At 45.0% G+C, this 72089-nt stretch overlaps 1 protein-coding gene and 1 long non-coding RNA gene across 2 annotated transcripts; both read left to right on the plus strand.

Moving 5' to 3' along the window:
• Positions 1-7922: 7922 nt before the first annotated feature.
• Positions 7923-34497, plus strand: LOC146182989 (uncharacterized). Its single transcript, XR_014708451.1, has 5 exons — positions 7923-8032; positions 8936-9078; positions 14954-15159; positions 20563-20610; positions 34385-34497. It is a non-coding gene; the product is annotated as an uncharacterized LOC146182989 (long non-coding RNA).
• Positions 34498-38860: 4363 nt separating this feature from the next.
• Positions 38861-47292, plus strand: LOC146182990 (uncharacterized). Its single transcript, XM_084608682.1, has 3 exons — positions 38861-39001; positions 43132-43422; positions 46848-47292. Exons 1-3 carry the CDS (start codon positions 38909-38911, stop codon positions 47079-47081), a joined length of 618 nt encoding a protein of 205 aa, XP_084464808.1. The 5' UTR covers positions 38861-38908; the 3' UTR covers positions 47082-47292.
• The last annotated feature ends 24797 nt before the right edge of the window (positions 47293-72089 follow it).

A 72089-nucleotide genomic window follows, 5' to 3' on the forward strand; every position in this document is an offset into this window, starting at 1 on the left:
TCAGCAAATAAAATTGTTGACAATATGGATTTGAGAAACCTTTTTTGAAGGTTCTTCTGCAAAAGTAAATTCCAAACAACCTGCACTGGCAAAAAAAAAGTTAAGTTACAGACATGCATGCAAATGCACTGGTGTAAACTCACTGGAACCATCCGCCCAGAAGGTTCGGCATAAAAATATTTTTTTTATAACTTGCATAGATATATAAAATCATAATGCACACTCAATGCATTGTCTGATGAGCTAAATTCAATGGCTTATCGTAAGCTCCAGGTTCTGCCTTTTCCAGGGGTCTTTAAGACAGACAAGATTCCAGCAACCTGCAGAGACAAAAAAAAAGCTCAAAATAATCAAACGAGCCAAAGGCAGTGGCAGTTGAGCTACGTGCCTGAGTTTTGTGGGGTTTTTAAAAGAAAAATATGCACGGAGAAAGAAAACACCAAAATACGGTGGTACTACTAGCATCTATTCAAAATGCCCGGACCTACCATGAACGCCACTGAAATCATTCACCTACTAGCCCCCCTCCCCTCCCCCCCCCCCCCCCCTTCATGCATGAAAAAAAAAAAAAATCCCTCATAGCTCGCACCATAAAACGAGGTCGAGGCAGTGGCCTTATGCTTCGGGCATTGACCTACCGTGAACTGAACAGTCTTTTCTAGTGTGTTTTAAGAGAAGAAAGTTTTATTCACCCTGTACATACACAGAAAACCTTAAAGTGAGCTGAGGTTACTGATTTGAAAACGCTACGGTGCAAAGATGACAACAAAAACAAATAGGACACCATATGCGCACAACTACCAACTATTTATTGGAAGAAAACACGAATATTCTACATCTGATGTCAGTGAAGTGCCGGGATTTTTTCAAACAGACTCATATAATTCCACATCATCAACACGACCATTAGCAAAAAATAACTCCTCAAGATATATTACTTCAGTTCTACATTTGCTACCGCACATACTTAGCACGCATCAGTGAAGTTAAGAAAGCCAACACAATACAGCTAAGTTGCTTGTTGGGCGAGTTGGTTGGACAGTACGTTAAAACAGCGCTAGAAACATGGACAGATAGAAAGACAAACAAACACGTCTACCCGTGTTTCTAGCGCGCTAGTCAGACGCATCTGCGGTTCAATTTCGGCGCATTTCATTCACCATACAAGAGAAGTAGAAAGTTACTTACTGTTGAGAAATATGAGCTCCATATCACAGCGCAGCAGTGGTTGTAAAATACAGCGCGGGAAAGCTGCAAAATCAGCGTAAATGTCCAAGCGCGGGAAACAAAGACAGCACATCGAAAACACACCATCGAGAGCACGTTGAGCAACCGTTGAGCATGTGTCGAAAGACGAGAACAGATGAGTTGAACGATCGGTGCGCGAGGGTAGCAAGTAGTCGCTAGCGACTGCAACGCCAAAATGCTAATAAAGCAATAACTGCCTACAAAACCCAACTATTACAAAAACAATTGTGAGTTTAAATATATTTTGTTTTTCAATTTAACCTTATGCTTTGCAAAGAAACAAAAAAAGTTGAATTAATAAAGCAATGTTAAAAATTGTAAATTGCATCGGCATCGAGCAGAGCGCCACCACGCAGCAGGCTTCAGCGTGCGGAACGATGTTTGAGCGTACGATCGGCTCTCCTGCTGACTGTTCTCTTGCCCAAGCAACAAATTTCCGGCAGTGCGGTGGTTTTCTTGTGCTTCCAAGCAAGCCGGAGTAGAAGCATGTCATTCGCGTGCCTCCCGTCTTCTTTCAGGACCCGTATGCTACCCCAGTGCGGCCTTACGAGCGGCAATACGGTGGTTTTCTGGTGTTGGCCAGGCAAGCTGGAATGAAGAGGCATTCGTAGCATAAAAAAGTGTTGTCATTCGCGTGCCTCCCCTCGTCTTTCAGGACCGGTGTGCAACCCAGTGCAGCCTTACGAGCGGTAGGTTAGCTGGACCGTAAATGACGGGGCTTTGGTTCCCGCTAGAGGTTATTTTAAAGCAGTCTCTTACCTTCTGTTCCTGATTATCGAATAATCAAGTTGAGACATTGGAGTAATGCAAAGCATTCTAACAATTTGTGCCGTAATTATTGCTTAATTCCGTGGCTGCGATAAACCATGCGTAGAAAATGTTCGCTGTGATTCGTGAACATTCTTTGAATAGGGATGCAACATTCTGAACAGGGGAAACATGGAGTATTTTTTGTGGACTTTTAGAAGTTAGTAAACCCTTTCTACAATAGTATTTGTGAAACGTTTCTGAATAAACATCGCTGAGAGGTTGGAGTATTTTTTTGTGGACTTTTAGAAGTTAGTAAACCCTTTCTACAATAGTATTTGTGAAACGTTTCTGAATAAACATCGCTGAGAGGTCTTTGGAAAAATATCTAATTGATGTCTCCAAAAAAACATATCTGAGACGTCTTTGAAAAGGCGTCTTAGTATAGACGTGCTGACGAAGTTTTCCAGGAAACTTCTTTCCGCCGACGTCTGTGAGAGGTTTTGTTCTAGAACAAGATGTTTGTAGCCTTCCAGAGCTGTTTAAAGAAGTTTATTAGACGTTATGTGTTTCGTGGGTCGCCATTAAAGATGGGAGGGTGGCGGATCTTCGTGAGTACTACTGGCGATGGTAGGGGCTGCCTCGGAGGTTATAGTGGTCGTTGCTGACGTCGTTTTTTGCCCAGGTACGTGGCGGCAACTGCGCAAATCCAGCTTTTTCTGTGCTATTTTGCTCTTATATTCTGTTCTGAGCGTACGGGATCTTTCGTCACCTCCACCAAGATAATACGGGGTAAGGTAAGGCCAAGAGATTAGTCCAAGATGACACCATACACGGCACACAAAACCACAGCAGCGTCAACCGGGCACCATCGACACTGCTCCATCGTCGTCTTCACCAAAACTCACGGGATTCTTCTTCTTCCGTCCTTATGCAGATACCAGTGCATGCACCGCCTAATGTAACAATATGTTGGATCATAGTGCTGCTAGTAAGGATGTCATATAGATGCTGCATACTCTAGTTGACTTGATACGAAAGTCCTGTAAAGTAGAAGTTTAAGAGACGCTGCTTTCCAAAAGTTACGACGAATATATCCTGGTGCTTCGTTGGCGTTTTTATAACATGGGTAACATGAACAGTTCAGGTAAGGTTGCTAGTAATGTGAACACAGAATACTGAATCTAGGAGCATGCCGTTAAGTTGATAGGAGGGCAAATTAGTAGTCACTCTACACACAAGCATGAATTTGCACTTGTTAGCATTGATGTCCATTAGCCAAGATTTACATCAGGTTGAGATGGAATCGATTTCAATTTTAGTACGTCGCTTTCGCATTTTATTTCCCTAAATTGTACGCACTCGTCGGCGAATAGGGGAATGTTCGATAAATTATGGGAAGGTAGATCATTAATGTAAATAAGGAAGAGAAGCGGACCGAGTAAGGAGTACGGAGAGTTTATTATTGCGTGAGCACTGTATGGCTATGTAGGCGAGCTTCGCGTGGGCGTGACCTTTTCGCAGCTGTAAAAGAGCAATCAGTCGGTATATAAAAAAACAAGAATGCTACCATCGGATAAAGTGTAAAGGAAATGTTTGGTTTAGTAGAGTTGGGCGGTTTAACCAGGCCGCGGAAAGTAAGTGGCACTTCCGTCCCGTCTGCTTGCGCTGGCTGCACTAGTTCTGAAAAGTGCTGCAGCGGTGCCAGGTGGTCACGTGAGCGTGCAGTGCCAGTTCCGACACTGGCGTGCGGCGGCAGCTGCCAAAACGAGTACGCAAGTGTAGGACTCTGCAACCTAGCAGACGCGTGCGCGCATCATGCATCGCGTGCTGTAACATGATCACGTCCAGTTTCGAAGCCAGCTGCCGTAGACCTACAGCGCTCTGTCGGAAAGTGACGACGACTAACAGTGACACCAATTGACCAAATACGTGCGACTGCGCACGATCGTTATATATCGGACAGTCTGCGAAGGTGCCATTCATGCGCCTGGGTACGAGAGAATTAACGTTGTAAGCAGTTGCCACGAGTACTAGTTTAAATAATTAGGACTGCCTAACAAGACGCTTGATTGTTTTCCACGAACTTACTTCCGTCCAAAAGCACTAGCTGACGCACGTATATGTTTGTACCTCATTGCGCTCTCAGACATTCTATGTGCTCCGTGGGCGACAAGTTTGATGTCGTATAGTCGCTGCGAAGCTGTCTTGTGGCACACACACTTGGCACGACAGAAACTCGATCGATCGCAACTGATTTCTGTTCGCATCTACCTGTCTTCCGAGGTCACAACTCGATTAAAAAAATACTACATAGGACAACGCGCGCGAAGGTGCCGTATCGCGGCCACGTACCACTACATATGTGGCCACAACTACATATAATACCGCTCCTCCATCAACAAAATGCCAATCACCAGCATGCAGCCCAACTACCTTGTATACGCAACCATTTGCGGATCCGTTAGCAGCGAACCGTCCGGGTTCTGAAGGAGACGGACTTTACAAAAGCTATGCAGGACGATGCGCAGCGTCGTCTGCTCTTGGCCAAGCGGAGCGTACGCCATGCTGGACTTTTTTCTGCACCTCTTCTGGAGCGACTGCAGAGTGAGCGAGAACTCGTGCAGAACTAGCCCTGCACCTTAACAAAACGAGGAGAGAAGTGCAGACTGCGCGCGCGGCACTGGCACTACGAGGACGGCGGTGCTGCACTACTTGAACTAGTGCAGCTGGTGCAGGCAAATCGAAGAGACCTTAATTCTCCCGAGCGGGGGCGAAAGGAGGAAAGAAATAGCTGGGAAGGAGGACTTCTTCCTCGCGCCTAAATTTTCCCCTCGCACTGACGGCGCCGCCGACTCCGCTGCGTGGCTTGCTTGTCCTCGCGTGAACCGCTGCAACCATTACGACTCCGCTCGTTTTGAATTAGAACCGTCGTCTGCGTCGGTCATCTGCGTCGGTCGTCTGCGTAGTCTAGCGCGGTGAATTCTCTGCGTGTTGGCTTATTGGCCAAAGTCGCGATTTTTCGTCGTGGTTCTTTTACTCTTTGCATCTCATTCCTGCTGGCTCCTCGCCCCTTCGTGAGACGAGAGACTCACGAAACTGATGGGTCCATGGAACTGCAGCGTACAGCTCCAGTTCCATGGACCCATCTTGTCTGTGATTGTGCTGGTCATTACAGTCGGCGATATCCGCTGTGGTTCGTGTTGTTGAACTTGTTACCTTCATGTGCTGTGGGGAGACGTATGTGCGTTTCGAAGAAGACGGTTCTTCCAGGAAGGGTAGTGTTAAGTTTTAATCGTGCATTTTGGTTATGTATAGCACAGTGACATGTGATTACTTGCATCAAATACCAACCACTAGGTAATTACTAGAACGCAGGTATTTGCTCCATGTTTCTACATTGGTTTGATGGTATGTAATGCGTAGAATGAATATGTGCATCATTTGTTTAATTTCATATCAACTGTACACATGCTGACAGAAGCAGTGCCGGCAAACTGGGTTCTTTTGTAGTGATAAAGCAGCATGCAAGATTACAATGTTAGCGCAGAACACAGAACACCTGTAAACTGTTGGCTATGTAAAGTGTGCGTGTGTGTGTGTGTGTGTGAAGGATACCTCGTCGCATCTTTTCATTTTCTGTTTCACGTGCACTTAATAAAAAAGGGAAACAATATCTGCTGTTCTCTGTGCTATTTCTTGCTGCGGTCGGGTACGCTTGCTCGCGAGCGCCTGCGCCCTCGAGAGCGCTATGCTTGTGGTCGCGCCGTGGCAGAACGATCATGCAGGTAGAAAATCCACGGGCACAGCGTTCTCCTGGGCGCGTGCGCACGCGAGCGCTCGACCCGCGCTGCTTGAATCAACCTACCGACACCCCCTTCAGCCCCGTTTTTTTGGACCAGTCCGCTATACTGCCTCCCCCATCAAGTCCATTTTTTACGCGCCCCCTCCCGTTATAATTCTATAATGGGGAGTTTGGCGCTAGCGTCTGTAATTCGTGGCCGCTGGGAGGTACAGGGAGTTTCACACCCTTGGCTTAATTTCCCAAAGACCCAAAGCGACTAAGGTTATGAGAGACGCCATAAAAGCAAGATGGCCTCCAGCCAACTTCCAGTTATGATTCAAAGCTTCCTGTCACGCGTCTCAGTGTATTCCACGTTTCTCAGTGCAACGCCCGTTGTCCTGAATTCGTCTAAGTTGACCGGTGTTCTATAATTGGTTTACAGGAAAGGACAGCCGCAGTATATGTCACTCGCGGAATCCCACTGCCACATTTCGCTGGCAGTACAGCAACGATTAGGCTTGCGCATTTCTCCAGCTCAGATTCTGCAGTGATATCGGAAAAATTTTCAAGATGACGCCCCGCTTCCACATTGCTTGCTTGAAGGTAGTGCAGGTAACTATCTTGTACCTCAATGATTGTCCTCTCGAGGAAAATATATCTCAACTTCGAACTGTCACAGCAAATATTCTCGCAGCGCGTACAAATATACTAGGCATTTGTTTTGTGGAACATATTTAATCTTACCATTCTCAAAATGAATATCATTGAATCAAGTCTTCTACACCAGCAGTGCATCAGATTCTGTCGCCAAGGGAATGTAGGCCCATCGTATTTCCGTTACATCGAAATAATAGACGCACATATATATGTAACAAGATAAGGAACGCCGCCTGTTTCTTTTTTTTTCGTATGAGTGAGGGGGATGGAACGTGCGTGTGAATGAGAGGAAGATCTGCCTATGGCGCCGTAGGTCTTGGGATTCGATAGAAGTTGATCACTTGTAGGAAATGAGCCCTGCTTCCCTTTCTTAAGCGCCCATGCGTCGATTAGCCTACACGACATAATGGATAGTGCTCAGTTTAATGGTCGCCACCTTAGGTTGACTGGGACCTATCACCATATAAGGATGTAGCTGGAGCTGGGTCCTTGCAGTCTGTGCGCGGCAGAATTACGGTGTGCTTCCGCTGCTGCAAAGGCGTATACAGATGATTCAGATTCGGCATAGGTAGCGAGTGCGCCCCTAAAGGTTCTAGAATTCATTACACCTGCGAGTCTCAACGCACGTGTACTAGTAGAACTACACTAAACATCACAACATAGCCCTTTTATTGCTTTTTAGATTAGAGGTATGAAGTAAAATGAAAATAAACTCAATTTATTGTTCTGCTCAGCCAGCGCTGTTCACGAATGTGGGCCTCTTATCTTGGACGCAATAAGAAGAAGTAAAAGACACCATACGGGGCGCGCGGCTCGAGGCGCAAGCACGGGCTCGATCAGCGCTGCCATAGCTTGGATCGAACGTTCCATTGCCCCTTTCTCGCAGGAAGCCCGCTTGCACACGACGCCAAGGGACCCTGCCAGCCGTTACCCTTACCCGTGCAAAGACTACGGTGTGGAGAGCATTGCTGCTTTACCTTGCTCTCTGACCGTGGTGTGAGGTAAACCAGTTGGGGCACCACCTGGGTGATCATCGCCAGCCGAGCGAGGGATCTATTTAGGCCGGAGTGCGACTTTCTCAGGTGAGCAAGTTAAGTGGACCGCTATCGTGGGCATATGCAGATGCACTGTAAAAAAAAATCCGTAAACCATTCGTAGGAACGCTGGATAAAAGAGCATACAGCTGCTCTGTTCTACCTAAAAAGGACAGAACGGCAATAATAAATCCGTGAAGGTGGTTGCTATGATGTCGACAAAATTGTCTTGAGACCGAAACGCTGCAACCAAAGTGCTGGCTTATGTTGTGCTATTGTTTGCATCATAAAATATTGTAGATATGCTTTTGATAAGCCCCCAAATTCACAAATGCGATGCGTACGGGTCGTGGCGGCGCTGCCTACCTCCCTTAAGGGCTTATACGCAACCGTATCTGCGTTTATATGTCCTCCTTTTTAGGAAGTGCGCGCTCCTTCCCGTTCCGGGTTTTGAAAAATTAGGGCTATGCAGCTGTGGTCGCTGTGGTCGTGCAGTGACTGTGATGCTGATCTAATTGAACAACGCAGATTGAGAAAAAGAAGACATCGTTTTTGCCAACAGGTGAGCATGATGTCGTTCTTTGTTCATTATGGTGCTGGATGTGCGCGGTGATTGTTTCTTCCTTTGACCACAGTCATTGTTCCATTCACCCCTCAAGAGCCTCTTACCGTAAAAGGAATTTGAACCAACGCTGTCACTTAATTAATTCAGTGAGATAACCTACAGCGATCTTTGCGCAGTCTCTCTTACCCGTTCATCGTTTAGTTGTCAGGGTATTCATGCGTTTCTCAAAGCCAGCATCGGTAACGAACATTTGTTTGGACTATGCGCGGGACTCGTCGCTGCTTCGCAAAAACAGTCGGTATGGGCGCCTGCTTTAAAAAGCGTAGAACAAAGTCAATTGAACAGATATAAAAGAACGCATTAGCGTGATATTAAAGCTTTAGTACAGGCGGATTTAGGCCGACATTAGGCAGCTTTGCGCGATTCGAAATCCATGGCGAAAAAAAAAAAAAAAGCAAACGCTGGGTCGATTGACTTCACATAACTGTCGTTTGTTCTGTTGCCGGCGAGACTGAAGTCTGAAGTCCAATGTCTGCACGTATTTTATCCCAGTGAAACCGGAACCGAAACTAAATGCATTTTGTGTTTATTTCTTCAACGTCGTTGTTAAAGCGCTGGGCCCCGTCACTTTAGTCATTGCCTCGTCTTTGTTATTGCTCGCCATGCCGGACGTCGGCGAACTTCTATGTTTGTTCGAAGCGCTGCTTCAATTGTCAACCGTCGTGAAGTGTGCTGCGTTCAGCGTAGGAATACAACTGTAGTAGGGCGTTCACTCGTGTAGTGCTATCGAAATTTGATATTCCATGTGAAGGGCAATTTCGAGTCTTGCTAACATCTCAGAGAAGTGTGTGTGCTTCATTGTGCTGGGCTCTGTCTAAAGGATGGGTGCTTTGTGTCCAGTTTGAAAGGATCCGAAAGAGGAAGCCGGGACAGATCTATTCAATGTGACTACAGGTTGGACTTGCCAAATATGCAGCAGTACTTTTGCTTAACCTGGATAAAGGCGAACAGCTGTCTGCACGCCTACGCAGTTGTCTTTAGAGGTAAGCTATGTTTACAATATGAATTTAAAGTACTTGTGCACATCGCGAAGTAAGACAAGTTAGAGAGACGACGTATTGTATCGTACTGCTGCAGTATGTGTTTACAGCCTTTTAATAGTGTTGTAGGCGCTTCATTTCAGCTGCCGTAGAGGGGTCACGGCACCTGTGGGTTAACGTCCCGTTAATTTGTTGCGAGAAGGCGTGGCGCAGAAAGGCGACAGCATGATTATAGATCCGGTCGTTCTGTATTAAAAAAAAAATGCTACAGTGTGTGGAATGCTTTTTATGACTTTAGCTTCAGTAGGAGTCAGATTGGGTCTTTTTTTTTTTTTATGTGTGCTGATGTACTACGCCCGTGCTAGCGTAAGTTTGTAGTTGGTGATAAAGATAACAGCAGTATTTTGTGGACAGGAGTACTCAGATCACTTTAAAAGCATGCACGTTTTTGGCTGTGTCTTTTGACTGTTGGATCCATCCAACCTAGGATTACAATCCTGTTGGTATTACAAAGGTAAATTTCTCTGCGTCTGGATTTACGTTTTTCATCGCATCAACTTTTTTTTTTTCATACTTATCTTGTGTCTTGTTGCCTAGACTCTAGGTTGTGGTGCAGAAAGGCTGCAGCATGAGTATAGACCCGGTCATTTTGTATTTTAAAAAATGCTGCCGTGTGTGTGCAGTGCTTTTTGTGACTTTAGCTTCAGTGGGAGGCAGATGTTTTTTTTTAAATTAAAATGCTTGAAGTTCAGCAGCAATTTGCCCACTTCTGTGTCTCATTCTACGCATTTCAGCTCGTGTTGTTCCCGTATTCTTATATGTGTGTTTATGTGTGTTCATGTGCACCCGTGCTAGCTTAAATTTATAGTTTGCGATCAAGATAATAGCAGAATTTTGTGGACACGGGTACTCAGATCACTTTAAAAGCATGCATGTTTTTCACTGTGTCTTTTTACTGCCGGATCCATCCAACCTAGGATTGCGATCCTGTTGGTATTACAAACAAAGATAAATTTCTCTGCATCTGGATTTACGTTGTTCACTGTATGAACATTTTATTTTATGCTCATCTTGTATCTGGTTGCCTAAACTGTAGGTTCTGATATTTTGATTGTGCCAGATTTGTTATTGGCTTTGTGCTTCCTATGGTTTTGGACAAGCATTGACAGATTTTTCTCAGCACGATGGTCATGCTGCCCACCAAAGACAAGTCCCCTTGTCGAGATGTTAGCTCGACTTGCGAACTCAGGCTCCCTACAACCTTTGCTCAGTGCTCTTTCATGCCGTAGACATCTTCTTTCTCTACCTTTGTTTTTATTGATTACATAAAATGTTGAGTACATTTTTTTTTTAATTATTGCTTGAAACAGATTAATATACAGCACAGTAGTGATAGGGGCAAAGAAGACTGATGCAAACAAAGTGCTAACAATGTTGTTTATAGACTTGAACCAGTTTATAGATCCACCAGTTCCAAGATAATATAAAGAAAAGAAAGAACAAACATGTCATGTAACTGTTACATGATTACCTTGTTGCTCCATTCCTTCTCTCTATGTTTAAAAGTATGTTCATGGGCATTTAAGAACAACCATTTTCCACTCAAGTGCATGGACGGATGGTTACAAACTTGAAAAAATTTGAAACTACCTGAGCTTCTGCCTTCAGTCTTGTGTTGGTGTCATAGGATTTGTGCAGAACAGCTGTTCTTTCAAAGGCAGGTGTGCAGTTCTTGCACTTGCTGCAGTGTTTGCTTACCTCATCCGAGTTTCGATCTCTGAGTTTACTTGAGTTATATATATCCTGCTCTCCGAGACCTCACTTCTCAAAGGTGGAGTTCAAGTATGTTGAAAGCAACTCCAAAAACCTTGATCTCCATCTTTGTTCATACAGTGTGAAGATCATATTATCTGTCAACGAAGTGGAATTTGTATTGGTACATGTGTTGCGCCAGTCTTGAGCGATATATATGTCTCTCTGAGACTGCAAGTTTCAGGATCAGTACACCGAGCGCAATGTAAGTCATGGTATTTAAGTTTATGGATGCCGTCCTTGCAGTTCTGAATGATTGATGTCAGAGGATATTTTGAGACATAAGTGTCCCAAGTTGTAACCATGTTCACTGTCTGCACGTTAAAGTTAATAATTCAGCGCCCAGCTGATGGCCACATTAGGTGTCTGGAATTGTGCTTGCATTTTGGCCCTAAACATCTATGCTGAGCCTGGGAGCTAAGGGGCAACAAGCTGGTTCTTGTGCATGCCTCGGCACATTTGAAACTAGTAAAGAGACCTAGTATGTTCTTGTTTGATGAGCGCTCTTGAAAAATTATGCATGCGCCAACAGGAAGATGCATTTCAGAGCTAACTGCACCGTTTTAAAGAAGCCAGGTATACAGCGAATCTTTTAATTGCTGTAGCAGAGAGCTCTCTGCTTTTAGGAAGCAACCCAAAGCAGTCAGCTGTCAAAGGAAGGTGTTTATGATACTGTGTTTACAGACTGGGCAGAATGAGAGAAAGAAGATGGCTACACGGTTTAAAAAGCATTGAACAGGGGTTGAAGGAGAAGCCTCAGTTTGCAAGCCCAGCCAACGTTTTGACAAAGGGACTTCTCTTTTGTTGGCTCAGCTTGCGAACTGAGGCTCCCTCTCAAATCCTGTTCAGGATGCTTTCATAATGTATGTACATACTATATCACACAAACTAAAAAAAGATTGGAAAGAAAGCATAAACTGTTGTTGTCTTCTCTGTGTCAAAGAAATTGAACCAGTGGTGCAAAAAAAGGTAATTCTGAGAGCATTGTAGAACCCGTCTGTGGGGCCAAACATTGCCCATGCCAGCTTACAAAAAACAAGTACTTCATTTCCCTGTCATGTGGAAATATCTATATCAGCCAGAGGAAGGTGTCTAAACACTAGGTTACAAGAGACTAGAAGGATCTGAAAGAGGTAGACTTGGGTATGCTCAGCCAAATTTGCAGCATGTGTAAGAACTGCACACCTGCCCTTGGAAGAACAGCTGTTCTATACAAGTGCTTTGACACCCCCACATGAGTAGTAGCAAAAGCTCAGGCCTCTTCAAATTCCTTCGATAAGTGTGTGCACCTGAGTAGAGTTGTTTTTGAGCACCTGTGAACATGTTATGTAAGATTGGCAGGAAGGGGCTGTTGATCATCATGGGCATCAGAAGAAGGGTGCAAAAGGAGAATTTGGCCGCCACCCCCGCCCGCTATAGGATGCAGTCGAGTTAGTTTTTCTTTTATCCCTCTCTAGTTTTTCCTCCCCCCCCCCCCCCCCCTTTAAGAAAAAATTCCTGCCGACACCCATGTTATACCAATGTCACACGGGCAATCTCAATGTCCATTGAGTGAATGGTAATTGACATTTTCGATGGTCGTCGAGATGCACCACTGCCACACGGCAAATTTCAATGGGCATGGAGTAGTGACCATGTCATTCAACAGATCGAGCCATGGGCAACAACATCTAGTGAAAATACGAAGTGAAACAGTATAAAACGAGGCGGATATCACACTAAGGGGTTTTTTGAATCAGTTTGTTCAAAGGCTATTCGAATGCCTCACATCACAGCATAACCCACAGGCACTGCAGGCGAGCAACACCGGAACGACGACGAATTATTTGCATTTGTCGCATTCGTTTTGTGCCAGGATGCCGACAGAGCTCGGTGGTTGTCTTCATTGCGTTCGTAGTTGCTATCGTGTAAAGCACATATGGGGCTCTCCGTAGTCTTGGCTGTCGCAAAGCATGGTAAAAGGCAATCATGAGCAAAACGCTGTGGCATGCGGTGCTGCCATATAAGAAAATTATCAGTTTGTTTACATCTGAACACCGCAGATTATCTAGAATGATCATTTTGACTCCCATAAAACTGGTTGACAGACTGTTCATTGTCAACAATTTAATCCAGAAGACTTTTTGTTTTGTTTTTCTCTTGTTTTTCACCTTACGGTGAATGCAGGGCTCCTCTTAATGTTCCTTGGCATGCCAGTGGTCATTCTTGAACCTTTTGAGTCAATACTGATCGCGTTCGAGCATCATTGAAAACTGCCGTGTGGAAATAGCTGAACCCCATTGAGCTCAATCTCCATTTGCCTCGATGAGCATTGAAACTGCCCGTGTGACAGCGGTAAAACTGCCCGTGTGACAGCGGTATTAGTGAGCGCCTGTGTTTGCATCTGTCTTTCTTGTCCCTGCTACTACTTGCTGTGTTCCTCTGTATCATGAATCAACATGCTAGGCAGTACATACTATTGATTGAAGCTGCTTAAATAGCTTTAACCCTGTATTTTTACGTCTATATTCAGGCCAAATGGTGGTCCGAATTTCCACATTATGTGACGATTAGAGCAGTATGTCTACTTCTCCTGACCATATAGACGTTGCATTTCCCAAATGAAGTATCAAATACATGCATGGGTGCGGGTGCATTGTGTGGTCTTGTTTCAACAAAACACGTTGAATCTATTGTACATGCGTTTCACATTGTCCCCTTAAACTGTTTAAAGCTGCGATATGGGGCCTTTCGTGAGTGGACAAGTGAGATAACTGTTATGTATTGCTCCCTTTTTCAGTTAAGGAAATACTGTTTTTCTTCTCTATGCCATCGTAATACCAAATCAAACTTGCCATGATTATAGCAAAACTTAGTGGTTTCTTTTATATTCAAATTTCAGTTTTAAAGTGAAAAGGCTTGTGGAATTCACAATAATTTGAAGCTATTTTTTACAGCATTTCATTAGGCTTAGTGTTGCTTTCTTTTTGAGAAAAGCATTCTTTGTTTGTTGGTTGGTTTGTGGGGTTTAACGTCCCAAAGCGACTCAGGCTATGAGAGATGCCGTAGTGGAGGACTTCGGAAATTTCGACCACCTGGTGTTCTTTAACATGCACTGACATTGCACAGCACACGGGGGCCTTGCTTTTTGTCTCCACGAAAATGTGGCCGCCAAGGCAGGGATTTGATCCTGCATCCTTGGGAACAGTAGTCGAGCGCCGTAACCGTGACGAGGTGGCTGTAGAATCTGTGGGTGCCGAAAGCCTGTGATCAAAAGTTTACCAGACAAGTTGGCTTTCAATTATGCAGAGCGAAAATGATCGCAGACAAAGGGAACTTTCCATTTCATTCTTTTCTGTTCTCCCACTTTTGTGTGGGAAAAGAACTAAGAATTAAGAAGGTTCCATTGTGGTTTTTCACTAGTGCAAATTGCTTCCTTGAGAAGACTTCAGCAAATGCTGTTTTAAGTGACTGCTTAAACTTCTCGTTTGATTGAAAAGCCGTCAGCGTGGCAGTAGTGGTCGGTGTAGTAGGTCATAAATAATCGGGGCTGTGTAAAAAAGCCATATGACAACTTGTGGTTCTAGTAAATTAATATTTGTTTTGTAGTTGATGACAAGTTAATCAAATCATTGTAATTGTTGAATTAAGTGAAAAAATAAGGAAAGGGGGTTCAGAGGTGTCAAAATTCAAAGAATGAAAAGCCTATGCTAGAGGTGCTAATGAATAAAATTTAGTAATTGATGAAAGAAATAATTGAAAAAAAGAAAAATGCTTTCAAAATCATGAAACTTTATGGAATAGAAAGCAAATGTTTGGTTATGCTAAGAATTGCTGTAGAAAAGTAAAAATTATAAATAAAAAAAAAAGAAAAACATCTGTGTGTGCAACATGCTATCACATCACTCCCTTGAATGGCTAATTTTTAGCATGGGCATGACCACCTGTGATCAACTGTTTGTAATATCTTGTACTGAGCTCTAAGGATGAATGTGTAACTAATTGTTCAAAATGTCACTGAATACCAGCTCTTTATAAACATATTCTACTTTGAGGCAAGATATTGAAGTCGTCCTTCTTGATGCAGGGTCTGGTGTGAAGCCTTGCCAAGCTGCAGCTGCTTTGCACCATCAACCCCACCGCCACTTATCTGGATATGGCTGCTTTGCTGCTCCCAGTGGCCAAGTGGCCATCTACAAAGCATCTGAAGGTGGAGTGCATTCCCTGCATCCAGATTCACTGCTTGGAGCCTGCCCCACCCACATAATCCAGCGCGCTTCTGTGACTAATTAGGTATGCAGCTACAATGAATGTGGCCATACAATAGACTTCTTTACCATAGGTTTGTTACCTACCCTGCTCCAGTTGTGTTCAGATTAGTAATTCAATTTGTGATTTTAATGTCTTGTTCCCTTGGCCTTTCTGGTTGCTACCACAGATTTTCATGACTGATGCATTCATTGCTTTGGTTCACATGCCATATGTCTCTTGGTTGACCTGTCATGAGCCAACCAATCGAAACTGTGAACTCTAAACACAGCTCACCTGTATCCCGTAAGTCCATCTAAAGACCTTTATTGCAGCTACGATTCATACAGAATGCCATCCTAGCTTAACTTTTCCTCGAAGATCTTACATAAATTTGAAAATATGGCTGGCTGTCAGCTAATCTATTCTTTCTAGAAGGTCGATACTGCTGCAAAGAAGACAAGGACAACTGAACAAACACATGTGGCATATGCTAAGTACAACTTTCAGTTATATTTTTTCTTAGGAAGCAGCTACATTACTGCAGCACCTACTTAAAAAATATGGCAAAAGATGAACGCCTACTTGATTCAAATTGGCAGCCTGTTGCTGGGTGCAAGAAGCCTGGATGCAATGTAATGGAGATAAGATACCCCAAATTAAGCAGCTGCAGCATCATTTAAAAATTCATGAGCTACCTAAAAAAGCAGGTGGCAGTGCCCGCAGTCACTGAACTGATAGAATGGGGAGCAACATCAGTAAGGTCAAATGTGGCTGTCTTAGGTCTTTGTTTAGAAGTAAAGCTGAAGCAGTGCTGAATTTATCACGCCATTCAGTTATATGATCACAATTTGTTCCTGTTAAAGATTTTTTTTCCATGTGCCAGAATTGCAGCCTGTGTATAGAAGGTACCATCTTTCATTGTTTCTATTCTTTCACGTTCATACAGTCGGCAGTCAAATTCACTTTCTCATTTGCCGAATGTATATGCAACCACAGGTAAGAGCAAGGTTGTACACAATATTAGTGGTGCATTCAATGTACAGTTCCTGATTTTCTTATCACATATCTCTTACTTCTTGTGTAAGAGTGTACGGATTCTAAACAGTTGATTAGAAGTGAAAAAAAAAACACCATCTGTGGCCAATGTTTATTTTGTGGGGAATGTAATAGAGATAAGGAACTATTTTCATGCAGTGTCTTACAGATGCATTGTTTGGGCCCTCTTTGTTGGTTGGTTTTACCTTGTGCTGTATACACACTGGCCTTGCAGAAGATGTATTTTCTGGAAAGACCAGGATTAACTTCCTTTCAGCAGACATTATTCTGGGTTTGAAATTGTCATTCATAAACTGTGGAAATACTTTGTTCATCATTGTGGAAAGAAAATTAGCAACTGTCATGTTTTATCAGCTTTTAATGGAAGCTGTAATACAGATGAATTGTTTATTCAGATTCCTTGAATAACAACTTTGAAGGCCAGCTTGAACTGCTCGAGAAAGCAGGTTATGCTGAAACGTCATCTGCAGTGTTGCAGCATGTCTTCTCCAAAATGTAAAAGAACCAACCAGATCCGGGTCTTTTAGTCTGAAGACTGTGCATGAAATAAATTCTTACTCCATGAAATTTCCCCCATAATGGAGATGCGCAACAGGTATGATGTCAAGGTGGTTTCTTCAGCTACTAAACTGCTGGTAATCTGTCCCATTTTGAACAAGAAACAATATATATGTGTAAAGAATAATGGTAGGTTAAAATACACCACTAAGGCTGTGCACAGTATCTTTATGAGCTGCTCTGGTATACACATTGTACAAATGGGGAGGTGCATCAACAGCAGACTGTATGAACATGACTAGGCAATAAATAATGAGATGGCACATTCCTAAAAGAAAGCAAACCTTTGTACAAAGCCTACAATTCTTGATGATGCCAAAGCTAACCCTTGGCGACAAATGATTAAAGCTTTCGATATAATTAATTCTGGGGATAAATGAGTTTCCTCTGAACAAAAATTAGCCTCCTCAGATGGGCATGTGTGACTGCTGTCAAGGCTGTACTATGTGTTTTTACGGCGGCTTAGGCCTTGCTTTGTATACTGCAGAAAAGGTTGCATGCCAACTCGGGCAATGAACTCTGTCGACCTTGTTCTTGCCTGATAGCCATACTTAATCCAGATATGGTTGAATGGTAAGGCTTCAGAGGCCTCTATACAAAGCTATGCAATCTTTCCACTCCCATGCCAATGTTGGGACCACAAAATATTTTGGGAGCTGCAAGCATATTTTGTGAGAAATAACACTGACTAGCAGATTTTCCAAGTGAAACTTGGATTGGTCTCTGTTAGCAGCAGTAGTCGTGTTAATAGTCCTTCAGGAATAAAATGCCACATTTTAGTATATATGTGCCCCTATTATGCATTTACTGTGATGCAATAAGGCCTTAATTATCTGCCAGAAATTTGTTACAGAATAGGGCAACTTTTCCATGAAGTGAAGAACCATGCTTTTAATGACAAGGTTGTCATATGCCTAAAAAAATAAACATTTAACACTAATGCTCTGAAAGAAATTTTTTTTTTATCAGGACATGCTAGCCAACATGCGACGTAACTCTCAAAATTCTTGGATCTGCTAATCTCTGGTATGCATTAGTTTGCATTTTTTTTCAATAATCATTTTAATTTCTAATTTCATCTGACCGACAAGCTCTTAAATGAATACCTAATTTTTATGTGCTCATAACTGAACTAGCTTTGCATGATTACTTACTACCTAGGACTCATTTTCTCAGATGCTAGCGATTATTACTTCTCGTGGTATCTGCAAACTCATGAACTTAATGCGAGCTCATGCATTATGGGCTGTTATTTAAACCTGAGCTACTTAAAAGGGCTAAAATATGTTAGCCAAATTTAATTTTCAGCCAGTCTTCATTTTTTTCCCTCCGACTCCTTGAAGCTATGCAAAGTGGTGCCATTAATGCCTAGAGTTGTTCAGATCTGTAATATTTTTTTAGCATGCATTTTACATGGACGATTTCAAGACGTAATCTACCTGCATGATTCTTCCCATCATAATTCTAACGTATTTCTTTTCTTTTTCTTTTAGCAGTTTCCATCCTGCTTGCACAAAAAATTTGAACTGAATTTACAAGTTTTTCATTGTCAGTGTCTGCTAATGGTACACTTCTGGTGTAGAGAATGGCATACTCCCTTCTATAGTTATTGGTGCAATATTCATATATGCCTTCAAGCCATGTTGAATTAGAGGGCATAAAATAGTGTTACAGATGAGTGAATGATGCAGGTAGAATGAGAGGAAGATAGTTTACACTGTATGAAGGAGCACTGAGCAAAGGTAATGGGGGTACACCCCAGTTCGCAGGTCGAGCCGTTTCGACAAATGGACTTGTCTTTGTCTGGGAAAAGCGATCATCACTAGCAGGGGTTTAAATACGCTTTTGCTTCCGGAGAAGAAAATCTGGGGAGGATGAAAGTGGGTGTGAAGAAAGTAAGTCAAGGAGTGCGGATGGGGAGGATGCCTGAGAAGAAAGTAGGTCATGGAGTAAAAAAAAAAGTTTCTTCAGTATGCATTCTCAGCCTGGAACCAGGGATCCTGTGGCTTGCAAAAGAAATAAAAGCAGCAGTAGCAGCGAAAACTACAATGCCGGGTAGATGATTAGTCACCACTTAAACAGGTTTGTTGCAGATACACCTTACAAAGGGACAGGCTTTGCAAAGGGCCCTGATAAGGAATATATATCTAAGGGGGACAATTTTTAAAACTTTCTGCAAAAGGGGGGGGGGGGAGAAGGAAAAAGAAACAGAATTATAACTGCACAGTGAACCACAGCTGACATGCAAAAAAACAAGTTTGAAGGCAAACTCAAGTAACAAGTGATAAGGAGGAAATGGGTTTGGAGAAACATCTGCTGCTTATTCTACTGCGAGAAGGAATAGAGTATACATGTGCTGTGAATAAACTGTACAAGTAACGCTATGTGGGATTGTTTTCCCGAATAGTTATGATGCAGAAGGAATATACCTGAGGGATTCTAACGTTCCTTTAGAGATATTTGTTCCTGCTGGTTCCAGCATCCAAAGCAACCACATCTTTGCTCTCTTGAAAGACGAGCAGTCATATACAAAAAGACACCACGGTTAAAAGTAATGCAAGCGATTTCACTTTTCACATAAATTCAGGATTTAAGTACACCTCTTCAAACATTGTTTACCTTCTAGAATGGTCCTTCTGTCAATAAACAGCACATCGGAAAGATAGGGCAACCAATGAACATAAGGCTTAATGGCCATCAGGCAGACACAGACAAAAACCTCCCGAAAGCTGTTTCGCAGCATTTAAATCAGAAAGATCATAAGTTCGAAGAAATGAAATTATATCATCTCCAGTCAGCCTTTAAACCTGCAAGGGACAGAAAATATGGAGGTGTATCTAATTCATAAATTTAGAACATTGCAATCAGCAGATAAATATATCTCTAAAGGAATGTTAGAATCCTTTAAGTATATTCGCTCTGCATTGTAACTATTTTGGAAAACAATCCCACATAGCATTAATTTCAGACAACATTCTTAGCACAAAAAATACACGCACACAAGAGAAAAGGAAGGACATGGGACAGGCGCCTAGTTAAGTACAGAATTAATTGTACAGTGTATTCACAGATAGTGTACACTCTATTCCCATCTGGAATAGCATAAGCTGCAGATGTTTCTGCAAACACATTTCCTCCTTATCATTTGTTACTTGAGTTTGCCCTGGCACTTTTCTATAGCATGTTGGTTGTGGTTCACTGTGTGTTTATTATTCTGTTTCTTTGTCCTTCTCACCACCCCCCCCCCACACACACACAATTTTTGCAGAAAATTTTAAGAATTGCCCCCTTTAGATATATATTCCTTATCAGGGCCCTTTGCAAAGCCTGTTGCTTTGTATGTTATCTGCTTCAAACCCTCTTAGGTGGTGACTAATGATCTACCTGGCATTGTAGTCTTTCCTGGTACTGCTACTTTTATTTCTTTTGCAGGCCACAGGATCCCTGGCTCCAGGCTGAGAGATACATACTGAAGAAACATTTTTTACTCCATGACCTACTTTCTTCTCATGCATCCTCCCCCTCCCCAGCTTTTCTTCTTTGGAAGCAAAAGCATATTTAAACCTCTGCCAGTGATGATCGCTTTGCCCAGAGGAAGACAAGTCCACTTGTCAAAACGTTGGCTCAACCTGCGAACTGAGGCCTACCCCCTTTACCCATGTTCAGTGCTCCTTCATACCAGATAAATGGTCATATAGTGAAAGCTCTTTATTTCTGGCTAGTGAATTATATGTGCTAGTTTTTTATTGCACTGAATATCGCTGCACTGTTTTTACAATGCATTCATGAAATGATGCAACTAACAGTTGCATTTTCTCTGCTCTTTTCTAGCCTGGCCATGTGGAAGAGTACAAGACACGACATATTAAAAATAAAGAGGTTTGTTATTTCACTATGTTATTGTCCATGCGCATGGACTTGAATATGCCATGTGACACTTATCCGATAAACATTCATTTCCAAGTTACGTGATTGCTGAATCGGGCCACGGGGCGAGGGACTACGGAGGCGGAAATTTTCTGGGTACCAGAACACTCTGGGAATCCTGGGAACGAGACGGCTGACATGAATGCTCGAGGTTTCGTCAGCCGAGTAGGTGAGCCGGACGTTCCGGGAAGGTCCACGAGAGATGGGCTGGTATCCTTTCATGACGTTACTAATTATTTCAAACTTGAGCGGAGGATTTACCCACCCCCGGACAAGCAATTGGTGAAGGCGCAGGAATGCGTCTGGCGACGATTGCAGACTAGATGTTTCTTCAACCCATACGTGCTGAGCAAAATCTACCCGGACATTCAGCCGGAATGCAAATGGTGTCAGGAATTGGCAACCTATGACCACATATTATGGAGCTGTAGCATAGCACCGCCACCGGCAGATATTATGCGTGATCCTTCCGTCGAGCAGTGGGAGGCCGTGTTGGCCAGCTCAGACCCGGTCGTCCAGACCAGGGCCGTGGAGTGGGCCACTCAGGTCGCCGTCGGCCATGGGTTGATGATCATCTAACACGGAATCGTCCACACATGCTCTTTGACGAAAATAAAGTTTTTCCATCCATCCATGCAAGTTACGGTTTTAAACGGCGACCCCATCAAATGTCAAACACAACACCTGCTGGGTGCCAGGACACACCGACGTAGCGGGGAACGAATGCGCCGATCAGGTAGCTCGAGGGTACACGAGCCGAGCTTCCTCCCACTTGGACGATCTACCCGAGCGAGTCGGCCCTACGTACTCAGATATTCTGAATTACTATAAGGGGGTACGGATCCGCTATCCGCCGCCTCATCGGGATCTAAAACAACAAGAGGCAGTGTACTGGCGAAGATTGCAGACAGGAACATTCCCTAACCTGCATATCCTAAAAAAAATTTACCCGTCACAATATCGGGACACCTGCCCATGGTGTGGTAGCACACTTTCGTTATACCACATCACGTGGCAATGCAGAAATAACGACAGCTTTCGTAAAGACCCGAGTGTGGAACAGTGGGAGAGCCGGCTCTCCAGCGGCAATTTGGATTGCCAACTAGGTCTAATCCAGCAAGCCCAGCGAGTAGCGAAGCTCAGCGGAGCCCTGGAATAGGGGCACCGACCCTGTGAGAAGGCGGAAGATGGAACTCTTCTGCTGCTAGCACAAGACCCTCCTAGAGAAACTAACATTTCCTATCCTATCCTATCCTATCCTTTATGATGTGTGCATGCACTCAGCAGCTTTTGTGGGGACAAGTGCTTCTGGTTAGTTACTGAAGGTTATATAATGAGTATGTGTATTGCATCTGTAATGAAGTGATTTGAGCTGGGCTGGAGACAGCCTGCACTTTAACATGTGCACTGCATCTTGGACCATTGGTGGGTCATGTCATTTATTGATGCCATGCTGCCGCAATACTGGATCATATGCTGAAGCATTGGGCAGATTGTATTGTGAGGTCTCTTTGTATACCTCTCGATAAAATCTCCTACATCTTAATCATAATGCCCAGTATTTGTGGCTACACAGCATGAATAAATTATGTGACTCACTGGTGACCAACTAGGTAGTGAACATGTTAATATTCAGGTCATTTCTGCTTCAGCTCAAATGACTGTTACGGAGGTAATACACTTGTGCATTGTGTAATCGTCAGCAACAAGAAAACCGAAGCCTTTCAGTACCAAGCATACAGAAATCGTCATATGAGGTCAACGTAGCTTTCCAGAAACAAAACTGGAGCATCTGTCTTCGGAGAAACAATTTCATTCCGCGAACACTTATACGAAACCTCCAATTACCAAGCACACAGAAATTGTATGTCGTGCACGTATGGCCGTAATTAGCATACGGAAACCTCTTCGGCAACGCATTACCAACGGGTTTTTACGTAAAGTAGAGCTTTTTTTTTACAGTGTGTCTGTGTGTCTGTGCCTTTCACAGGCGGATTAGTGAGCAGCTGATTGCTAGAAACATAAAATTCTGAATTCAAGGCACATTTCGTAAATCAGGAAAGTCAATTATGCAGATAAACTGCCTACTGATGTCACTAGTCATACCCTTGTAGCCATGACATTTACGTCAGGTCGCTTAACTGCCCCAGAAAGCAGCTATGGTATTTCAGTGTGAGTAAAGCTGTCCTTTCTGCGCATATGAAAGCTATGAGGTATTACTTTTGCAGCATTTTACGCGATATATAAAGTCCGTTCGACCAAAACTCTGACTCTGTTCCCTGGATTTGAGAAAAACGTGTCTGAAAAAAGTGCACACGTTAATTCGTATCACAGCTTTCATGCTGGACTTTTTTATGCAGTCATCAGTGGGATGTCATACCATTTCACTTGCCACTTAGCATTCGTGTACTGTTCAAATTGGAAGCTTGATAGCAAAGACGATTCGAACCTAAAAAATATTTACTATCGTGGGAAAAGTGGTGAGATCACGGCTGCGGGGCCGCTCCGCGCCGCTGCGATCTCGCGTGCGCGTTCGCTGCGAGACGATACTCGGCAAGACGCACAACTATTCCCTCGCTCTCAGGCTAGTACTCCAGATGTTCAGGAATGGCGCTGTCCAGTATTAATGAAAGAAGCGGATGGTAGCGCTCCGTCCACCCATTGCAGTCCACAGTGGCTAAATGCATTTTAATTTTAGTAGCACTGACGCTTAGTACTTTTTTCACCACTGAAGGATAAGTGGTCGTCTTAAAGCGATAGCATTATAAACACCAGAACGAAAAAATGTCCGTCAGCGTTAGAGGCATTGCCTTTTGAATACTCGAAGCCTTGAAAAACTGAGCAACCCAGACATCTTCCCTCCTCTTCATTTCGAACCATGGCAGCCTCGTATAATCCGGAGCATGCCTCTAGGATAGGACATGAAAGTCTGCTATTCTCTTAAAACACTACTATTATTCCTTTTCTTTGTTATCACTAGGCTGTAATCATTTTTTCATTGACTGTGTTTTTTGGCGCCAGTGCATTTTTGCGGGCTAGGGGCTCCTCAAGCCATCGTAAAACTGCTTTTTTTTTCCTTGGCTTCCTGTACACACTGGTGTATGAATAACAGTGTCAATGAATGAATGAATCCCATTGAGTTCGAAGTCTTCAACTGAAAGGTACACCAACGGTGAGAGGATATTGTCACGTGGTGGTGACCAGGGTCGTTGGCACAAATGAAGAGTCTGTGATTGCACTGAAGAAAACTCTTCATTGTGCTGACTTGCGCCTGCAAAAGAACTAAGCAACTCGGCGGCGGCGATAGCAACAAACGTGCTACATAGAGAAAGAGATTGGTAAAGCGCGGACACTGGGCAAAAACTAGCCCCAGGAAATTACGCGCGACACAATGCAACATCCAGCTTTCTGGAGCTGGTTCATCGATTGCAAAGGCGTTTCATCTGGGGAGTTCAGCGTTATCGACAGGCACAAACACCTTGCTAAAAGGAATTTGAAATATCTGCGCCCGTGGTCCATATAGAAAAGAAAATATTGTTTTATAAATGAGCCAAATCCAAACACCGAAGTTAGGTAAAGCTTTTTGTGCACAGATCCTCTATAGGTCTTACTGTAGCAAAAGGTCCCAGATTAAAAGGCGTGAAAAGACATTTTGCACACAAATGCTGTGAAGTTCGAAAATGAGCCACACCTTTCTGATGTACCCATCGAGATGACCCAAAAAAACTCTTCTCAGACTTCTTTCACGGCTGCAGCCAGTAAGCAATGATGAATCACTGAAAAAAAGATCGTTAGAGCGTTAGTTTCGTTGGGTAAGTTCTCAGTTTGTTGCTGAATTTAAAATGTTAGAGGAAAGTATCAGGCAGGTAAAAAACGATACTAGTGGTCATTCCTGTTGTTGCACCATTTATGAATCTACCATTTCGCTTCGCCTCGTGAATTTACAATGGTTCAGCGAATTTATAATTCTATTCTATACACTAGTTTACATTCCAGTAACCGAAGTGAGAATAGAAGACTTTAAAATTAGCCTTAAACAAGAACATTACAATTTTTTACACTTGGCCGCATTAAAGCACAGTAGTGTCTTCATTTATCACAAATTATATTCGAAATATCTGATATTCATAATATTCCTATTTTAGACATGATGTTTAAAATTAGGCCTTCAAGACAACCCTAAGTTTTTGTCCATAAAGGTAGAGTCAAATTTAGATTTTCAAATCAAGGACAGATTACAAGGGTTCAACGCTGCTGAACCGAATATGGAGCGAAATTATTAGCTGCGGGTGACCGAGCGTTCTTCTCTTTTTCTTTTTCCTCAGCCCACATATAAAGCCCCGCTTTAACCACCCCATATGAACATGCCTTAGTGGCCTATAGGGGTAACGTGAATGCCAGGGTCCTAGCAGGCTGATTTTGACATAACCGTCCCATATGAAACAAGAGACCCAAGTTGGCAGCTCCTGCCAGCTTGGGGTTGTCTACGGGGGTTGTCTAAAGGTCAAAGGTCAAACGTGGTTAGCACCAAGGCTTGAAAGTGCGAGTAGTATATTGCTTTCGCAATTAAAGGCAAATTCAATATTTCATTGCCGATACTGCGAAATGTATTCCATTTGCATACCGTTTTCTCAAAGTTTGTCACTGAGTATCTTCAAGCATTTTTCAAGCATATCAAATATTAGCTCTGGTATCTCTACCGCTTGCGCTTTTGAAAATCTTTTGCTTATTTATCTGTTTGCTTTTTGTTGGGAGTAACTCGATTATATCTAAAAGCTAATTTCATTTATAGCTCCTAAACCTGCCTCAGATCATTGTGGCCTGTGCATTAATCATTTCAGAAGTTGAGTTGTACTTAGCATAAAGCACTATGGCGCAGGCAGAGCAACAGCGTGAAATATTTAGGTGAAAGGATTTCTTAGTTGACTGATGGGTTTTACAAAGCCAGAAACAATGCCCTGAAATTGGGTGGAAAAGAAAGCAACGTAGGGCTGTATATGTGTAGGAGCGTCTATCGTTGGCTTCAAGCCGACACACGACACATCAGTAGGCTAGGCCAGTAAAAAACCCCACGCCCGTTTAATGCACTGCACTTGATAGCTGGGGCTCCAGCAACAGAGTAGTAAAACGGGCGTTGGCGAGTTATCGGGCCGCTTGTATGATAACTACACCTCATGCCTTTTTTCCTCTCCGAAGAAATCAGATTTGATGATGCGCTAAGAAACGTGGCGACAATTGGCATCACATGTCATCCGTTTAGGCTCTGTGTGTATTGGGTTGATCTGCCTCATACAAAAAGTTCTTATGGTCTGGTCTATAGCTTTTGGTACATACAATATTCTATAGCCTGCTAAAACAGGTTATATGGCTTGCAGTCTGTAGCTTTAAATTCATTGACATTTCTATAGACGGCTAAAGATAACGGTATGACTACTAGTCTATAGCTTTGGGAGCATAAACTTTTCTATAGCCAGCCAAAGCAACTTATATCGCTTCCTCCATACAAAAATGGTGTATGTCCTTCAATGGAAAAGTTTATGGTCGTCTATGTCTACCTATGGACAGCTATAAAGTGCCAAAGGAATATCTATAGACAGCCATAAAAATTCTATACCACTTTGTTTATAGCTTCTGAACGATACAAAATCTATTTAGCTAACTATAGAAACCCATATGTCCGCGAAGCTATAGATTATTTGTTATACAGATATCTTTAACTGTTTATTGAAATTTGAATGCCTCTAAAGCTGCAGACTGCAAGCCATAGAATCAGTTCTAGCAAGCTATAGGAAAGTTTATGCTCCTGAAGCTATAGAATATTAGTAATACAATTATCTTTAGCTCTGTCTAGAAATTTGAATGCCTCTAAAGTAACAGACTACAAGCCATAGAATCAGTTTTAGCAAGCTATAGAAAAGTTTATACTCCGGATGCTATAGAATATAAGTTATACAGTTATCTTTAGCTGTCTATAGAAATGTGAACGCCTCTAAAGCTACAGACTGCAAGTCATATGAGCTGTTTTTGCTGGCTATAGAATCTTTTATGCTCCTGAAGCTATAGATTACTAGTCATGCAGTTGCCTTTAGCTGTCTATAGAAATGTGAATGCCTCTAAAGCTGCAGACTGCAAGTCATATAAGCTGCTTAGCTGGCTATAGAACAGTGTATGCTCCTCAAGCTACAGACTAGTAGTCATGCAGTTTTATTTAGAAATGTGAATGCCGAATGCTACAGGCTGACCCACGTATAAAGCCCCGCATTAACCAAGCCGTATGAACATGCCAGCTCTGATACTAGTGTCACGTGGGGTGTGACATAGCTTCACGTGGGTGCGGCCGCGCTACACCGATCGCTTAAGTTGGTAGCCCAGCTCATCCTAGAGTCACGTGGGTGCGGCCGCGCCAGACTGAAGGCTCAAAACCTTGAGTAGTATTGCTTTCCCAATTAAAAATAAACTGCGGAGACTAGTTATACTTCTGGATGAGTCTTATCCTATCGAGCGTCTCCATTAGAGAATGGCCAATCACAAGGAGAATCGTTGCAACTTCACCGGCTGCGCACCACTTTACCTCAATGCAGAAAATTGAGAATCCCGTAGTGAAGCTGCGCAAGACATCCAAGGGCAAGCCAATGCTTCCACAGCAGCATGGAGACGAGGTACGAGTTCGAAACGACCGGCAGTGATCGCGTAAAGCGTTTGTTCTCCTGAAGGTGGCTCCTCGATAGCTCATCCTAACAGACAATGACCGCCTTCTAAGGCGTAATCGACAACATATACTGTGAACACAAAAACTGCCACATAGTCGACGACAGCGACGACGACGAAGTAGACATCGACCCCTAGGACATCCTCAAGTCCTATAATCGCAGGCGGTCACGATCAGCCACGTGATGGACATGTTACAAAAACTTAGGTCACAGCATCAGGTGCGGCTGCTGAAACAAACACTGAAACCCTTCCATACTGCAGGAGCTGCCAACTTGGGTCTCTCGTTTCACATGGGACGGTTATTACAGAATCAGCCTGCTGGAACCCTTGCATTCACGTTACTCTTATAGGCCATTAAGGCACGTTCATACCGTTTGGTTAAAGCGGGGCTTTATATTTGGGCTGAGGAAGAAGAAAAAGAGAAGAACGCTTGGTCACCCGCAACTAATGCTTTCGCTCAATATTTGGTTCAGCAGCATTGAACAATGGTAATTTTGTTTTTCAAAATGCGCTTCACTATTTGTACTCATTTGTACTTAGTATTTCAGAATACTAAGATTCTAGGCAGAAGCGCCAATGTAAAATCTCGGCTTGTGCTAGAGGCCTTCCATGTCAAAATATCTGATCGCTGTGCGAGTGACGCGTCTTTGCAGATATATGACGCTGAATGTGCTTTTCTTGATTCTGCGTGCTCTAATCAACTTGCAGTTGCTTGGAATGTGAACCTGTACCATCAGTGCATGCTCCTATTTTACTTTATATTCCTCGTGTACGCACCCTAATAAACAGTTGGTAGTATATCTTGTCAATCGTCGTGTGTGTTTTCTTTTCTTTTGTCCCATCCAAGTATTTGCGCTAATTTCTTTTTAAAGTTGTACTCATTTTACGGCCACACTTTTCGACCGTGGAAATTCAGGGCTTCACGTAATCAGGATGAAGTCACATCGGCGTGCAATATCCGCGAAATCTTGGGAAGCGAATTGAGGCCCATTGTCAGTACATAGTTGGGCAGGATTTCTCCACAGTGCTAACATAACAGAGACATTTCGTAATTACTTCACGCGCATTGCTAACAGCAAGCTTCACGTTTGGAAAGCTAGAAGGCGCATCAAACCACATTACGTATATATCACCAGTAAAGTAAAAGTAAGTTAGGTCAACAGTATCTCCTGCTGGGCTAGTTGGTGGGACATTGTTTAACCAAAGGAAATACCGTTTTAAGTTTTTGACGAAGCGCACAGAAAGACGAACGGGACAGCGCCTGTCCCGTTCGTCTTTCCGTGTGTTTGGTCAAACCTTTAGCGCTGTATTTCCTTTGGTTAAAGTGAGAGAAATCGATTTCTACCTAGTATCACGGCTCCCCAAGTGTCGGCCACAAAATAAAAGGCTCGAAAGGTTGCTTGTACGCATACTTGTGGCATGCGCTGTATTTGCGAATAAGCTTCCAAATAGCACTGCCTATGCTCGGCCAGAAACTCAGACCATGAGCTCTGGCCTTAATCGTTTTCTGTCCAAGATGTTCTGCATGCAACTTTTGCAGCATTTTTGCTCCCATTATTTTTGTACGAGGACCTTACATTCTTGCAGCAGTATTCCATCACTACCGATTGTTCTGCTACAAACGGTTTAACGCTCCTTCAATCTTAGCTCCTTGAGTCATCTGCTGCAAATCTTTGGTCAAGTATCTTTGCCCACTCTCAGGTTATGACTAGCAGCTTACCGGTATCGCTCAAGAGGAAAGTATACAACAGTTGCATCTTACCTGTAGTCACCTATGGGGCTGAAACGTGGAGGCTAACCAAGAGAGTTTTACTTAAGTTGAGGACAACCCAGAGGGCTATGGAACGAAAAATGGTAGGGGTAACATTAAGAGATAGGAAGCGTGCAGAGTGGGTCAGAGAAGTAACTCAAGTTACCGACATTCTAGTGGAAATTAAGAAGAAATGGGCATGGGCATGACATGTGTGAAGAGAGGATAACCGATGGTCGCTTAGGGTAACAAACTGGATTCCAAGGGAAGGAAAAGCATAGCAGAGGGCGGCAGAAAGTTAGGTGGGCGGATGAGGTTAAGAAGTTCGCAGGGGTCAAGTGGATGCAGCTAGCAAAGAACCGGGTTAAGGGGAGCAATATGGGAGAGGCCTTCTCCCTGCAGTGTGTGTAGTCAGGCTGATGATGATGATGATGGGTCCGCTAGTACCTCACTTAGGAGGTGTCGCTTTCTTGTGTCCTTACTATGCTGGAGTAGAATTGCACAGCATGAACTCGGACGTCTTCAATTGATTAGAGGCCTGCAGGAAGGGCAGGGGCACGGAAGAGCATGTAGCCAAAAGCTGGTCTTTGCAAGGGAAAGCTGCACATCATAATGCTATCAGAGAAAATAGACAAAGGATCGCTGTAATCTTGGCAGCATATCTTGTAGCGGTTACTTTATTAAATATACAAAAGTAAGAGAAAGTTGCCAGCATACATGCAAAATTACTTTTAAAAATAAATAACTTACATTACTAATATTTTGCTGAAAACTGCAGAAAACTAACATACAGTACTGATTACTGTTCTCAAAAGTAATGAAAATATATTACAAGTACTTATATTGAGTACGTGAATTACTTTTAAGTTACTTTCTAGCTTTTATTTAAGCAAAACTAAGTAAAGCTCTAAACAAAACAGCTTGTCCTCCAGACGCGAAGCACACACATTTTTTCGTCTTCCCGCCAAATTCCATCCCAGAGAGGTATTCCTTCGCTTTTTCCTACAGCACTTGCTTTGCAAAACAAAACGGCTAAAAACAACAACAAAAGCGAAAGCATGGTCGAACGATCGTAAAATGAACGGCGAACCCAGTGTCTTGCTGGCCCGGAATTGTCTCCGCCATTTGAAGGGCCCGTAGAAGCAAGGTTATTTATTGCTTCCGCAGTCGAAAGAATCGACGTCACTGCTCAATAAGGCTCACTGCTCAATAATGTTTAAGACATATTGGCTCACACCATGGACCCTTCCGCCTATCTCTACCAACACCAATCCTCCCTCGCCCCTGTGGTGACGAGTGTAACCGGGCACCAGTGTGCCTTAGCCGACGAAACAGGGAGGGCCATTGCACCGCGCTCACATTTAGTTTTACACCAGCCTTCTTGCACCGCCTCTCTCTTCGGCATTTCCTTGACGCCCTGTATCCTGCCAATCGGAGAATGCTTGCAATGGCATAGCCACACTATGGGAACCTACTGCACACGAGGTCTCAGACGCACTATTCTGCTCAATTCTGTCTCCTTTTGCCGCTCCGTTACGCTGGCTTCGGCTTTCCGTACGCCTTCCTGCTTTCGCAGTACTCTACATTATTGTCTACTGCAGAAGTAGTGGCGAAATTTAATAAAAGTTGGTTGGTTGGTTTGTTGGTTTGTGGGGTTTAACGTCCCAAAGTAACTCAGGCTATCAGAGACGCCGTAGTGGAGGACTCCGGAAATTTCGACCACCTGGGGTTCTTTAACGTGCACTGACATCGCACAGCACACGGGCGCCTTGCTTCTCGCCTCCATCGAAAAGCGGCCACCGAGGCCTTGGATTCGATGCCGCGCCCTTGGGAACAGTAGTCGAGCGCCGTAACCACTGCGCCACCCCGGCGGGGTAATTTCGAAAGGAAATAATTACTTTTGCTGGAAAGAACAACCGAAAAAGTAATTCATTGCATTGCTAAATTGCCATACCTAAGAAATAATTCATTACATTGCAAATTATTGCAAAAAGTAATTAAGGGACAGTAATTTCGTTCATTACTGTAATTAAATTACTGCCATGTCCATTTGCCAGCACCGGTATCTGCTATCAGATATCTGAAGCTATCTGCTATCTGTTAGCTCCAAGTACAGAGGCACAAAGGTTCAAGCACAGAGGTATACAATCCGTGCCCGTGCTGCATCAATGTCAGTGTTTACGACGCACGTACGCGGCACACTTAACAAAACCTTGATGGCCAACGTGAGGCGATCGGCCGTTATTGTTCGTAGTGGCATATCGCCGTTATTCTTTTTTGTGATCGCCTACAGAGGCCTGTGATCCGTTTCATTGGCAATCCTTCGGCCATAGACCAGCTGGTGAAACTTTTCGCATGGAAAACCAATTTCGAGGGTTTCTTTATCGATTTGAGAGTACCGCGTTTCGCTATTGGTTAGCGCTTGCAAAGCGTACATGACTGGGCGTCAATCACTCTCATGTTTTAGCAAAAATACCTAGTCTATCGCTAGCCCTGATGGGTCAGCCGAAATTTTTGTTTCCTTCTCTGCGTCGAAGAAGGGGAATGAAGGAGCTTTTTCATTCTTTCCAATCACGCTGATAAACTGGAGCCCAGTCGAAAACAACGGTTGCTTTTACCAACCTGCGCGGCAGGAAAGTTTTATCGCTCAGTCGAGGCAGATACTTCGGAAGTAGCTAACGACCCCTAGCATTCCGCGTACTGCATTTTTGTTTTGCAAGTATGGTGTACCTCGAACGGTTCAAAGTAGATCAGCGCTGGGCAGAATTTCATGTTCGCTGATGACGTCACCAAGAAACTATTTCTTTTACACCCAGGACGCACTTTTCACGCTTGAACTTGACTCCAGCGTCTTCTACCCTTCCTATTGCGGCACGCTGGCGCTCATCAAATTGATTGCTGTTACCTTAGATTAAGACATATTCGAAATTGACATGCACCTCTGGTAAAACTTCAAAAAATCTCTTTTGACATCTTCTGCAACACCTGACTGGCGGAAGATATCGCGAAAGCGAGAAGAAAATCAGTAGCGGCCGAACGGAGTTACAAATCTGCATACCCGTGACGTGGCTTCATCGATTGGAATTTTACAGAAGTCAGAGTTCGCGGCGAGGCAGCAAACTAATTGTGCCCCAGAAAGTTCGCACTCAGTATCTACACGTCCAGTAATCAAGCAATTTTCGCGCATGATGTCTTTACTTCTCGTTGATACACGCACACCCAGAGCCTTCCTTTCTTCCATTCTTTTTGCGTTGTATGACATATGGACCTACCCACTCAGTGGGTAAATCTACTTTTTTTAATAACAGGCGCCTTCTCCATGCGGTTGGGCCCTTCATGTAGTGTCTCTCTTAAAGAGAAGGGTACCTTCTTGGCCGGTTGTACCACTGGAACCGAACCAGGTAATAACGCCATCGTGTACTGTCGTTTCAAGCAGCCAATTTCACGGAAAAGGTGCAGGGTAGTTTGCTCTGCGAGGCACGAATCACCGCGCCCATCGTGATTTACGGCGGCGACAGCTGTTGGAATGAAGCCAAATTGCAGGCACGTTTTAAAGCCAAGGATTGCTTCTCAGCAGTTTTTCACATTTCACAATAAAAAGAGTTTGTCTCGTGCTTAGCTCATTAACTCATTTTCTTGAACGCCAACAGTGCACTTCTCACGAATAAATGTGAGACCGGCCTGCTCAGCTGCTTGCAGACCCGACCGAAGGCGTACATCGTGCTCCTGCCGGGAAGTGCCCCAGACTAGTATGTCCTCGGCGTGCACTCTCACGCCAGGAAGATATTCAAAAATTTCATTTAGTGTTTTTCGAAACACTTCAGATGCCGACGAAATACCGAAAGGCATCCGCAAAAAACGATATCGACCGAACGTTGCAAAAGTACAAATCCTGGAGGTTTCTTCGTGCAATGGGGTCTGAATGAACTTCGAGTTTGCTTCAAGTCAAGCGACCATTAATGGCCAGGGATGCTGTGACGATGCCGACGTGTTTGAGTACAATGCCGTATAGTAGGCAGTCACGACCCTATGCTCTTGCGCAGAAACGTTCCTCTGCGGACGAGTTGAAAACTTCTGAGGGGAACAAGTTTGCCTGGCAGCCCGAATCAACTTTGAAATGGACTTGTATCCGGAATTCTGGCCTTGCGTCATCAAATCTAGCACTGCTTGCCTATTGACACCACATATCCTGACGTCCAAAACTTCGCCTTCCATCGTCATCGCCTTCCAGTTCTTCCTGTATTTGATTGACTTGGCGATTTCTGCAGCATACCGAGAAGTGGTTCATTCTGTTGCGGGCGTAGCAGCGCTTCCCTTAAGCTGGGCATTACCCTGGCGCGTATCCGGCTGCATTGCTTACAACAAACCTGCATTCTTTTACCTGGCTCGTTTCTTGCGGTGTAGTCTACTTGCAGACTTCTTTTGCGCTATAAAGCATTCTGCTGTGCGGCATCCTGCGCGGCTTTGCACATTTATTCTGATCTGTGCAACATGAGACTCTTATGCCGGAGCATCTTCTCCCTGGGCATCGTACTATTCTGGAAAACAGCCTGGCCACTTACCATGGATTATTCGAGACCACTGAAGTTACACAGCTTAGCTTGATACCCGGGTCTCATGCAAAAGGCTCAAATGGTTCGGCCTTGCCTTGCACACAGTTACAAAACTCGTGTCTTTCGTAGATTTCGTTTTCATTTTCATAAAATTAAGGGTATATTTTTAACAGCGTATCCTCATCATCTTTGCGCTCACCTTCCGCGAAGCTGAAATTGTTCAGACTTCTAATGTTTCGTGGCCGGCAGCGCTACAATGGATCGCCGCTTTGACCGCCGCTGTCGTTGGGCTGTCGGTGGATATCGCTGTCAAGAACAGTACCAGTTTCCGCTTGAATACAAGCTAGAATCTTCAGGCATTTACTGTCAGCTGAAGTGGTTCCGACGGTTTGACGATGTCCATTCCTTTGGCCATGGGAACAGTCCTGTTCGGCAGATGAGGCCACTTCTGACACCATGTATTGTTGGACTCAGACACTCGACAGATCAATAGGTTAGGCCACAAACCAACCGTTTACTCCACTGCGTTTGATAGCTGGGGCTGCAGCGACAAAAAGGGAAAAGGGGCGTTGGCTCGGGTCGGGCCGCTTGTATGAGAACCACACTTGATACAGTTATCAATGCAGAGTAGTTAATTTTAGCCTGAAGATGAGCTTCTGCCATAAAGGCAAAAACATTATCTTACACTTCACTGCTTCTCCCCAACATGCAGCGCCCCCAACAAGCCCAATCCAAGGGAGGCCATGCTAGAGGGAAGACAGCCATCGAGTCCTTCGGTGGCAGCCCGCCCTTCTGGGTGTAGCATCTTTGAGAAGGCCCAGAACGGTAAGCATGTGCGGAAACGAATGTCTTGTTGAGTCTATCCGCGCGATCGGTAATGACGCGACAGAAGGCGCATTTTCAGTGGTTACCTGGGAGGGATAAATGCATAGGTATTAAAAGGCCAGGTGGAGCCTTACCAGAGATCTATTAACTGCGTTGGAGGGCCTAGAAAATGTAGTGTACGTCAGCAGGGGTTCGCTGAGTTTTGGTGTTAGACATCGAGCTCGGTAAAGGGTTTAGACAAAGCGTTACGATATATAAATTGAAGACCACGCAGAAATTATAGAGCGAAAAATGGTAGGTGGAATGTAGTGAAAAAGGAACCGTGCACGATGCGTCAAAGAAATAGTTCGAGTCAATGCCCACGAAACACATAACGTCTAATAAACTTCTTTAAACAGCTCTGGAAGGCTACAAACATCTTGTTCTGGAACAAAACCTCTCACAGACGTCGAAGGAAAGAAGTTTCCTGGAAAACTTCGTTAGCACGTCTATACTAAGACGCCTTTTCAAAGACGTCTCAGGTATGTTTTTTTAGAGACATCAATTAGATATTTTTCCAAAGACCTCTCAGCGATGTTTATTCAGAAACGTTTCACAAATACTATTATAGAAATGGTTTACTAACTTCTAAAAGTCCACAAAAAATACTCCATGTTTCCCCTGTTCAGAATGTTGAATCCCTATTCAAAGAATGTTCACGAGTCACAGCGAACATTTTCTACGCATGGTTTATTGCAGCCACGGAATTAAGCAATAATTATGGCACAAATTGTTAGACAGCTTTGCATCACTCCAATGCCTCAACTTGATTATTTGATAATCAGGAACAGAAGGTAAGAAACCGCTTTAAAATAACCTCGAACTTTGAAACTGCGGTTCGTTCTAGCGGGAACCAAAGCCCCGTCATTTACGGTCCAGCTAACCTACCGCTCGTAAGGCTGCACTGGGTTGCACACCGGTCCTGAAAGACGAGGGGAGGCATGCGAATGACAACACTTTTTTATGCTACGAATGCCTCTTCATTCCAGCTTGCCTGGCCAACACTAGAAAGCCACCGTATTGCCGCTCGTAAGGCCGCACTGGGGTAGCATACGGGTCCTGAAAGAAGACGGGAGGCACGCGAATGACATGCTTCTACTCCGGCTTGCTTGAGAGCACGAGAAAACCACTGCACTGCCGGAAATTTGCTGCTTGGGCAAGAGAACAGTCAGCAGGAGAGCCGATCGTACGCTCAAACATCGTTCCGCGCGCTGAAGCCTGCTGCGTGATGGCGCTCTGCTCGATGCCGATGCAATTCACAATTTGTCAACACTGCTTTATTATTTCAGGTTTTTTTTTCTTTTTTTTTTGCAAAGCATAAGGTTAAATTGAAAAACAAAATAAAATTAAACTCATAATTGTTTTTGTAATAGTTGGGTTTTGTAGGCAGTTATTGCTTTATTAGCATTTTGGCGTTGAAGTCGCTAGCGACTGCTTGCTACCCGCGCGCACCGATCGTTCAACTCATCTTTTCTCGTCTTTCGACATGCTCAACGGTTGCTCAACGTGCTCTCGATGGTGTGTGTTCGGTGTGCTGTCTTTGTTTCCCGCGCTTGGACATTTACGCTGATTTTGCAACTTTCCCGCTGTATTTTACAACCACTGCTGCGCTGTGATATGGAGCTCATATTTCTCAACAGTAAGTAACTTTCCACTTCTCTTGTATGGTGAATGCAGCGCGCCGAAGTTGAACCGCAGATGCGTCTGACTAGCGCGCTAGAAACACGGGTAGATAGCAATGCGTGTTTGTCTTTCTATCTGTCCATGTTTCTAGCGCTGTTTTAACGTACTGTCCAACAAACTCGCCCAACAAGCAACTTAGCTGTATTGTATTGGCTTTGTTAACTTCACTGATGCGTGCTAAGTATGTGCGGTAGCAAATGTAGAACTGAAGTAATATGTCTGAGTTATTTTGTTGCTAATGGTCGTGTGGAGAATGTGGAACTATATGAGTCTGTTTGAAAAAATTCCGGCACTTCACTGGCATCAGATGTAGAATATTCGTGTTTTCTTCCAATAAATAGTTGGTAGTTGTGCGCGTATGGTGTCCTATTCGTTTTTGTTGTCATCTTTGTGCCGTAGCGTTTTCAAATCAGTAACCTCAGCTTCTTTTAAGGTTTTCTGTGTATGTACAGGGTGAATAAAACTTTCTTCTCTTAAAACACACTAGAAAAGACTGTTCTTTCAGTTCACGGTAGGTAAATGCCCGAAGCATAAGGCCACTTCCTCGACCTCGTTTTGTGGTGCGAGCTATGAGGGATTTTCTTTTTCATACATGGGGGGGTGCTACTAGGTGAATGATTTCAATGGCGTTCATGGTAAGTCCGGGCATTTTGAATAGAGGCTAGTGGCATCACCGTATTTTGGTGTTTCCTTTCTCCGTGCATATTTTCCTTTAAAAACCCCACAAAACTCAGGCACGTAGCTCAACTGCCACTGCCTTTGGCTCGTTTGATTATTTTGAGCTATTTTTGTGTCTTTGCAGGTTGCTGGAATCTTGTCTGTCTTAAAGACCCCTGGAAAAGGCAGAACCTGGAGCTTACGATAAGCCATTGAATTTAGCTCATCAGCCAATGCCTTGAGTGTGCATTAATTTTATATATCTATGCAAGTTATAAAAAAAATATTTTTATCCAGAACTTTCTGGGCGGATGGTTCCAGTGAGTTTACACCAGTGCATTTGCATGCATGCCTGTAACTTAACTGTTTTTTTGCCCGTGCAGGTCGTTTGGAATTTACTTTTGCAGAAGAACCTTCAAAAAAGGCTTGTCAAATCCATATTGTCAACAAGTTTATTTGGTGATTGCTTTTACTTTTGTAGATGGAGTGCAATAAAAATTCGGACTGGAGAAGCATGTGTTATTTATACATTCAGCATGTGCATTCACTATTGAGTGTAGCGATTTGTAGTTTGTGCTCATTGTCCTCAATTCTGTATGTGAGATCACACAAAAGTCTTCTTTGTGAGCATTTTTTTTTCTAAATTTTAAATTACAGTTAACTGGGGAGAGGGTGAATTGTTGAAGGCTTGCATTTTCTACAGCACAATAAGAAACAGCTAGAGATGGCACATAATCGGTGGGGTGTTAAAGGAGTAAAATTGAAAATTCTATAAAAAAAATAAAATTTTAATTCTCTTCAGCCCAACCGATTTTTCGCCATCTCTAGCTGTGTCTTATTGTGTTGTACAAAGTGCAAGCCTACATGATTTCTCCTTCTCCCCAGTTAACTGTCATTTCATTAAATTTAGAAAAAAATGCTCTCAAAGCAGAGTACTGTGACCGCACATGCAGAATTGAGGACAATGAGCACAAACTGCAAATCGTTACACATCTAAAAGAATAGAAACGTTCTAGCCAAGAGGGTTTAAAGATGTCTACTAGCACAGCTATAGCAGAGCTACAGCTAGAAGCAATGTCTAAAACAAGTATAAAAATTTTCTAGGCGAGAAGTTTTCAAGACTTCTACTGGCGTAGCGTTACCAGAGCTAAATCGGAGCTACAGGAAGGCTTGTAGCTCTTGGGTCTACAGAACGTCTCAAATGAGTTCTTTTAGAAGTGCCCATTTCTTGGCCTAGACATATTCTAGATGTCAAATAGCTCTTTTTGTGTTTCGTGGGTGGCAGCCGAAGGCGGACTTATTGTTGTCCGATGGCGGAACGAATCACTGCCACATCGGCGCAACTATTTGGGCCGTGACCCCTTTTCCCAAGCATTTCACCCCAGAAGAGCCGAGCACCAGGCCGGGGGACAGCTTGTACCCATTTTATAACCGGTGGGTACCCGGCGGCACCAGGGATCGAACCCGGTACCTCCCGAATGCGAGGCGGATGCTCTACCACGAGGCCACCGCTTCGGTGGCCAAATCAAGTTGAAGAAGTGGGCATGGGCAGGACATGAGTGCCAAGAGAAAAACCTGGCTGACCATAAGGATGATTTGGAATGTAAGGGAAAACAAGCAAATGGGAGCGACTAAATTCAGGTTGGTGGATGAGATGAAGTGTTCGGGGATCACATGGATGCAGCTAGAACAGACAGTGGAGTTATATGACTATTGCTTTCAAGTGCGTGTATTCAGACTGATGATGATTGTTATGATGAACCAACTAGCTCACGCGACAACGAAGACAGTGCTTCTAATTAACGCATTCTCTCTTTTAGGGTCTGTTCATTACATAAATGAGCACCAGGCTTCAATGTGCATTTCACTTATAGAGTAGCCAAATGCAGTGGCAAGATCTGCTCCGACTTAATCACCATGTATGTTATGTGCGTAGTTTTCTTTTAATTCCATTGCCTCGCACTACCTCTACACTGAGGGAATTTGCGGGACCATTCTTTGCGCAGAGCCAGATAACCTGCAACCAGAGGACATGGAAGTCCTAGTACAAAGTATCCTACAAGCGTCAACGGATGAGGCTGGCAAAGCGGAGGCGGGAGCACACTTCTGTGCTTCCATCATCAAGGTAAGATTCATGAGTGACAGCAATACTGACTTCAAAACGTTTTCGTGTACATTCAGCGATTATCAGAGAGGCTATTGATGTAGCTGCAACGAGGAATTATGAAAACGCTGCCTTTTTGACATAGAATGCAAAAGCAGGTTTTAAACACAGCTTTGGAAGTTCCGCTTTGCGTTCCAACCAATTTTCAGCGCTTTTGGAATTGTAGTATTACTGCTCCAGGCACAAATTCGGGGGCCGCCGGTTCCATTCCGCTGACCTTGAAGTTGAGTCAAGGTTGAATTGGGACTTAGTCTCTTTCACGACAAGGCTTGCCCTGTGTTGTTTGGTAAGTTAAACTGGTAGATGACCCAGGAATCTCCGCTTGACCATCAGTAACGACCTCGACCTGGAAAAGTGACACTCTAAGATGAGCGATCACATGATATGCGAGATAGTGTCAGTTGAACAGGTGCATTAGTGAAACCGATTCAATGGGAGCCATCTCTCGCCAGGCTTGCTTTTACCACAAGTACTTTCTACCCGATACATGTTCTTTTGGAGCAAAGTTGGATTTATTAGCTCTAAGATTAAAAAGTTATATTGCAGTAGCTGAGCAGCGCTCTACTCAGGGCAAATTATACAGGAGCGCCAGCTATAACACTCCGACGTGCATTTGACAGACACTGCTATAGTTAGACATCGTCTGGAGTCTTTTGAATAGTTGAGGCGCTTTATACTCAAAATATGCACCAATTTACTGCACTTTATATAAATGCTAACAGAAAGGGTTCTACTGAAGATGTAAACAACGTAGAGTGCTATGAAACAAACAAATGGATGTAACGTTAAGAGAAACGAAGCGTGCAGAGTGGGTCAAAGAAATAGCTCGTAACTCGTGTTCATTAATTCAAGCGTAATTCAGAAATAAATGGGCGTAAAACAACGTGACTATGCCGCCCTAACAACGTGACCATGCCGCCGTAGACGGAACCACCCAAGCAGGCACAGCCTCTTGTCATCATCCAGACCCGTGACTCCCCTCACCCTACAAGGACGGCCAGATGAAGACTCGGAAGACTGGATTGACGTTATCGAGCGAGTGACATCATTCAACGCTTGGGATGACACAGACAAGTTGGGGCAAGTGCATTTATCACTTCACGAATCTGCGCGAGTGTGAGTGAAAATCCTGGAGCTTCTTCGCATAATTGAGACATGTTTAAGACGCGGATTTTGAAGGCGTTTTAAAGTGTTATATAAAAAGAAGGAGCGCTGTATCTCCTTCAATCCAGGATTAAACTCCCAAGTGAGTCTATCCTTGCTTACGTTTAAGAGATGAAGCATCTCTTCCGCCGGGCCGATCTTAACATGATCAAGGAGAGTAAATTCCTGATGCGCGGTGTAAAAGGCCAACGTTTTGCCTTTCCTGTACACCAGTCGCCAAAGACTATGACGGCATTCTGTCAGAAAGGAGATGATATAAATACGACCTTCAAAACAAAGGACGCACGACTACAACTGGTCAATCCAAGTATTCTCTACAGGGCACTGTGACGCCTTACTACATGCGGAGATAGCTATGGGGAAGTTATCCGCGATTTCGTCCTCTAAGAATTGCGACGACTTCTCCCATCGTCCCAACTGATCCCAATAGCGACTCTTACGAACGTCGTGCTTGAATAAGTCCAGCTGGCACTGGACGTTCCCCAAGCCACGGCTGAAACTGCTTCGATGGAAGAACCCACTGCTGTGAATAAAGCTGCTGTGTTATGCAGTCCTGCGTTCCAGCTAGACCTTCTATGACCCCCACAACGTACTGAACGACATTCCTTAGCCCCTGGTCACCAAGCCAGCGAACGATCCTCAAGCCCCAGGAAGTGCGACGCCTGGAAGGACTGCGAACCACCGCTCGCTATGCTTCCACTGCCGTGTGGCAGGCCACCTTCTACGCACTGCCCGTAGAGACGCGCCGGCCTGCGCCGTTCCACATCGACACCCCAAGACCCCGTCCTGGCGAACGACCAGAAGAAATCGAGAACTTTTTGCTCAGGGCAGAGTGACGAAACCGTTGGTATCCCACCCAGTCGCCATACAGAGGCAGGTTTGTCACCGTGTCGCCGTTACGTCCAAAGAAGCTGAGGCGAGGTTCTTATATGGCGAACTAAAGAAGACCCTCCGTCACTGACGACGCTGCAAGGTTTACGTCGCCGCTGCGCACGACGAAAGCATCCACGACGACACGACCTGACTCCATGGTGACGCCCCGCGAAGTAACAACGCTGCGCCCCGGCCGCTACCTTAGTACCTGAAGAGATCAGATCTGACGCCAAGGCCCACGCGCAACGCAAGGACGCGAACAAGTGACCTTGAAGTGTATATCGACGGCCGCAAGGTTACTGCCTTAGTGGGCTGACTATTTCGGACCAGAGCTGCCTATTCTTTCATCAATGGACTGTTCGCCACCCAGGTCAAGAAAGTGACATCCACTTAGGCTGGCCCGCTAATCCGCATCGCTGATGGGAACCTTATTACGCCATCGGGACGACACGAGGCAAAGGTTACAGCAAATTGATCCCTACAAGCTTCGTCGTCCTACAGCAATGCTCGCGTGGCATCATTTTTAAGTCCAAAGCCTTCAAGGCCTCCTACAAATGAATAAGGCGTACTGTTTCTAAGCCCTGCATGCACCTCCATCAGGTTAAAGCAGCGCTTTATAAATATGCATGCCGGCTTATATTTGACGTAACTGGGCAGCTTACGAGCGTATGCTAACACATCCATAATAAAATATGAGCACAATAAAGAATTTCAGATTAAAAAATTATCGAACTAGTTGTGCAGCAACAATGATCAGCAAGAACAGTCGTAGACGGGAGGCATTACAATATCGCGCCATGCCTTTTAAGGTGGAGGTGAAGTGTCGGGCGAGTTGTTAGGGTTGTTACCGTCAAGGTATGGCGGCGTGTAAACATGAAGGTCACAGGCCATCATCAGGCGGCGACTACCAGCTGCTCAAGACGAACAAAACCATGAAGGCCAATAGACTGCGTGCAGATCAAACGTTCTGCGCTGCTTCCTCTTCCTTCGCCATGATGCAACATGTTACTAGTGCTTACATTCTGTTCGTGATCTATGTATGTTTTTACATTCCGTCTTCCCTTGAAATGTGCAAGGAAATTCAAAACATCGTATATATGTAAATTGGTAAAAACGAAACACAAACTGGAGTTCAACTTATTTGTGATCGCGTTCATGTTCGTGCTATCTGTTATCCGCGTATGTTGGATATTAATATTACATGTTGACGCTTACTGTGGCCTTATGTGAGAACAGCGCGCGAGGTGCATTTTTTACCTACAAAGTGGATGAGAGATAGCCTACGGTGTAGTAGAACATCCGCTGAGGCACCTAATTTCGGATAATTGGTCTTAAAGCGCCAAAAGCAGGACAGTGGGGTGTCATCTGACGTTATTAAAAGTAAGTAGCTAAACTTGGCCATGCAGTGTTCAATTATTTTTTTAAGTGACATCGCTAATGCCTCGTTCTACAAAGCATAGCGCTGTTAGCGTTGTGAGCAAAAAATGACCATTCCGCTGGCAGGTGCCAGTTGACCGGTGATAATGATTGGACACTAATTGGGCACTTGTTACGCGACGCCACGTGGTCACCCGACTGTCAACGCGGGTAGATACTTTGAGGTATGGAGGTGAGACGGGAATCTAACCTGGAACCATTGAAACGTCTAACTGATTTTGTTTAGTTTCGTCGTTGACTAGACGAACAGGCGGGACAAGAATTCATAGCCAATGAAGGGTATATGTGGCCATCAAATGGCCTTCTGCATTAAAAGACTGGCTTTTCGTACACCAGACCAACCACCAGAGAAGAACTGTGAATTCGCTAGTGAAACTTTCCATGTGATCCGACGCATAATTTTGTTTTGAATACGGAACATATCGACAGCATATGCAGCATGTAGAGGGAATATGGACTATATGAGCTATGGATATTGAAGTATGCCAATTCCGTATGGCCATATATGTGTTATATGAAAACTGTGTGAAAACGATATAGAAGTCATTTAAAGGGGAGCATATTCCCACAGTTATAAAACTTTTCAACATGCTTCTATGCTCTGTTCATTGATGCAGAAGGTGAAAAGCGACGCTTTCGAGGAATGCCTCCTGGTAACGTGCCGAGAATGGTTCGACAGGCGGGAGGTCTTGATGCCTAGGCATGCAGGGACACAGGATTGTCGAACCACGAAGGCTAGCTACCAGTGGACTTCGTATGTCCGCTTCGTGGCTGAAATCGTGGCGACCTCAACCGGGAGGAGGGATGGCTGCATGAAGCACCCGGGCAGGGCTTTCTGCATGGCGGCGCTGCTTTGCAACAGCTGCCAGGTCATGTTAGAATCTCCTGGCCAGGACGAAGCCGGAGAGGTCTGTATCCGCACGTCTTTCCTAAAGAACTGGAGGTAGCTTTCACGCCATTGCCGAAGTCTGGCGCAGGCTTTAAATCCTTCGCGCCAGCGTGTCGAAGTACGACCACAAACGCACAGTGCAACCTCCAAGTTTTTGGGCACCTCCTGACTGTGTGCCATCTATGGGGTATCGTAAAATACTGTCGAGCACATCTTGACGGTTAGAGTTCGAGCCTGGGTTCAAGAGCTAACATCCCTCTAAGTTCAAAGCTGAAACCTTTAGTTGTAGTAGGGCGATATTTATTATGAGAGCATTGCTTAACTTCCGCGCTCTTTCTCGTCTTTTCTCCCCTAGAATAGGCTGAGCTTTGTTTTGACATTCTGTTTAGCTCCGCAGCCTAAATCTGCAATGGAATAAAAGAGCATGACGAACGGTGAACTCAAACGCACACCGTAGGTGGTAGCGGCCAGGATATAATTATTTTGATACAAACATGGCAACTAAGGAAATGGGAAGCCTTATCAGTACATGTTTTTCAAAAAAGGACATCAATGTTTTTCAATATTTCTTTTTTTGTGGCGAGGGCTATACTGCGTCAGCCGCTTCGCCTCTTCGCCGTGATCGCACTTTCTTCGTGGTCGCACCTTGGCCGTTGTCGCACTGACATTGATCCGTTGCCTAGCAACTGCTAGAAGAAGAGGTCGTGGGAGGCGGTAGCTGGCAGTTGACATGGCCGAGCACTAACCGGACGTAGGGCTTTCTGACAACCCCTATGGCAGGAACTACTAACTCGGGCCTCTCCTTTCATATGAGATGGTGATATCACAATCAGCCTGGCAAACCCTTTACATTCACGTTATCCCTAGCTCGTTCATACATCTCAGTTAAAGCGGGGTCTTATATGCTGGCTAGTAGCTAATTTAGTTTATTTTAATGGTCAAAACTTGAGTGCTCAAAATGCCCCCTAAGGATAAATAAAACTGAAACCATAGAGTAAACTGCAATGTGCAAAAGCCATGTATTTATTTTCAAGCCGAACCTTAGCGTAGCCATGCCGATGTTTTTCGTGTAATTTTAACCATCAGCTAAACCACAGGTAATTTTTCTTCTTGTTAGAAATCTTTTGCCCACCGTCCGCTTTTATTCAGTATTAAGGAGATTGCCTCACTTACAAATTCAGCACGTTCGAAGCATCCCTTGCATCGCGTCCTTCCTTGGAGGATCTGCACTCGTTGCTTGAGCGTAGACCATTTCCGTTTTCTATAAAATGGCAAAACACAGATTTCGTTACATTGTTTTAATATTACTGATATCTTCAAAAGCCCACCGTTGAGTGTGAAAGCAAATAGACGCTATCAGTGTTTATCTGCTCCTGGCTTCGTCAATGCCGCCCATTATTCACCGTTCATAGGATACATCGCATAGTCTTCGGGGCAGGTTGGCGGAGCTTACGATTCTACAATCTGCCAAAGCCTCGCGATTGTCATTCTGTTCTTCACTTAAGGCATGCATTCCTTGTTCGCAAATTCATTTTTGTGTTTTAAATCGTTTGAGGTCATTGTTATGTAAGCACTCGATATTTGCGTCGATTACCAAGTCATGCAAACTGCAGTGTAAATCTAGCATACAACAGTGTTCTAGCTTTTTGCAGTACAGGCAGTGTCCCTCAGCAGTGTTAAAAACATTTGTTTCGATGAAAAACATTTAGGGAATATGGGGCGGAGGCGTGTTATGGTTGGCTTCCTGGTCCAGTTGGACTTCAACGCCAGGCGCTCTGGCCCGGGTCATTAACCTGAGCTGGGCGTTCAGGCCGGAGTCGAATCAGGACTTTCTACTTCTGCTCTAGACTAAGGCAATGAATATTTAATAAGCTCATTTCGCCCTTTATTACCAAACAACGTCGTATTTTGTGACGTAGGCCCTATTCTTCACGCACTATTTCGTGTATCTCCCTAGTCGGTCACATTTTATTACATCACTTTGCTTGAATATGTTTCTGTTTATATCCGCTGAAGGCTGAGGCGCACTCTCTGTGTGTCTGTCCGCCGAGCCGCCTACTTCTCAAGCTCTCTTTAAAACACATTCATTGTCTCCCTGTAGGATTTTATTGCCTCCCTGTAGGATTCCATCTTGATAATGGGTAGTCATTTTCTCATTGTAGGCCCGCTGATAATTTGTATTTGCTGTGTGGACAAGAGCTAGGCATAGCTAAATGTAGCGCCGCATGTGACAATGCATTGAGGTGTAAGATTAGATTTATAACAGTCCCTGCCTTCATAGAGAGTGAAACGTACCCTCTTTGCCAAAAGTAACCAGGCTGCTCCGAAGGCTGGCGGAGCAGGCACGCGGCCATGTGGCGGCGTTGCGCTCGCTGTGGCTTATCTGTGCTCGTCAGCTCCGAGGGCACAACAGCTGACGTAACTTCGCACCCTGACTCTCGCCCCTTGAATGATAAAATCTAGGCGCGTATGATGTGCGGGTTGCGGTTTCACGCGTGCGAAGCCTGGTTGTGCCCAGCGAGGGCGCTCAGTATAGCGACGGGCTATTCGCTCTTTTCGGCAACTGTGGAAAACAGAAAAGCAGGCGATAGTAGACAGGGTGAGCTCTTGCTCGTTTCTATGACGAATATGTGCTACGTTTACCAGACAGTGTCGCCCTGAAATAAGTATTCCGGGAACGAGAAAGGAATCATGCATATAATATGGCTAAGCGCGAGGAAGGTTTCATTTTAGTTCCTCACTTAAACCAAAACTTACCTACAAGCAAATGCAAAAATTTGTTAGAATCAATCATTGCACTTATTTTTGAACAGCCTCCTCAAGGGGCTAATACAATTTTGAACGCATAAAAGAGAGATAAGGTGGCTTGAAAGGGTTCACAACCTTTCCCATATCTTTGTACCGGAGTTACGACCGGTAATGTGGCACTACGCAAGGCACCTTGGAGAAAGCATATTTAAATTTCGACTGCGTTATCATTCTTTAATGCACAGGCGCATCACACACGCAGGAAAGCGCAATACTGGTGGTGCGTTTCAGCAGCGGATCACAGAACACAAGCACATATAATTATTTAGCGAGAAACGCAACATATCTGCTTCAGGCAAGTTGCCGAGAAGAGCGAATAGCCCCGTCGCCATACTGAGTGCCCTCGCTGGGCACAACCAAGCTTCGCACACATCAAACCGCAGCCGGCACATCATACGCATCTAGCTTTTATTATCCAACGGGCGAGAGTGAGGGTGTGAAGTTACGTCAGCTATTGTAACCTCGGAGCTGACGAGCACCGATAAGCCACAGCGAGCGCCGCCACACGGCCGCGCGCTTGCCTTCGGAGCAGCCTGGTTACTTTTGGCAAAGTGAGAGGGGCTGCCTGAAGCATTTAGGCGCAGGCTCGAAAGAGTGTCGCTTGTCTTTTCATATGAAACTCTCTTCTACCCGCAGATGGATTGTCTCGAGCGCGTGCTAAAAGCAGCGGGGCGGATCGCTGACCGAGTCGCCCCTCGACGCATGGGTGCTCTAATGGAATGCTTACGGGTTGCCTTCCTCGACCGGCGGTCCCCCCGGAACGTGCGGCTCATGCTGTTGGAACTTCTGGAGCTTCGTGCTTCGGCTTGGAAGTTTAACTCATCTCAGAAGCAGTACTACGCGGTGCGACGCAGCGAGTCGCCAATGTGACTGTTTTTTGTTATTTGCATGTTTGTTTCTTTATGTGTTGGTTATTTTGTTTGCTCGCCCATTTTTTTTTTTCTTTTTCTTTCTTAGTTGCTCATTTCCGTAAATTCCCATGCCTGAGCATTGAGCCCCGCCAACAACACCAAGCAACATGGAGGCTGTGGGCTGCCAGGTTCCTGTTATTCTTTCCATGCAGCAGATGTTTAGTGCTCGTTGTTTGTCACCGGTCAGTAAATTATCAAAAATGTCTTGTGTTCCTATTTCGCTCAACGCCCTCTGTGGAGAACAGCCGTAACAGTAAATTCGTAGGTTCTACAGTTTCAAAGAACTGTTCAGACTCCTTCAACGTAGTTATTCTACGAATGATCCGCACTGCAATACTAAGAGGAGTGCATTTGCAAATATGCGCAACTATAAAAGTTGTGATTTTCGGGAGTGTTGATACGGCGATGGACTACATTACCTTAACTTAAAATTAACTTTATTTTAATGAAAACTTGTGCAGTACTTTACACATTATTAAGTTTGGTCTTTTTACAGTGGAACTAAGCGCCTAAGCCAAAAGACCTCCACTTTCAGCTACCCTGTAGGCCTTCTGGTACGCTTATAAAAGTATCCCAAACCAAGAATTGGGACGCATATTTTCAAACACCCGCTGTAGACTTCATATCGGTCGCCGAAGAGTGGGACGGGTTCCCATCGGCTTCGTCATCTGCACTTGATTCCGCAGCGATTTCTGTCGAATTATACCGAACTTCTTACACCAGCAGTTTATTAACGGTGGGCTCAACTGAAACCTGTGCGATCTCAGTACACATTAAAGATCCCCAGCAGTTCGAAATTACTCCGAAGACCTCCACTATGGCACACCTTTCTTTCTCTCTCTACTTTAACTCCCAGCCTCCTCCCTTCCCTTACGGCGCGGGTAAAGTGTCCACAGAACAAGGGTTCGAACCCGACCTCGGTGGCTGCGTTTCGATGGAGGAGAAACGAAGAGGCGTCCGTGTGCTTTGCGATGTCAGCGCACGTGGTCGAAATTACTGCGTAGCCCTCCACTACGGCTCCTCTTTCACTCTTTCCACTTTCACTCCCACCTTCCTCCCTTCCCTTACGGCGCGGTTGCGGTGTCCACAGAAAATAAGTGAGACAGTTACCACGCCTTTCCCTTCCTATAAATAAATAAATCAGTCCACATAACAAGTGTCACAGATACTGCACCTTTCCTTTCCTGTAAACAAATTTTTATTAATATTATTAGGACATTATTAAAATTGAGGTCTTTTTAAAACAACAAGAATTATAAGGGTTTTAGCATGGCTTGAGCCTAGTGATCAACTGAAAACTGCAGCGATAGCATTCTGCACCCGCTTTTCAATCCCCGGTTTTTGCATTATTTTTACTAAAATTAGGTTTTGAGGAAAGGAGGGTGTCTAGTACATTTGTGTGGGCTCAACGAACTTACGGACGCCTACACCTAACCGGATCAAGATAATATTAACAACGATAATAATTGGTTCGCAGGAAAGAAAAGGCGCAGTATCTGTTACACATTTCAGTTGATATCTCTACAGCGCAGTAAGGAAAGGAAAGTGGCAGAGAAAGCAGATAGGGGTTCAGTATTGGAGGGCACCGGAGTAATTTCGACTGCCTGGGGATCTTCAACGTGCACTGATATAGCACAGCACACGGACGTAACGCAGCCGCCTGTGGTCGGGATCGAACCCGCGTACTCCGGCAGAGTAGTCAGCCGTCTCACAACTAAACCACATGGGCGGAACGCCGCTGAAGACCATGTTTAGAAAAATAAAAAAAATTAGCTGGGGTTTAGATTTGGTTAAGCCTGGTAGGTTGCAAAAGAAATGCGGCGACCTGGCGCAATCATTCTTTCTCCTTGCCTATAACGTCTGTCTAACGAGGTTGTTGTTGCTGTAGGAAGAAAGAAAGGAAAAAAATTTGGAGGACGCTTAAGCTTCGCCTTCAAGAGTGGAACGCGATAGCGTTATTGCACCTCGTTCGCACCGCCCAGCGCTACCGGCACTGGTAGACGGCGCCGCTTCCATCACACCCGTCTCAAGAGCGAGCGCGCAAGGCCCTGCAATACAACACCCGTCGACCTGCCAAGGAGTGTAAGACAATGCGCTACGGCGCAGCAACCACCGATGAGGCGCCCCGCGTCGGAATTTGCACTCACGAATTACGCGGTGAGCGCCGAGCAACGCAGCGTTCAGCGCGGCAACGAAACGTGCGCCTGAGCAAGCGGAACGAACCAAAGAACTTGGTGTCTCGGAGGGAGAAAGCCGGGCAGCGACGCGCCATGAAGGCGGACGCGATCATGGGGCTTACGCCTTGATGGGATCGTCCTCTATCTTGCTTGGGAGCACCACGCAGAAGCATGATTCCTCGGAAGCAGCTCGGCACACATCGCAGGGGAATCTTTCCCAGCAGAAGCCTACGGCGCAGCGATCACGTCAGAGGCGTCCGGTATCAGACGCTGCACCTAGCAGTCGCGCTGTGAGCGGAAAGAGGAGCCGCGTGGCCTGAACCCCACTGTTCGAGTGACGCACGCTGGATGTTGGAAGGGGAGAGAGCGAGAAAACTTATTAAACGCAAGGGTATTGGGCATCCTCGCACCGGTAACCGCGCGGCCCGAAGGGGAGAAGCGGGTGAGCGAAGATAGTGATCTAATGAAAGGAAAGACGCTTGATTCTACAACCCGTGAGGGTGCACGGCGAAACGTCAGGGCGAGTGGCGCGCCACGTGTCGGGGCAGCGCTGCACATAGCGAGGAGGGGTTCTTCTGTGTTTGCCGCAAGGTGGCTCTGCAAGTGCGCAGACCGCAGAAGAAATGTAGCGGAAACGTACTTCGCTACTCGTGTAACTGCGACTTCTGTAAGTAACATGCTGATAATTACCGATATACACCGCAGTATAACGTTCTACGGCAAGTTTCTAAGGCAACAACGCATTCACTAGAAGCGCTTTTGTACCGATTTCAAGCATCGAACTCGTGGCTGAGTGGTAGCGTCTCCGTCTCACACTCCGGAGAGCCGGGTTCGATTCCCACCCAGGCCATCTTGGTAGTTGCTTTTTATTTATGAAGTGCATGCCGGGATTTATCGCTCACGGCCATCGCCGCCGACGCCGACGACACCGGCTTTTCTGCGACACGAGCTCCTTAACGCTGTCGCGTTAATACACGGGCCTGCTACTGGCTGTGTAGGTGAGCCGCCTCCGCTCTGATTGATTTATAGGAAGGGAAAGGCGCGGAAACTGTCTCACTTGTTTTCTGTGGGCACCTCAACCGCGCCGTAAGGGAAGGGAGGAAGGTGGGAGTGAAAATGGAAAGAGAAAGAGGAGTCGTAGTGGAGGATTGCGGAGTAATTTAGACCACATGGGGATCTTTAAACGTGCGCTAACATTGCACAGCACACGGCCGCCTCAGCCACCTCCGCTGATTGTTTGATTGTTAATTGGGAAGGGAAAGGCGCGGTAACTGTCTCCTCGTGCGGACAGAAGTAGAGAAAATACAAAAGAAAAAGGAGATTGGTTGGTTGTTCAACTGGAGTCGTGCGCCCGCGGATTAGAGGCTGGCAGGAAGCCCTTGGCTTGTTGCGGTCTCTTCCGCCAGATGGACGGTGCGGTGCTGGATCGCAGGGTCCGCACCTCGCAGCAGGGTATCCCAGGCTTCTCTACTTGCAAGATTTTGCCCTATCCCTGGAGATTGTGGGCACTCCCAAATTATGTGGTCGAGGGTCCCTCTCGTCCCACAGTTTCACGCTCTAATATCTGGTAGCGCGTGCAACGCCCAGACCGGGTTCATGAATGTATTAGTTTGTAGCCGCCTCCACGCGACAGCGTCTGTATTATTTAGTCTAACATCTTGGGGGGTACCAGTCTACGTCCCAATTTATAATGGTCGATGATTTCCCCGTAATCTTACAGACGCTCGTCGAATGCCCAGTGCTCGTGGGGCTCGACGGCTACCCGGAAGTAGAGAGCTCGGGCTAGCTCGTGAGCCGCCTCGTTACCAGGGACGGCAGCGTGAGGGGGTGCCCAAATTAACTGAATTTTCCAATTTATCGTTCTTTGGGTGAGAATTTTGGTCGCCTCCGGCGATATCCTCCCCTTCCTAAAATTCTGAATGGCAGTTTTGCTGTCGGTAATTATGAACTTGGCTTCTGTTCCTACGCAAGATAGCGCTATCGCAAACTTCCTCCGCAGTCTCTATGTTGCGGCCTCTGATGGCTGCCGCGGATACCGGTGCCCCTCGGCCATCGACTACCGAAGCTACCGCCGCACCTGTTCTGCCACTTGCCGCATCAACATAGACTACTTCCTTTGCTCCCATGTTCTTGAACCGTCGCTCTAGAGCTTCGGCTGTTTGGCCCTTCTTTCGACAATAAATTCTGGATGCATATTCCAAGGAAAGGGGGGACTACAAAGGCATTCCGGATTTCACTATTAATTGTGACTTTTTTTGAACTCCTCTAGCTGGGCTGAGGCCTACATTTGCAAGGATTACCCTACCCGTCTCGGTCGTGCTTAGTCTCTTATTTGGGAGACTCGCACTGTCTCCGCCAATTCTGCCCACTGTTATTCACCCTGAGTTCGAGCAGTCGTTCGCTCGAGGTACCCATGGGCAGTCCTAGCGCCTTCTTTAACGCATCCTCGAATCAGGGGGAGAGAAAGACGCGTGCCGCAACAGATGTCGTCCAACACCTAGGCGGTGGCGGGTGCGATGACGGCCTACAACAGATAAAAATTCAGTGACTGGCTAGCCCCCCCCGCAAGCTGCGTTGACCTACAGTTGCGGCCCCGTATGGCTAGGAAAGCCACCCTTCACTACCTCCGCTGTTGTGGTTGTGGCTGTAGGAAGGTTCGGTTTCGTTTGTGGGGTTTAACGTCCCAAGGTGACTCAGGCTACGAGAGACGCCATAGTGGAGGCATTTCGATGGAGGCAAAAGGCCAGGCGCCCGCGTGCTGTGCGGTGTCAATGCACATTCAAGAACTCCATGGGACCGAATTTCCAGAGCCCTCCACTACGGCATCTCTCAGAGCCTGGATCAATTTGGAATGTCAAACCCCGTAAACCACCCCAAATCAGAATAAGCTGGAGAGGGGTATTAAAGCACTCCGTAGCTTTCGCAATGGGCAACACATATAAAGGCAACTTTTAAACATGCACGGCGTTCCTGTGTATGCGTTTTTCTAAAGCTTGTAGTTGTTGTGGCTCTAGGAAGAAACAAAAGAAAATGCACGGGCCTGCTACTTGCTCTGTAGCTGAGCCAGCTCCGCTGCCTCGTGCGGACAGAAGAGAAAAATAGACAAGAAAAAAGAAGAAGCAGAGAAAGGCGCGCGCCGCAACAACAGCCGTCGTCCAGGGTGCAATGACGGCCTACAACAGATAAAAATCAGTGGCTGGCTAGCCACCGCCGCAAGCGGCTTTGACATAACTTTCCAGCCCCGTAGGTCCAGGAACTGCCACCCTTCACCACCTCCTTTCTAAAGCATACCTGTTGCAAAGATAACATACGGAGAAGTAAACCATGGCACCTGTTCGAGCCCCGCATCGTCTATACGTATGTTTAGCCGGTCATAATTGTATCCTTCTCGATGGGAATAAAATAAGGTATACTTCTTTTAGTATTTCGAATGAGGTTCCTCAGTGTGAACTATGTAGGTGTGCTTCCCCTCCTTTGTTCTTAGCTGCAGTTCAATATTATGTCAACGATAATGATTAGCGCAGTATTACGCACTTACATGAGTGGTTTGGAAAGAGTTACGATTTTAGGAATGTTGTTTGTATGCAATGAAAATCGGTCGGTCCAATGACCCACACTTGTGTCACAGCAACGAATGCCTTTCTAGAAGGAAATTAATGCTCTGTAATTACAACGCTTCAACAGCCTACGGAGGCGTCTATAATAATGTTTACTCTCTGTCGAGGTATAGGGACCGGACAGCTGAACGGGTGGCGCCGCCTCTCGGCGCATCGCTCAATCGCCGGAATGCGCCGGCCCCGGCCGGCGCATTGCCAGCGCATTGGAGGGTACTGTTTGTCGTTGGTTTGTGTGAAAATTAGAAATCCTAAGGTTTAGATGACGTTGTGCCTGAATATATCCTCAAGAGAACAGAAAGTTGGGCTAGTTAATTGTGTGAATATGTCCAGTGAAATTAAGTCTGGTCGAACAAGGCTGGCGAAACGCGGTGCGTTGTTGGCTCCACTGGCAGCTACGCAAACTCGTCGGACGTTTTTAAGTCGATTCATTTCTACGGATTTCCAAAGAAGCATGAGTGGCGGGTGACCTAATCATGGTTCTTTGAAAGGCAAAGGCACGAATCTACGTATTTGGTGTGTGGTCATGGGAAGCGCCGAATTTTTAAAATTCCGCTTGCTACCGGATGCTCTGTACCTTCTGTTCCCCAGGGGTGACGGTACGAGAGTCTCCGAGCCGAAGCCACACTCCTTCATCTGTAGTCACTTTATTGACAATTGGAAATCGAAGTAACCCAACAGCGTAAGTTACAACGCTAGCATTTCCCCGCCTGTGTACAAGAAAAGCCCAGCACGGAAAAAGAAAAGGCAGCTCCATAATCGTAGTTCGGGCTGCGTTACGATCTTCAGTGATGGGCAAAGACAATGTTTGTGCGGATACTTTCGCTGACATAGTCAAAGATAATTTACTTTTTTCTCTTAACAGAAAGAGCAGATAGGGGACATGAACAATTCCTATTGCCATATGATCTTGTCATTTTCCCTCTTTTCGTTTGTCAGCCAATGAAAATACGCTAAGAGCTCTGCGTTGATACTCTTGGAATTTGTTAACATTTGTTTGTGGTATGTCCATTTCGCCTAATTAAATCACTCATTTCACAGCTCAATCAATACCGCATGGTCACAAAATCTGCTATCGGCTTCATATAAAAGTCGAACAAGAAAAAAAATACAATTTAATTTGTGGAAACGAGCATAAGCGTAGCAATTTTTTTTTTAATTTCGAAGGCCGTGTAGCAGTTTTTTTTCGCATTCACGTTGCACCTGACACGGCTTTACGTATTTTCTCAGCAATGTCCATTTCCTGGTCCGCCTAAATACATGTGTTTCTCATCGGCATTTTAGTGAACGTGAGATTTCCTGATTGTGGCGTAGTATGACAAGACCGTTTTACCTCTCTCAGAAATTGCTTCTAGGTATGGCCAATGTAAACAGATTTAGCAGCAGTCCGGCAAGCTGCAGTGACAAAGTTGTAAAAGGAATGGCTTTCTGTTATCCGGATTCATTTACGTGCAAATAGAAAACTACATACATGGTCATGTCCCCTCACACTAATCAGGTATCGAGGTCAGCTAGGTATCGGCCCTGCAAGTTCGTGATACGCTGAGAAAGTAGACCACCTTAGCGAACGAGCTATCAGAGGGATTCATTTAACAATAGAACGCTCTCTTAGTTGTCGGTGGCTTATCTTACAACATATCACACTGTTTTTTTTTTCGATTGTATTTAACAGTTTGACAGCATTGGACTATTGCCTTCAGATGTTCAAGGCAGGTTCGGTCAATCGCATTGAACTTCCTGCGCTAAGAAAACGCTAGCAAGAAATTTATTTTTTTTTCTTTTCACAGCCTCCGCAGCATGTCGGGAGAAAGGCATGCATAGTATAATATTTTCTAAGTCAATGATATGTAGCAGCTCCGACGTGTTCAACAAGAGCATTGCCGTATATGTAAAAATGATGCTGAGGTGGTATTACTCATTTGGCGTATATTATGATTAAGTTTGATGGTCTCAAGGCCGGGTTCAGTGAGCTATTGTAGCATAATTGTGCAGGAAGTCTGGGAAGTATATGTGTGTTTGCTATTTTAACCATAAATAGGATCCTACTTTTGTCTTGCTTGTTTATTTTTCTCCTTTTACAGCTCTCGTTGCAAGGTAGAAACTGGAATGTCATTTGCTATTATTCTGCTCTGAATCATTTGAGGCTAGCTATTACCAAAAAAGACAGGTGCAGCATCTTTTTCATTTTACATGAACGCTGACCATTACAACTAACACTACTACACGGCTACACGGCTCGGCGGTATTTGATCCTCAGGCAGATTCATACTAGACCTAATATAAGATAGACGCACAGTGCAGGCGCAATTCCCGTCTTCGAAGTCGCCTTAACAAGCGCCTAACGAAGGTGTTCCTAGCGCATGGTGAAATCACGCGCGTGGCATTTTCGAGTATATAACAGAAATACCATGCGCCGCGCGGTTTCAAAAAAAAAAAAAAAAACACGCACGCCCTGCCGAGAACGGCCCTTTTCTTTTTCAAGATTTCCCCGTCAAAAAATACTCCTTGCGATTACTCAAAGCAGCTCAAAGCCACACCGCAAAACGACGGGTATGGACAGGCTCAAAAACGCCTCGCAGAACGGAAACGACTGCGCCGCTCAGCTGCCTCGCCATTTCGCTGTTTCGGCACTCCGCCGCTGGCGGCGCTGTTCCACCGAGGCGACGGTGGCGCCATACAACGGGCGCCCGGTCCCTATAGGCCCTTTATACACTGACATATATCCCCGCTAGGATGGCACTGGCAATCAGGCGGAGTCGGCGCTGCTTCGGGCGTCATCGAGAAGTATAGCTCTGCGAGTCCTTTCCAAGCACATATGATGCATAAATATGACAGCGGGACACACCGCTGCATTCCAGGGTGCACAAATACACGAATTAACCTGAAGCAAAATTTCACTGCTTCCCAGCACGGCATTAGGAAAAGCAGCGGTGGCTTCATTGAATTCTATTTGTTCGACATGAAAAGCAAGTTCGAGCTCCTAATTTTTATTCCTATATTTTTCTATAGAAGTACACGCTTACTGCAGTTCTTAAATACGTAAAAAGTAAGTTTCTTGCCATCTTTTTTGTGAACTTTATTGAACGTGTTAGATAGAGGTTCCGTACCCTCGTTAACTTCAAGCGCACAAGGCATCCTGTTTTTTTTTTGTTAACTGTGTTGCGAATAGGGCCCGGATTGGTTCCCTTCGGCGAAATTCAAAATATATCGAAACCATTTCGTGAGAACTGTCAAATAGAATAAAGAAGAGCAGCAAGCATGTGGCCAAAGTAGTTTTCCTTCAGCCTTCAAAAGAGAGAGCGTAAGCGCTTGTTCTGGAAGCTGCGACACGCATGCTTATATTTGTACTAGATTTGGATTAATTGCTCTCCGTTAGCGGTTTTGGTTTCGGTGTAAGATATTAGTAACGAAAACGCGCAATTGTTCTCAGAAGTTCCATTGAGCGCATGAATCCAAGTGCATTCTATACAGCTCACCTGCGGTGATGGCGCCAGGATTTCGAACATCGTTCTTCTCTCACTAGACGTCGCTTACACCATTTTAAACGTACTAGACTGTCTTATTTGCTCCCGTTTCAGAGCGTCGCTTCTCGGCGTATTTTTAGTTTCCTTGGTCAAGAGCTTAATTAGTCCAATGTCCTTTATTTCTTTTATTTTGAAGTCAGTTGTAATTCTCGATATTTATGCAGGATGAAGGATTTAATCGCGGAGATCTGCAGGGATGACCAGAAGACAGGCTCGGTCACTGTTGCCGGCGCTTTTCTTGTCCAGTATTCCGTCGCGCGTACAGAATGACAAGTTCTTAGCAAACAGTCGAGATACTATAGCATCAAAACCCTTCAGATGATTGATCACAGTTTCGAGGTCTGGATTAGCCCGTTGCCGCGCCTTTAAATCAGAGGAACTGATAATGACAAGAAAATGAGCGCCTTCGTCCGTACTGTCATGGGCCAACTCCATGGGTGATCGAGACAGTGTGTCAGCATCTTCATGTTTACGTCCAGATTTATAAACGATAGAGTAATCAAATTCCTGCATACGAAGACTCCACCGTGCAAGGCGTCCTGATCGGTCTCGGAGACTAGCCAGCCAACACAAAGCATGATGGTCTGTCACAACTTTAAATTTACGACCGTAGAGGTAAGGTCGAAATTTTATTGTGACCCAACCGACGGCGGGACACTCTTTTTCAGAAGTTGTATAGTTTTATTCTGGCCGAGAAAGGGTACGGCTGGCATAAGTGATCACTGTTTCCTCGCCTTGCTGTTGCTGGACCAGAACAGCACCCTGACCGGCGTTGCTGGCGTCCGTGTGAATTCCGGTGGCGGCGTCCTCATCGAAGTGTGCAAGAACGGGAGGGTTGTGCAGCCGTTGCCGCAGCTCGGTGAATGTCTCCTGCTGCTCGGAAGACCAGACATACGGGACGTGATCACGTGTCAGGGGCGTAAAGGGTTCTGCAATCTTGGCAAAATCAGCATTGAAACGGTGAAAGTACGCGTACAGGCCCAAGAAACGTCGGAGTGCTTTCTTCGTGGTAGGAATGGGGAAGTTGGCTACAGCGGCTGTATTGTCCAGATCAGGCCGGACACCGTCAGCGCTAACCACATGACCAATAAATTTCAGCTGCTGATATTCAAAGTGACATTTTTCCGGTTTGAGTGTCAAATCGGCCGAGCGAAGATAGTCCAATACCGTTCGCAGCCGTTTAAGATGTTGGTCAAACGTTTCTGAAAACACGATGACGTCATCCAAATAAACCAAACACGTTTGTAATTTAAGACCAGCACGTATGGTGTCCATTATTCTCTGGAACGTCGCTGGCGCTGAACACAGACCGAAAGACAATACTTTAAATTCATATAAGCCATCGGGTCAAAGGCAGTCTTATCCAGATCGCGCTCATCAACCTCTATCTGGCAGTAAAAATTTTTAAATCGATGGAGGAAAAGAACTTAGCGTTGCGAAGTCGGCCTAGCGAATCACCGATTCGGGGCTATGGATATACATCTTTTTTTTTTTGTCATTCAGTTTCAAATACTGAACGCAAAAACGCAGCGTCCCATTCTTTTTCTTACCAAACATGACTGGCGACGACAGATTTTTTAAGCATTTCCTGGACTTCTGTCCGAATTGTTTCACGTTCTTTTGGCTAAAATACAGTACGGCTGCTGTCGAATAGGTCGGGCATCGTCAGACGTTAAGATGCGATGCTTGGGGATGGAAGTTTGCCGGACTTTTGATGATGAGGCAAAGCACGGGGCGTACTCCAGCAGCAAGGCACGCAGGTCGCGTTGACAGGCAGAACATTGATGTGGTCTAGAACACCAGGAGTATCAATACTGTCAGACGCAAAGCATTTAGAAACTTCGTTTAACAGTTCGGCGAAAGCGGTGGCAGTAGAGCGATAGAGGTGGCGAGATTAATTCGTGAAGTTCGTGACGAGAAGCTCAGAGTGACCATTGCTGAGAATAATTAAGCTTCGAGCTGCACAGATGCCATGTGAATATAAAAGCGAAAGGTTGCCTTCAGCAATTACCGGCCCGTCACGTAGCCCGTCGCACACAACACTCACAACCACGCAGGAGCGGGAGGCACTGAAATGCACTGGGCTGAAGCTCGTAGGGCGCACGTACGTTGGCCGTCGTTGAGGCTGGCAGCCGCTTTCTCCGTTGAGAACGAGACCGTTCGTTGTCGGAGACCGATGATGGCGCCATATTCCACAGGAAATTCACACCGAGAATCAAATCACGAGAACATTCCCGGAGAAAGACGCAGCTGACAACAAACGTTGACGTACGAATCTGAATTCTATCCGTGCACTGTGCAATAGGAGTAATTACATGCCCCCCAGCCGTGCGTATCTGGATGCTACACCATGATGTCATAACCTTCCTAAGATGCGCTGCCAGTTTCCCACTTAGAATCGAAACGTCTGCTCCGGAATCCACTAAAGCGCTGAGGTAATGGTCATCGATGCACACGGGGATGTCCAGCGATAGCCGGTCTCGTGAACCAAATGCTGTCGTTTCTGCTCCAAAATCTATATCTGTTCTCATCGGGGACACTTCTTTGTGCTGACATTTAGCGGCGCCGCCCCCCCCCCGGAGGTCGTTCTACTCAGTTTTCCCGGCGGGGCTTGGCGAGCGACCAGGCGGTCCTCGCGGGAAGTCACCTGTTGTTGAAGGGGATGGCCGACGTGGGGCTGGATTGTCGGCGTGCCATCCGGAGGCTCTCTTGTGCGAGGTTGTCACCAATGTCACGAGATCGTTGACCGAACATGCGTCTAGGTGCGCTGGCGTAGAAACCCTCCGGTCCGAGTCCCCTATTAGGTCACCACCGGAAATTGTGACCAGCTTCCCCACAGTGATAGCAAAGGTGGCGGCTCTCAGGAACCCGCCAGACGTCCGTTCGTCGTATGTGTGACCGCGGTGGCCGCAAGTACCGTGTTGGTTGATGTACAGGAATGTATTGCGTTGGCTGCTGGACGGGCATGCACTGGGTGGGTGGTAATGTAGACAATGGAGCTTGGACTGGAACTGGGCGTCGGAAAATGTCAGAGTAAGTCGGACGACGATAATCAAGAACAGGGGTACTTTGAGCTGAATCAACATGCAGAGATGGCTGCGTTACTTGCTGTATCTCTTCGCGGGTTATATGTGCGAGAATCACCCCTGGATTAGAACGTGCCACAAACCTTCTGCAGTTCCTCGCGTACAATTGCACGAATAAGATCTCGGAGGTGATCACTATTGCTTACAGCAGAGCTGTAAGAGGCTCGGTAGTAGTCATGGCGAGGATTGGGCTATCGTAGACAGGCGAGCGCTTGTGTAGCATCTTTTCTATTGTGACCGCTTCTGTTAAAAATGTGGTAACTGTAGTTCGTGCGCCACGCACAAGACGAGCAAAAAGCTATTCTTTAACCCCACGCATCAGGTGGTTCAGCTTTCTCTCTTCAGACGTGTTAGGATCCGCTTGTTGAAATAGTTTCGTCATGTCCTCAACATACATCATGACGGACTCATTTGGCATTTGTATCCGAAATTGTAGAGCACGTTCTGCTCGTTCGCGCCTATCCAGGCTGACATACGCCTCTATGATAAGACGGTGGAACAGCGGCCACGATGTTAATGTGCCATGTCGGTTCTCATACCATGTCAAAGCATGGTCTTCCAGGCAGAAAATGGCATTCCGTAGCTTTAAGTTGTCGTCCCACTGATTAAAGGATGCGACTCGTTGGAACTAAGTTATCCAGTCCTCAACGTCTTGACGCGCAGTGCCATGGAACGATTTCGGTACTCGGGGGTTTTGAAGGTAAACAGGAGTACCTTGCATGACCAACGTAGTGCTTTGCGTGGCTGGCCGGAGCCTCGTTGTTGAAGTGGACTCCCAGGGCCCGTGTTCGGAAGGAAGGCCCACGTTCCTCTGGCTGACGCGAAGAACTGGCGTATCCACAGGCAAATGCTCGGTGTCGTTGGTTCGCGGAAGGGTGTGCGACATTGAGGTGTCAATTGCACAGCCGGCTCCACCAAAACTGTCACGAAGACAGGGATTTATGGGAAACGGTAACAGCACAGAGACACAACGTCAAGACAGGGGTTCACGGGAAAAGGTAACAGAGACACAGACTTAAGAGTCCACAGTCCTAGCTAGCCGAAGCACGAGAGTTTACAACTTCTTCAGCGCTACCTCAAACTGCCCAGTTGCAATATAGACTATAATAAAGGGCGAGCAGATAAAACAGCAACCATTCTTGAAAGGTTACCGAAAATAGGAACAAAACAGCAGCATTTCGGATGGGGTCTCTACTAGTCAAAATGCTGATGCTGTTCCTCTGCGGAATGCAGCTGGCTGCTAATTACAACTAGTCTTACTGTACTCTTACTAAATGTTTCGTTCCTTCGCTGACGTCTGCTCGAGAAAGATTTCAGCAACCAAGTTAGTAGTTCCTATTTTCACCTCCATAATAAACGGCACGCCGCTAGCAGGCGCAACGGGAAATTTGCCGCTCGGGGTGCTCAACTAAGGATTGACTGCAGTGCCCTAATTTTTAAAGCTAGAACTCGGTGACTTAGAACACGAACTAGAAAAGATCATTTAACCAAGAAGATGGCATATGTCCAATGTGCGGTAGAACCGTAGAAACAAATAGACATTTTGTACTCGAATATGACGGTATCCACTCGGGCGTCAATGCTGGCGCGGTCACTCTTTCTGAGACCCTGGGACTACAGGAGTCAGGTTAATGATTCCGCGGAGCACGTTATCAAAAAGCTTTTTCAAGATTGTCGACTAAAATGTAGTAATATTATATAAGGTAAGAATGTTGATAATAATGTTGGTAGCTGAGTGTTTGAAATACTTTACGATTTTTAATAAAAATATGAGGGAACAAAGAGGATCATAGTAGAAACCGCCACTACCCCGTTTCAAAGGGGACGCTCTTAAATTCTATCCATCCATCCACAGTGGCTGTACCTGACGGATGCAAGGCGCCTATACGATAAATGCCTATAAATGTCGTCTCTTCACCGCTGGAGTGGTACCGCCACCTTAAGGTGGCGGTACCACTCCAGCGGTGAAGAGACGACATTTTTGGCGATATTCATACGCCTACTGCGCCTCACTAGTTTAGTTTATAAATATGACTTTAATATAGTTGTAAAGTTATTATATAGTTGTAAAGTTTAGGAAGAAAAGCACAGACACAATCTGAAATGAAATGCCATCTTATGTGTTATTCAGTTTCCCCATTGGAGCAGTATAAGGGTAGAAGGATGGAAGTTTTCTGCACATTGTTCAGGACAGTCCTCACAATATTCTCATTAAAAAAAACCTCGCACTGTGAGTTATAATAATAAAGAGTAAGAGTACCTGCAAGCAAGATCTCAGTAGAAAACCAACTGCACAAAAGTGTATAGGGCTCCATGGATTCAGCTTTATCATGCGGCTCACAGATCATAGTGCGAACCTTGGGGTGCAAATACACGGCACAAGACAAATTTTTACATCTAGCATGCCTTAAGCTGCATGCACTAACACTTCATGAGAGTGATGAATGCTGGTACTCTCAAGTATGAGTCAAGGAGCAAAGATTTTAGGAATATTCATAGCAGAAATTTATGAGTAGAAGGTATGTAATACCTCTCTCACACGAACACTTTCGATCCTCATTGAACTCGATCTGCATTCAACTCGTGCAATCGTGCCCGAGCCTGCTTGGATGGAAGCTGTTTCTGAGTGCTCTTGAGTTTTGAGCACACCCGAGAGCGGGCGTTGCCACCCTCGATGTCACCTAACGCACACGAAGGAAGCTTCTCAGTGGTCATTCAAAACGGTCGTGTAGCACCGGATGCTTCAATGCTTCCTGAAAACCTCAATGAGGATCAAAAGTGTTCACATCGCAGAGGTCTAAGAAGGAGCAGGTAATTTCAGACTGAGTTTCCTAAGAAATGGGCTGCAACCACAGTTCTTTCAAGTGTATTACAAAGAAAAACAAAAGGTATATGCAGAAAATAGCATCTCATAAGCTTTTGTACCCTAAAGACAGGCAGTTTGCGCACGTAAGCACTTCAGACGTAACGTGAAATCCTGTGAACAGCTGACCAGCAGCATTGTTTTGCAATATACATTTCCCTCATTGTCTTATGAACAGCCAAAAAAACAAAAACAAAATGCTTTTCATAATGGCAATAACATGCACCTATTATTTACTGCAGATTTCCTGCTCTCATTGATTCATTTTTTTGAATTTTCACTTCCTAATTTTGTGGTTGAAATTGCGTACAAGTATTTGATTCATTTGAAAAGCTCACTACACATATCTTGCATTCTGAATGCTGAAATAAAGTTTAATCTCTGCAGGTAGTCGCGTTTGTTCTTCCCCCTGTAGTGACCACGCATGCACGGCTTTTTTCCTGCAACGTGTCCATCATAAATATTGATTGTGGCTTGTGTGTACTGTGCCTGAAAACAGCCTTGGGTGCGATGTGACCTTTCTGGAAACTATTTTGTATTAATGAAATGATCTCCACTGTCTGCTTTCTGATGTGACTACAGAAGCATCGGCACCACTCAGTGGCTTGATTTTTCATGAAGTATAATTCTTGCAATTATAGCTAGATTATAGCAAGCCTGTCTTGTCTGTGCCATGTCTTGTTCTGATTAATCGTTATGTTGTGGGTGCTGAGCCAAAAACAAGAGATGAGGTTCATGTCACGATAGAGCACATGCCGTGTAATCAACTTCTGTCGTTCTATCCTTGGCCCAACAGAGCAAGATGCCACCAAATGAATAGCTAAGAAAGATGGTAAGGCCCATTATAAGACTGAAATGAATTGGGCAATATTATGGTGCAGAATGAAAAAAAAGTACAATCTGAAAGGAATTTTCAACCTGGCTAAACATTCTTCCAGTTGAAATGATACAACTATATACAGGTACTTGCACACTTTTATCATGGAAGGGCCCTTGATCACAATGAGGGGAAGACAAATTCAAATGAGTTGCAACTGAGCAAGATGAATTTTCAAACAAGTTTCCTTGAGACTAAACCGTGAAAGTTCGATAGTTTCAACCCTCTACAGCATGATAATTCGGGTAAACTCCCGTCGCACAACCACATTACCTTGCATTGCCTTGAGCCGCATAAACAGATGCTTCTTGAAAATGTTAAATGCTGCTGCTTAGTGTAGCAAAAAAATGGAAATTACTTGGCAAGAACCAAATGTTGAGGAGAACCAGAATGGGAAGGATGAACATTTATTGTCTGACTTCAAAGACCACTGTACTGGTAACAGATGCGAGATGCTACAACTGGGGATATGCATATAACAGCTTAAGCTTGCTGCTACAGACAGGCAACATTCATTTTTTGTTCATGGTATAGCATGCAGAAATCTGGATAAAATATCCTTTGCTTTGTTGAATTTCCTGGCTTCAACCAGAGCAGTGCAGCATTACTCTCAGGCAACACAAACAGCCTGAAATTTCAAAAAACCATGTGACATACACCTAAAATCACTGGCGTGCTTCTAAGTACTCCACAGATATGGTTGTCAAGGGAAAATTCATGCAGTTGCGTCAGCATGTACCTAATTAGCAATCTCGGATTGACCGAAAGCTTAGCGCGCTTCACAACTCTGGAACACAGCACCTTACAGCATGTTATGTGTCCTCTCAGAACAATGTACTGCTCTTTCTCTGTTGAGCTCACTGGCTATTTTTATAATGTCCCCCTAAATGAAGCTGTCACTGTATACACTGATTGCAAGGACCCCTTTGTATGGAAAATTCCAGAAAGCCTGTCTCCACATGCAACACTGCACAAGTGGGAAGAAGTGAGGCTACAGGACAAGGCTGCATGTGTGAAGAAAACACAATTGCAATGAATGAGCAATAGTAGTGCTTTGCCAACTTATCTATTTATTCAATTTGTGATAGAAAAGAACCCAGAAATTTGGTCATCCACACTGCTCAAAGGCGAAACAGCATTGCCTGCCAGTTTACAAGGTGCGATCATCACTGTTATATGTTGTGCATATCACTGTGTATCACTGCTGCATTGCAACAGTACCCCCCCGCCCCCCTCTTGTCTACTTGGGGACTACGCATTAAAGCAGATAGGTTCTCCCAGGTGTGAAACTGCATGGGCTAGTTTCTATCCAGCTTTAAGGGGAACAAAGTGGGAACGAAAAGCACAAAAACAAGGCGCATAAGAAGCAGTAGTGTTGGCCAATGTTATTCGACGCAGCCCAAAAGCTTGGGCAGTGAATGATTGGAAATCGCAATGGCAGAGAAGGAAATGAACCCACTACAGCGCAGGTAGGAATGCATCCCCAAAGCATCACAGGAATTTGTGCATGATCCTGGAAACATCTAAAAAGTAACATTGAAACACAGGCAAAACAAAAATAATAGAATCAGGAATGCATACAGAAACCTACACGCATTTATCACGGGACAGGATGACTTATCATGCAGCATGAGCTCTTCAGGCGAGCAGAATCTGGTGGGGCGAATTAAACCCAGGGCTATTGAATGAGGCGCAGACTAGAACCTTCCAGTGGCAGTGAAGCGAGGGCACTGTTACGCATTCAAGAAATAGTAACCCAGAAAACATGATCAATAAAACGGCACAAGAACACGATCACAGGAAAAGAAGAGGGATTGAAAGGCGCTCTTTCTTTCCATCTTCTTTTTCTGTGATGATGTCCTTGCGCCGCTCCGATGGTCAGTGTGAACCAACTAGCATTACAGCAAGTAATACAAGCATAAAATGGTCAGCACGTGTAGCATCCTAGTGGCATGTTTCCATTGCAAGGCAGATGCTATTTGAGTTACTAAATGGCACATATGGATGAGTTGCGAATGACTATTACATATGCATGCATCCTTTGGCAGTTATGTAAAGCCTCACTGGCCCATACATTTACATTCAATGCTTTTGTAGAGACAGACTCCCTGACGAAGGATGCTGCAGCGGTTGGCCATAGCATGAAATGTGTTTTTTACGGTACACCTGCAGCTTGGTGGTATTGTAAAATGACCCAGAAGCCTCCATATGTGCCCATAAATACACAAACTTCAGTGATATGAGCAACCCAAAACACTAAGCTACATTAGATGAGTTGTTAAGCATAGGTAGCATTGAGGAAAAAAAGCACTGCCAGTGTCAGTTGATTAAGGGAATAAGTGTACGTACAAAATTCAACCATAATTTCAAACGGTTCGATGGTGGGCATCGCCAGCATTTTTTTAATCAGTCTCAAACAGGCCAGGGGATTGCAAACAGTCAATAAAAGCATTTTTCTTGAATTGACAAGATTATCCAGCAGCTTTCTCACTATATGCAATTATAATATTGACCTAGTAAACATCTTGCAGTTCAGTGCCGCTTTCCTTGCCTCTCTGTCTTAGCATTCGTTACTTGTTACACGAGCCACCAAGTATAAAACATCTGGATTTGCAAGGCATTTAGCCTCCCGTGGCAAGGACTCCCAACATCCACACACACTCGCTGTCTTCCATTTTTCTTTTATTTGACAGTTCAGAGTTCCAAGCACAGTTTTCTTTCTCATGAGAGTATTGAATTCTCAGAGGGGATATTTTATTCGATATCACAAGGTGCAGTTTTGTCGTGACTATTTTGGAGAACTGCACTGTGTTTACATGCCACTACAATTGGTTTCTGTTCTTTGAATTGTATTGAGGATCTGTGCATTCACTCCACGATGAACTTGATGTATGGGCTTGCAGTATGGTTATGTAAACAAAGCAAAGCACTCGGGTAGGTAAGTACACTAGTCATAGAAGTAAAGTATTTCATGTTCACAGACAAGTCAAAATTCCATCAATTCTGCATGCTGTCCTGGCAGCTAAGTAACGTGCCATTACACTTGATCACTGTTTTACAATTAGCCCCTAGACAATTTTTCTCTAAGGTGGGGACCCTTAGCTGATGCAAGGCAGTGGGCACTAAGTATTTCTTGATCCCAACTGACCGCTCCGGCCATGCACTATTACTCTGTCGTGCAGTGACGCGACTTTTCAGTGCTTACTCTTAACTGTATTGTTTTTAAGTATGAGAAACAGTGAAATAAAACTACAACAGAAGAATAAAACACTCATTCCACACAAAACATTCAATATATACATATTTGTACTTAGCATAGTCATTTCATATCATGCAATGTTTCGAAAACTTTATGGACTCCTCCTCAGCAGCAGCACAATTGTACCATAATTCTTATTTATTTGTGCTCAGCACTAACTGTACAAATATTTCACTTGAAATTTGACTGGTAGAGGCTGTCTCAATTGGTAACAATTCTTTTCAGTACATGCCGCAGCTGAGTAGCTTGAGCTGTGTTGCATGTTAACACTCAGTCGCCAGATTTCATTTGCTACTTTCTGTGTCTGAAATGACAAAAGCAGTGCACACACATTAAACCAAGGAAGACCAAATGGCATAGGTCAAGAACAGGAAGTGTATGCTGCACTTGACATGAAGGCACTCATTAATATAGGCAGCACTGAGCATAGAGATGGAGAAACTAGTATTATGTACTGGGTGGCATGCGAATTGTAGTTTTGCCAACCAAACTGATTACGAATAGCATAGTCTTGCTGCTGAATCAAATATGAATAGTGCTGAAAACCAAACTGAATACAAATAAACTATTTGAGCAGCTATTTTAAATGTCTTTGAAGAAGTAAACACATTGAATTTTAGAGGCAATTTGAACATGCACTGTTTGAATCATTTGCTATGGCATGGATACCACACCAAATGATTCCATGCACTTTCAAAGTTTTGTTACTGTCATGAACCTGGACACATTTTCTGCGTGCAAATGCATCTCATATGCAACACCACAGCTGTACGTTGCAGCCAGAAATGAGGATTACGTGGCGAAATATACGCTACTAAGAGATTGCTACCACCGGGGAGAACCGCACGGAGAACAGTGCTTCTGTACATGTTACAAATGATGTGCATGTTTGTTTATGCTTTGCAGTCTATTTTCTCACAGTAAAACAGGCTTGTTGTAAAATGTGTTTAGGCTGTAATTTCCGACGAAAACAAATGACCAGCTCCTGCATCTTTGCCGCGAGTGCTATACCGAAGTGAACGCGCGAACAGAGGCAGGGGAGATATGAATATATACAACCTTATCTTTCAATGTATACGTCCGGGAGTACTTAAAAAATTCGTGCCGTCCTCTCCTCATACTAACATAAACACACCAAGTAGACGGCGAAAGCAGGCGCCGCTGGGGCATACGTGTGTCTACGCTGTTGCTGGATGATTGCATCGCCGGCGACTTAATCGCTCTTCTAATGGTCAGTTCATACCGTTTGTGCTGTATATGCGGGGGCTCAATAACTCTACAGCTTGGGTGCAGATTAATTTGATAACCGACGATCGAGAGCCACCGTGAAGAGGAAACGTTTCCCCAAACCAGCGCCGCAGCAGTCATATGCAGTTTCGACGTTCGAAGCAGCGCGCGCCGCGCGCCAATCAGAGCGCTGGAGAAATCCGCCACCCAAAAGATGCCCAAAAGTGACCGTATAGCACCCAATGCGCCTCCCGTGCCGAACGCATGCGCCAGCTGGCGGAAGGCGGACGGGCGCAGCGCCTCTAAAAACGACAGTACGGGGGCCTTAACTCTGCTGCCGTTCACCTTCGCAGCGACGTCTATCAGCATATCAGATGTGCCTTTGCGCTAATGTTTGTCATGCGGCACATACCGCGGCGCAAACTCTTGGCAGTGATGCATGACCATTAAGTGGGATGAGACGCGTTGAACTACTGCTGCATGATTCTTTCCTAGTCAGTTCAGTTTCGCGTTATTGCTACATTTATATATTTCATACACACATCGATTTAGGGCTGTTAGAGGCTAAGCTGAATAATTAGGCCCGTTGATCTGCAAGAAGGCACTTCACTCAGTAAGTGAGCTGTCGAAGAGGAATATATCTGGGGTGCCGGGCTCCGGAGGAGCCATCTGTATGGCACGGGACACTTGGCGAAAGACGTCCCCCTGTGGGGATCTCTCTCCCTTGGAGGCACCCTAGGGTCTTACGGCGGGAGTAGAGGAGCCTTTACATCGACGGCAATAAAGGTATCTTGAACCTGAACTTGAACCTGCCCGCGTTGTTGTCGCTTAGGAGTAGCAAAATTTCAGGAAATTTTGAATGGCTTAAAAAAAACATTTTTATTCAGGATTTTTTTTTTTCATGCAAAATAGGAAATTTTGCAAACCGCGACAGAAACAGATTTATTTGGAACAGCACAACGATCCATATAAATGCTCCGAAGTTCAATCGAATAGGCGGTTTTAAATATCATATTCTAAAACGAACTTCTTATTCTATGCTACACAGAAGATAAATTAGATGTCAGTGCGAGTCCCTCACGCTTGCTCTCGCTTTGTGTTACCAGAGTTTCTGGTGCTACGTACTGTATAACTGTCCTACCAAACCTTTGTCGCCAAGAATCTAAGCTTGTATTTAGCTAAAGCTGCTTACGTGCGCAAGGCTATGCTATTTCGTGCCGTGTGTTTCGCGCTGTAGAATTTTCAGCCATTTTGTTCTACTTCAGCTATGTGTTCAAATATTAAAGGTGTGTTTTAAGTCAAGCCTGGAGCATTTATTTGACCTCGCCTTCAATTTCAACTCTTTTTCAATTTTTTCTTTATTTCAAAATGGACCAGGGATTGCATCAGACACTGACGAATCCTTAGCCAGAGGCTAGTCGTGGATCCCAAAATGGATACAAGTATGTCTACTGACGACTCAGGAAGAAAACAAAATACATTTTAACCGGTGCGAAATGGAACAACTATAATACAAAAACAACATGATACAAACTAAAAGCTGTTACATGACAAAAATAACGAAACGAGAAAAAAAGATAATTTCATACTGAAAATACTACGCCACAGGCAAAGTATGCAAATAGCCACTTTATTGAGACACTTCTGTAAGGAGGAAATATTTCTTAAGTGCTCTAAATCTATTTGGTGAGGGTATGACTGGGCATGGGATAGCATTCCTACTTTTAACACCCCATTTAACACAATTTTGATCCGCCTACTCGCAGCACGAACGTTTGAAAGGCACTACCCTGGCACTGGTGATGACGACTGCTCTCCATTCGTCGAGATTGTGTGAGAAAATTTGAGGTTATTGGCTTCATAAAACTATTTTCACTAGGGAAGATTCGTATTGAACGCATTCGTTAAGTACTCCCAGATTATGTCTAGCAGATTACCGGCATTGCACAAGAGTATATAACAGTTCCACCTTACCGGTACTGACCTATGAGGCTCAAACGTGGAGGCTAACGAAAAGGGTTTTACTTAAGTTGAGGACAACGCCGAGAGCTATCGAGCGGAAAATGATGTATGCAACGTTAAGATACAGGAAGCGTGCATAGTAGGTCAGAGAAATAACTCGAGTTACTGACTGTAAGGAACCGACGGACCAAACGGATTAGCGCCCGGAGACGGGGAAGGTATGTGGCTATGACTCGAGCGCCTCTTTACAGTTTTGTAGCATGAATGGACGCAGGTGGTGCGCAGGCAGGAGGGCGCCGCGAAGCACCAGGCGCAGCACGCAAAGTCATTTCGGATGACGAGGTTACTAGCTGAATGACAGTCAGTGATCCTCGAGGTGGGAGATATAGACGGCATTATATGCACACCGGCTTGCGCGCGCGTCGACACCCCGCAGTAGCAGGTGAGACGCCCATTCACGCAAGCGCCCGATGAAGTGTGGTGGTGTGGTGGCGAGCACCTAACACAAAAAAGAGAAGCTTGGGCACATTTGTAATCTATTGTGTAGAACAGCGCGAAAAAACGACAGGGACTCGTCTTGTCTTCGTCCAACAGCGCTCGTCTAGTTGTCTTCCTTCGTCCAAAAGCGCTCGGCTTGTTGCCTTCCTTCGTCCCTGTCGTTTTTTCGCGCTGTTCTACACAACACCTAACAAACGCGGTGCGCCCGCGGCGATAAGCGATCGGTGGCAGGACCACTGATCGCCCTTTCCTCTTTTCCTTTTTTTTTTTGGTCTGATAGTCGGGGTAGCGAATTCGGCAAGTCACGGAAGGCGATTGGTGAGAGACGGCGGCTGTCGGAACTCATTGACTCTACATTTTCAACGGCTAGACGTATAGTAGGCAGGACGTGACCCTAGTAGTTTTTCTTTTTCTTTTTTTTTTCTATCTGTGCGAGAGGGTGCAATAACGCTGCCGAATGCATAAGCGGGAAGCGTGGTTCTGCAGCCAAATCACCTTGGCTCGTTTAACATTCTTCTGTAAGCACTTTGATGATTTTCGGAGTGTGCTTGTTTTGTGGGGAAAGGATTTAGTGCTATTAAGGTTGAAGTGGGAGTGGTAGGTCGCAACGAACTAATCCGGTTGACGTCTGTTGTTATTGGACGTTGTGGAATTCAGAGCTGGACCTCAGGGGGTGTAAAACCGTGCACGAGGGCCGAGTCGGGTTCTCGGCAAGGTATAGATGCTCTGCCTCTTCAGCTATGCCGAGGTGGGAATATTTCCCTGTTAACGAGCTCCAGTTTATAACTCTGCTGTACATAATCTTTGCTGTGCATAGAAATATTCAGTTATTCTTCTCGTAAACGCCTGTACTCAAGTCTTCGCTACATATCGTCACCAAAGGGGTGCCTCTGGCGCAAAGAACCTCCGCAGCAACACGTATACCGTCTCTGACGGCGCAGCCCTGGTGCACAAGGAACAAAGAACCAACAACGGAGCTTTACTCTGTTATTCTAGTAGATCTTAAGAAGAGGAAATGGCCATGGGCAGGACATTTGGTGCGAAGAAAGGACAACCGATTTTTGATAAGAGTAAGCGATTTGATTCCATTTAAAGAAAAGCGTTGCAGAGGCGGCAAAAATTAGGTGGGTGGATGACATTAAGAAGTTCGCAAGGGTCAAGTGGATGAAGTTAGAATAAGTATAGGGTCGATTGGAGAAAAATAGGAATATGTGAGAGGCCTTTTCTTCTACAGTTGTTATATTCCGGTTGATGATAATGACATATAAAGGCAGATATAAGACAGATAGATACTTCGCGTTACTTTCCGTGCAAACCAATAAAAAATATCATGAAAAATGGGAGAATAAAAAGCGATCGCTTAACCTTTAAGGCTATGATGCTTCAGCGTCATCTTGTTTTTGCCCGCAGATGCAATATGCCCAAAACACAAGCCTTTTCATGGCATAGAATATTTTCGCCTCTTCTTATATTCAGTGTTTACATCTTATGTACCAGATATCTGTGTCAGTATCGCATAATTTTCGCACAGGGAAGCATTATCGAGACCAGCATAAAAAATACTAAAGGACACCGTGCAAATGCTTAATCACAGTAGTCGATCATTCTTGATAGAAACCTTTAAAAACGATACAAAGCCTTCAAGTTTTTTCTCTGACTTATGGTCGGTCTTATGGGCTGCAAACATTGAGAGAAAAACCTCATGGTCTGAAATTTAAACATTTCCTTCAGCAACATTGCAATAGAACGTGCCATCCAAACATACCCCTGTAAAATCACGGCCTCGGTCATGGAAAATCTCTGCTGAAATCTTTGGAAGGGTACAGGACGAGAGCGGAGAACAACAGGTATGAAGTTTTGTTGATCATATGTTCCGTCAG

The sequence above is a fragment of the Amblyomma maculatum genome, chromosome 7 (assembly GCF_055883805.1).
Source record: "Amblyomma maculatum isolate TAMU_Amacu chromosome 7, ASM5588380v1, whole genome shotgun sequence".
Taxonomy (NCBI): Eukaryota; Metazoa; Arthropoda; class Arachnida; order Ixodida; family Ixodidae; genus Amblyomma; species Amblyomma maculatum.

What these genes read in the sequence shown, in the direction of transcription:
- LOC146182990 (XM_084608682.1), top strand. Translation starts at nt 38,909, where the DNA reads ATGGAAGTCCTAGTACAAAGTATCCTACAAGCGTCAACGGATGAGGCT. An exon ending in TCTGTGCTTCCATCATCAAG is followed by an intron (nt 39,002 to 43,131) that starts GTAAGATTCATG and finishes TCATTGATGCAG; the next exon opens with AAGGTGAAAAGCGACGCTTT. An exon ending in GCCAGGACGAAGCCGGAGAG is followed by an intron (nt 43,423 to 46,847) that starts GTCTGTATCCGC and finishes TTCTACCCGCAG; the next exon opens with ATGGATTGTCTCGAGCGCGT.